This window comes from Lolium rigidum, chromosome 2 (assembly GCF_022539505.1).
Source record: "Lolium rigidum isolate FL_2022 chromosome 2, APGP_CSIRO_Lrig_0.1, whole genome shotgun sequence".
NCBI classification, from domain to species: Eukaryota; Viridiplantae; Streptophyta; class Magnoliopsida; order Poales; family Poaceae; genus Lolium; species Lolium rigidum.
Genome location: NC_061509.1, coordinates 175,590,145 through 175,662,233, shown reverse-complemented (window position 1 = coordinate 175,662,233; position 72,089 = coordinate 175,590,145).

The following is a 72,089-nucleotide window of genomic DNA, read 5'->3' as shown; positions in this document are numbered from 1 at the left end:
ATGCAATTGTCTGTTGTTGCAACTTAATACTGGAGGGGGTTCGGTTGATAACCTGAAGGTGGACTTTTTAGGCATAGATGCATGCTGGATAGCGGTCTATGTACTTTGTCGTAATGCCCTGATTAAATCTCATAGTACTCATCATGATATATGTATGTGCATTGTTATGCCTTCTTTACTTGTCAATTGCCCAACTGTAATTTGTTCACCCAACATGCGTTTATCTTATGGGAGAGACACCAGTAGTGAACTGTGGACCCCGGTCCAATTCTTTACATCTGAAATACAATCTACCGCAATTGTTCTTTACTGTTCTTCGCAAACAATCATCATCTTCCACACAATACGTTTAATCCTTTGTTTACGAGCAAGCCGATGAGATTGACAACCTCACTCGTTACGTTGGGGCAAAGTACTTTGATTGTGTTGTGCAGGTTCCACGTTGGCGCCGGAATCCCTGGTGTTGCGCCGCACTACACTCCACCACCAACAACCTTCACGTGCTTCCTTGACTCCTACTGGTTCGATAACCTTGGTTTCTTACTGAGGGAAAACTTGCTACTGTACGCATCACACCTTCCTCTTGGGGTTCCCAACGGACGTGTGTCAACTGCACGCATCACCCCCTGCTGGCCGCCTCCGACTCTTCTTCGGTGTTTTGGAATCCTCAGTGGAAAATAGGGCCGTGGGCTTTTGTTTCGTCCAATTCCGAGAATATTTCCTGTGTAGGATTTCTGAAACCAAAAACAGCAGAAAAACAGGAACTGGCGCTTCGACATCTTGTTAATAGGTTAGTACCGGAAAATGCATAAAAATTATATAAAGTGTATATAAAACATGTGAGTATTGTCATAAAACTAGCATGGAACATAAGAAATTATAGATACGTTTGAGACGTATCAAGCATCCCCAAGCTTAGTTCCTACTCGCCCTCGAGTAGGTAAACGATAAAAAGGATAATTTCTGAAGTGACATGCTACCATCATAATCTTGATCAATACTATTGTAAAGCATATGAGATGAATGAAGTGATTCAAAGCAATGGTCTATAGTTTACTAACAAATAGATAATGACTAAACAACTGAATCATATAGCAAAGACTTTTCATGAATAGTACTTTCAAGAAAAGCATCAAAAAGCCTTGCATAAGAGTTAACTCATAAAGCAATAGATTCTTAATAGAAGGTTTTGAAGCAACACAAAGGAAGATTTAAGTTTCAGCAGTTGCTTTCAACTTTCAACATGTATATCTCATGGATAATTGTCAACACAAAGTAATATGATGAGTGCAAATAAGCAAGTATGTAAGAATCAATGCACACAGTTGACACAAGTGTTCGCTTCTAAGATAGAAAGAAGTAGGTAAACTGAATCAACATAAAGTAAAAGAAAGGCCCTTCACAGAGGGAAGCAGGGATTAAATCATGTGATAGAGCTTTTCAAGTTTTGAAATCATATAGAGAGCATAAAAGTAAAGTGTTTGTTGTTGTCAACGAATGGTAGTGGGCACTCTAACCCCCTCATCAAACAGACTTTCAAAGAGCGGCTCCCATGAAGTACGTTATCTCTACCAGCAAGGTAGATCATCCCTCTTCTCTTTTGTTTACACATGTACTTTAGTTTTATTTATGGATGACACTCCTCCCAACCTTTTGCTATCACAAGCCATGGCTAACCGAATCCTCAGGTGCCTTCCAACATTTCACATACCATGGAGGAGTGTCAATTTGCAAAATTAAGTTGCTTACTGATGAATCAGGGCAAAACATGTGAAGAGAATTATTAATGAAAGTTAATTAATTGGGGATGGGAACCCCGTTGCCAGCTCTTTTTGCAAAATTATTGGATAAGCGGATGAAGCCACTAGTCCATTGGTGAAAGTCTGCCCAACAAGATTGAAAGATAAAACACCACATACTTCCTCATGAGCTATAAAACATTGACACAAATAAGGAGTAATAACTTTTGAATTGTTTAAAGGTAGCACATGAAGTATTTACTTGGAATGGCAGAAAAATACCACATAATAGGTAGTTATGGTGGACACAAATGGCATAGGTTTTGGCTCAAGGTTTTGGATGCACGAGAAGCATTCCCTCTCAGTACAAGGCTTTGGCTAGCAAGGTTGTTTGAAGCAAACACAAGTATGAACCGGTACAAGAAAACTTACATAAGAACATATTGCAAGCATTATAAGACTCTACACCGTCTTCCTTGTTGCTCAAACACTTTTACTAGAAAATATCTAGACCTTAGAGAGACCAATCATGCAAACCAAATTTCAACAAGCTCTACGGTAGTTCTCCACTAATAGGTTTAAACTACATGATGCAAGAGCTTAAACATGATCTACTTGAGAGCTCAAAACAATTGCCAAGTATCAAATTATTCAAGACAATATATCAATTACCACATGAAGCATTTTCTGTTTCCAACCAAATAGCAATAAATGCAGCAGCTTTTAACTTTTGCCATGAACATTAAAAGTAAAACTAAGAACACCAGTGTTCAATATGAAAAAGCGGAGCGTGTCTCTCTCCCACACAAGGATTGCTAGGATCCGAATTTATTCAGAGAATGAAAATAACAAAACGAAAATAAAAGCATACAGACGCTCCAAATAAAGCACATAAGATGTGACGGAATAAAAATATAGTTTCACTAGAGGTGACCTGATAAGTTGTTGATGAAGAAGGGGATGCCTTGGGCATCCCCAAGCTTAGATGCTTGAGTCTTCTTGAAATATGCAGGGATGAACCATGGGGGCATCCCCAAGCTTAGACTTTTCACTCTTCTTGATCATATTATATCATCCTCCTCTCTTGATCCTTGAAAACTTCCTTCACACCAAACTCAAAACAATCTCATTAGAGGGTTAGTGCATAATCAAAACTTCACATGTTCAGTGAGGACACAATCATTCCCAACACTTCTGGACATTACCCAAGGCTACTGAAATTTAATAGAGCAAAGAAATCCACTCAAACACAGTATAAGAGGCAATGCGAAATAAAAGGCAGAATCTGTCAAAACAGAACAGTCCGTAAAGACGAATTTTTTAGAGGAACTTAACAGGCTCAGATGAAAAATCTCAAATTGAATGAAAGTTGCGTACATATCTGAGGGTTACTCATGAATTTTTGCAAGATTTTACGAATTTCCTACAGAGAGATCAGCTCAAATTCGTGATAGCTAAAAATCTGTTTCTGCGCAGAAACCCAAATCTAGTATCAACCTTCTATCAAAGACTTTACTTGGCACAACAATGCAATAAAGTAAAGATACAAAGGTAATGCTACAGTAGTAACAAGCAACTTGACTCAAATATAAAACAAAAATTGCAGAAATAAAATAATGGGTTGTCTCCCATAAGCGCTTTTCTTTAACGCCTTTCAGCTAGGCGCAGAAAGTGTAAATCAAGTAACATCAAGAGAACAAGCATCAACAAAAATTTTTTTTATGATAATAGAGTCAAAAGGCAACTTCATTCTCTTTCTAGGGAAGTGTTCCATACCTTTCTTAAGAGGGAATTGATATTTAATATTTCCTTCTTTCATATCAATAATAGCACCAACGGTTCGAAGAAAGGGTCTTCCCAAAATAATAGGACAAGATGCATTGCATTCAATATGCAAGACAACAAAATCAACGGGGACAAGGTTATTGTTAACCATAATGTGAACATTGTCAATCCTCCCCAAAGGTTTCTTTATAGAATTATCAGCAAAATTAACATCCAAATAACAATATTTCAAAGGTGGCAAGTCAAGCATATCATAAAGTTTCTTAGGCATAACATAAATACTTGCACCAAGATCACATAAAACATTACAATCAAAATCATTGACCTTCATTTTAATGATGGGCTCCCAACCATCTTCCAACTTCCTAGGAATAGAAGCTTCAAGTTTTAATTCCTCTTCTCTAGCTTTAATGAGAGCATTTGTAATATGTTTTGTAAAGGTCAAGTTTATAGCACTAGCATTAGGACTTCTAGCAAGTTTTTGCAAGAACTTAATAACTTCAGAAATATGACAATTATCAAAATCAAAACCATTATGATCTAAAGCAATGGGATCATTGTCCCCAATATTCTGAAAAATTTCTGCACTTTTATCACAAACAGTTTCAGCAGTATCAGGCAATTTTGCATGCTTTGTATTAGAAGTAGAAACATTGCTAACACCAATTATTTTACCATTGATAGTAGGAGGTTTAGCAACATGTGAAGCATCAACATTACTAGTGGTGGTAATAGTCCAAACTTTAGCTACATTATTCTCTTTAGCAAGTTTTCTTCTCTTTCCCACCTAGCATGCAATTCAGCCATCATTCTAATATTTTCATTAATTCGAACTTGGATAGCGTTTAATGTAGAAAATGACTTAATATCTTTAGTTTAATTACGCATAACTTTCAGTTTTAAAAGATCAACATCAGCAGCAAGACTATCAACCTTAGAAGCAAGAACATCAATTTTACCAAGCTTTTCCTCAACAGATTTGTTAAAAGCAGTTTGTGTACTAATGAATTCTTTAAGCATGACTTCAAGACCAGAGGGTACTGATGTCTACGGGTGCTTCTATTCTTGTAGACAGTGTTGGGCCTCCAAGAGCAGAGGTTTGTAGAACAGCAGCAAGTTTCCCTTAAGTGGATTACCCAAGGTTTATCGAACTCAGGGAGGAAGAGGTCAAAGATATCCCTCTCATGCAACCCCGCAACCACAAAGCAAGAAGTCTCTTGTGTCCCCAACACACCTAATAGGTGCACTAGTTCGGCGAAGAGATAGTGAAATACAGGTGGTATGAATAAGTAGTAGCAACGGCACCGGAAAAGTGCTTTGCCCAGGACAAGAACAAGCAGTAGTAACGCAGCAGTAGTAACGCAGCAGTAGTAACGCAGCAGTAGTAACGCAAGAAACAAGAAACAAGCAGCGATAGCAATATTTAGGAACAAGGCCTAGGGATTAGACTTTCACTAGTGGACACTCTCAACATTGATCACATAACGTAACGGATAAATGCATACTCTACACTTTTGTTGGATGATGAACACATTGCGTAGGATTACACGAACCCTCAATGCCGGAGTTAACAAGCTCCACAATAATGCTCATATTTTAGTAACCTTTAGTGTAAGATAGATCAAAAGACTAAACCAAGTACTAGCATAGCATGCACACCGTAATCTTCATGCATATGTAGGAGGAATAGATCACATCAATATTATCATAGCAATAGTTAACTTCGCAATCTACAAGAGATCATGATCATAGCATAAACCAAGTACTAACACGGTGCACACATCGTTACCTTTGCACACGTGCAGGAGGAATAGAACTACTTTAATAACTTTGCTAGAGTAGCACATAGAATAGTGGTGATACAAAACTCATATGAATCTCAATCATGTAAAGCAGCTCATGAGATTATTGTATTGAGGTACATGGGAGAGAGATGAACCACATAGCTACAACGGAGCCCTCAGCCTCGGGGGTGGATTACTCCCTCCTCATCATGGAGGCAGCGATGGCGGTGAAGATGGCGGTGAAGACGGCGGTGGAGACGGCTCCGGGGGCAATTCCCCGTCCCGGCAGGGTGCCGGAATAGAGAGTTCTGTCCCCCGAATTGGAGTTTCGCGATGTGGCGGTGCCCCTGGAGTCTTTCTGGAGTTCCGTCAAAAGTTATCGAAGTTTTAGGTCACGACGGCTTAAATAGGCGAAGAATCGGAGTCGGAGGGGCCACGGGGTGGTGCCACCATAGGGGGGCGCGCCCCCCCCTTGGGCTGCGCGGCCAGGTGGTGTGGGCCCCCCTGGCACCCCTCCGACTCTTCTCTGGTGCTCTGGAAGGTTCCGGGAATTATAAGGCCCTCGGTCTTGATTTCGTCCGATTCCGAAAATATTTCTTTACTAGGATTTCTGAAACCAAAAACAGCAGAAAACAGACAACCGGCACTTCGGCATCTTGTTAATAGGTTAGTTCCGGAAAATGCACGAATATGACATAAAGTGTGCATAAAACATGTAGGTATCATCAATAATATGGCATAGAACATAAGAAATTATCGATACGTCGGAGACGTATCAAGCATCCCCAAGCTTAGTTCTCGCTCGTCCCGAGCAGGTAAAACGATAACAAAGATAATTTCGAAGTGATATGCCATCATAACCTTGATCATACTATTTGTAAACATATGTAGTGAATGCAGCGATCAAAACAATGGTAATGACATGAGTAAACAAGTGAATCATATAGCAAAGACTTTTCATGAATAGTACTTCAAGACAAGTATTAATAAGTCTTGCATAAGAGTTAACTCATAAAGCAATAAATCAAAGTAAAGGTATTGAAGCAACACAATGGAAGATAAAGTTTCAGCAATTGCTTTCAACTTGTAACATGTATATCTCAATGATAGTTTGTCAACATAGAGTAATATAACAAGTGCAATATGCAAGTATGTAGGAATCAATGCACAGTTCACACAAGTGTTTGCTTCTTGAGGTGGAGAGAGATAGGTGAACTGACTCAACATAAAAAGTAAAAGAAAGGTCCTTCAAAGAGGAAAAGCATCGATTGCTATATTTGTGCTAGAGCTTTGGTTTTTTTGAAAACATAAAGAGAGCATAAAAGTAAAGTTTTGAGAGGTGTTTGTTGTTGTCAACGAATGGTAGTGGGCACTCTAACTACCTCATCAACCGGACTTTCAAGAGCGGCTCCCATGAAGGACGTTATCTCTACCAGACAAGGTAGATCATCCCTCTTCTCTTTTGTTTACACATGTACTTTAGTTTAGTTTTTCTTTATTTATGGATGACACTCCTCCCAACCTTTTGCTTACACAAGCCATGGCTAAACGAATCCTCGGGTGCCTTCCAACAATCACATACCATGAAGGAGTGTCTATTTGCAAAATTAAGTTGCTTACTGATGAATCAGAGCAAAACATGTGAAGAGAATTATTAATGCAAGTTAATTAACCGGGGCTGGAAACCCCATTGCCGACTCTTTTTGCGAATTATTGGATAAGCGGATGAAGCCACTAGTCCATTGTGAAAGTCTGTCGAAGTAAATGACAAGATCGAAAGATAAAACACCACATACTTCCTCATGAGCTATAAAACATTGACACAAATCAGAGGTGATAAATTTTGAATTATTTAAAGGTAGCACTCAAGCAATTTACTTTGGAATGGCGGAGAAATACCATGTAGTAGGTAGGTATGGTGGACACAAATGGCATAGTAGTTGGCTCAAGGATTTTGGATGCTTGAGAAGTAGTCCCTCTCGATACAAGGTTTAGGCTAGCAAGGTTATTTGAAACAAACACAAGGATGAACGGTACAGCAAAACTCACATAAAATACATATTGTAAACATTATAAGACTCCATACCGTCTTCCTTGTTGTTCAAAACTCAATACTAGATGTTATCTAGACTCTAGAGAAACCAAATATGCAAACCAAATTAGCAAGCTCTAAGTATTTCTTCATTAATAGGTGCAAAGTATATGATGCAAGAGCTTAAACATGAGCACAACAATTGCCAAGTATCAAATTATTCAAGACATTTTAGAGTTACTACATGTAGCATTTTCCAATTCCAACCATATAACAATTTAACGAAGATGAAACTTCGCCATGAATACTATGAGTAGAGCCTAAGGACATATTTGTCCATATGCTACAGCGGAGCGTGTCTCTCTCCCACAAAGTGAATGCTAGGATCCATTTTATTCAAACAAAACAAAAAACAAAAACAAACCGACGCTCCAAGCAAAGTGCATAAGATGTGACGGAATAAAAATATAGTTTCAGGGGAGGAACCTGATAATGTTGTCGATGAAGAAGGGGATGCCTTGGGCATCCCCAAGCTTAGACGCTTGAGTCTTCTTAAAATATGCAGGGGTGAACCACCGGGGCATCCCCAAGCTTAGAGCTTTCACTCTCCTTGATCATAGTATATCATCCTCCTCTCTTGACCCTTGAAAACTTCCTCCACACCAAACTCGAAACAAACTCATTAGAGGGTTAGTGCATAATCAAAAACTCACATGTTCAGAGGTGACACAATCATTCTTAACACTTCTGGACATTGCTCAAAGCTACTGGAAGGTAATGGAACAAAGAAATCCACCCAACACAGCGAAAGAAGCAATGCGAAATAAAAGGCAGAATCTGTCAAAACAGAACAGTCCGTAAAGACGAATTTTAAAAGGGCACCAGACTTGCTCAAATGAAAATGCCCAAATTGAATGAAAGTTGCGTACATATCTGAGGATCACTCACGTAAATTGGAATAATTTTCTGAGTTACCTACAGAGAATTAGACCCAGATTCGTGACAGCAAAGAAATCTGTTTCTGCGCAGTAATCCAAATCTAGTATCAACCTTTCTATCAACGACTTAACTTGGCACAACAATGCAATAAAATAAGATAAGGAGAGGTTGCTACAGTAGTAAAAAACTTCCAAGACACAAATATAAAACAAAGTACTGTAGCAAAATAACACATGGGTTATCTCCCAAGAAGTTCTTTCTTTATAGCCATTAAGATGGGCTCAGCAGTTTTAATGTTGCGCTCGCAGGAAATAGTATCTGGAGCAAAAAGAGAGCATCAAGAAGCAAATCCAAAACACATTTAAGTCTAACATGCTTCCTATGAAGAGGAGTCTTGTACACAAATGAATTCATGGAGAACAAAGTGACAAGCATAAGAGGATAAAACACGAGTAACTTCAAGATTCTCAACATAAAGAGGGGAAACTTAATATTATTGAAATGCATATAATCATATTTCCCTCTCTCATAATAACTTTCAGTAGCATCATTGATGAAATCCACAATATACCCATCACTTAAAACATTCTTATCATGGTTCATATGCATAGAAGTATCATTAAATTTGGCATAAGAAGAGTTATTCTCATTAATAGTAATTGGAGTAAGATTATTATCAAGAATTTGAACATGGTAAACAAATTGCATATTAAGGGAATTGTTTTTAGTAATCCAATCATGACTATGACAAGTTTCATAAGGATAGTTAGAACCTATATCATAGCATTCTTTATAATAATTATCAGAGATCGGGGGCACAGTGTCATCATAGGAAATAGAATAGTTATCTTCCACAGTCGGTTTATCTGTGTCCACACCATCATTGTTATTAGAAGGAGATGTATCAAGAACATAATGACCAGTAGCTAAAGGATTTTCAAAAACCACTTCCCCAAGCTTAGAGCTTTCTATATCATTATGGGAGGAAGCATGGATAGCACTGACACTATGGCAATTATTATCATCATTTTCAGAATTAGTTTCCCGGAGATTTGTAATATCAAAAGTAGTGTGCTCATTCAAATCATGATTGCTAATGTATGTAAAGGGCATAGGAAGATCATCGTATTCAGATTCATTATCACAATAATCATTAGGAGCAACTTACTTACGGTTACCTAGCGTTATCTCATTCACGCGGGGATACGCCGTTACCTCTTTCTTTTTATTCTCCTTCTTCTTCTTCTTCTTCGTCCCCGTTCCCTTCTTTAGGAGGAAGAGGCTCGAAGGGTGGCTTGTCCGCATAACCTGATTTGCTTTCAGAAACAATAGAAGAAACTTGGGAGGATCCCTCCTTTTCATTAATTAGTTGAAAACACACAGCGGTCCTATCATATTTTGGCAAGGTGTCATCTTCTAAAATATTTTGTATGTAAGTATTTGTATGGCTATTATCAATGCAATAAGAAAAACACCCATGCAGGACATCATCAACATCAAGATCACTCATATGTAACAAAGAGATTTTTCTCGACAGTTCTTCACACCCCAAAAATAAAGTAAGTTCATCATGCTGATTAGGAGTAATTTCATCATCACAATACAAATTTGCAGCACTCATTGGGTTCAAATTATCATTGGAAGAGCATTGAAAATTAAAATGACCCACTTCATGGCAAACTTCACAAATAAAAGGATAGAGGGCACAAACTTTTTTACCAAGATCATCTAGAGCCCTAAACCACTTTCTAGTTTTTTCATTAGCATGATGGATACAGTATTCATCTTTGATTTGATTAATTCCACAAGGTCTATGTATTCCACAAAAATTAACATGCTTATAGGAAATAAAATTCTTAGGAGTTTGAGCATGCTCATTACAATAATTAACAACAATTTCATTCTTCATACAAGCCTCTTTAAAAGGTTCATGATACTTATCAAAATTCTTTTTAGGCAATTCAAAATGAGAAGCAAAGGCTTTATAAAGATTTGCAGCAACTTGAGAGTCAAGACCATAAGTAGCACTCATATTTCGAAATTTATCGGTATCCATAAAAGTTTCAATGCATTCATAATCATAATTTATACCTGACTCTTTACCTTTGTCGTTCTCCCAATCTTCAGTGTTCTCCTTAATCCGATCAAGAAGGTCCCTTTTAAACTCTTCTTTGTTGCGCGTGAATGATCCAGAACAAGTAGCATCCAGCAAGGTCTTATCTTGAAAAGAAAGTCTTGCATAGAAATTATCAATAATGATATTACCTGGAAGCTCATGATTGGGGCATTTGAGCATTAAAGACTTCAATCTCTCCCATGCTTGGGCAATACTCTCTCCATCATGAGGCCAGAAATTATATATTCGGTTTCGGTCTTTGTGAATTTCACTTGGAGGATAGAATTTAGAATAAAATAGATGCACAATATCCTTCCAATCAAGAGAATGCTCATCCTTCAGCAGTTTATGCCAATGCGCCGCTTACCGTACAACGACATAGAGAATAATTTCTTCTTCACTTCATCCATAGAGATACCCGCACACTTGAATAACCCGCATAATTCATGCAAAAACAAGTAAATGATCTCCAGGATGCACAGCTCCATCCCCTTCATAGCGGTTATCCATAACACGTTCAATAATTTTCATAGGTATTTTATATGGGATACTTTTAGTAGGTGCATTTAAAATATCACAAGCATCATTAGAGTTATCGCATATGGGAGATAAAGTGTTATCAGAGCAAATTTTCTCACCTGAAGATGGGAAGCTAAAAAGATCACAAAAACTAGCTTCCCCAAGCTTAGACTTCTCCATAGCATTAGCAGTAATTGCATTCATACTAATAACATCGCTACTAGCATGCGAATAAGGTTTCATTGGTTTTTTAATGTTCACACCAAACAATTCTAAATCAGGAAAAAGATTAAAAAGCTCACTAAATTTTTTGTTGTTTTCCATTATGCCTAACTAGTGAAAATAAAAACAAGAAACAAAAAGATGCAATTGCAGGATCTAAAGGAAATAGCTTCGAGCACAAATACAATGGCGCCGTAAAAGTACCGTTACCCGGAACCGGAGTATGAGTGCCTTTTTACCTTTCCTCCCCGCAACGGCGCCGTAAAGGTACTTGATGTCTACGGGTGCTTCTATTCTTGTAGACGGTGTTGGGCCTCCAAGAGCGAGAGGTTTGTAGAACAGCAGCAAGTTTCCCTTAAGTGGATTACCCAAGGTTTATCGAACTCAGGGAGGAAGAGGTCAAAGATATCCCTCTCATGCAACCCCGCAACCACAAAGCAAGAAGTCTCTTGTGTCCCCAACACACCTAATAGGTGCACTAGTTCGGCGAAGAGATAGTGAAATACAGGTGGTATGAATAAGTAGTAGCAACGGCACCGGAAAAGTGCTTTGCCCAGGACAAGTAAACAAGCAGTAGTAACGCAGCAGTAGTAACGCAGACAGTAGTAACGCAAGAAAACAAGAAACAAGCAGCGATAGCAGTATTTAGGAACAAGGCCTAGGGATTAGACTTTCACTAGTGGACACTCTCAACATTGATCACATAACAGAACAGTATAAATGCATACTCTACACTTTTGTTGGATGATGAACACATTGCGTAGGATTACACGAACCCTCAATGCCGGAGTTAACAAGCTCCACAATAATGCTCATATTTTAGTAACCTTTAGTGTAAGATAGATCAAAAGACTAAACCAAGTACTAGCATAGCATGCACACTGTAATCTTCATGCATATGTAGGAGGAATAGATCACATCAATATTATCATAGCAATAGTTAACTTCGCAATCTACAAGAGATCATGATCATAGCATAAACCAAGTACTAACACGGTGCACACACTGTTACCTTTGCACACGTGCAGGAGGAATAGAACTACTTTAATAACTTTGCTAGAGTAGCACATAGAATAGTGGTGATACAAAACTCATATGAATCTCAATCATGTAAAGCAGCTCATGAGATTATTGTATTGAGGTACATGGGAGAGAGATGAACCACATAGCTACAGCGGAGCCCTCAGCCTCGGGGGTGGATTACTCCCTCCTCATCATGGAGGCAGCGATGGCGGTGAAGATGGCGGTGAAGACGGCGGTGGAGACGGCTCCGGGGGCAATTCCCCGTCCCGGCAGGGTGCCGGAACAGAGAGTTCTGTCCCCCGAATTGGAGTTTCGCGATGTGGCGGCGCCCCTGGAGTCTTTCTGGAGTTCCGTCAAAAGTTATCGAAGTTTTAGGTCACGACGGCTTAAATAGGCGAAGAATCGGAGTCGGAGGGGCCACGGGGTGGTGCCACCATAGGGGGCGCCCCCTTGGGTCGCGCGGCCAGGTGGTGTGGGCCCCCCCTGGCACCCCTCCGACTCTTCTCTGGTGCTCTGGAAGGTTCCGGGAATTATAAGGCCCTCGGTCTTGATTTTGTCCGATTCCGAAAATATTTCTTTACTAGGATTTCTGAAACCAAAAACAGCAGAAAACAGCAACTGGCACTTCGGCATCTTGTTAATAGGTTAGTTCCAGAAAATGCACGAATATGACATAAAGTGTGCATAAAACATGTAGGTATCATCAATAATATGGCATAGAACATAAGAAATTATCGATACGTCGGAGACGTATCAGGTACACTCCTACTATTGTTGTAAGAATTACCATAACCATTACCATTATTAGAAGGATATGGCCTATAGTTGTTACCAAAATTATTCCTATAAGCATTGTTGTTGAAATTATTATTTTTAATGAAGTTCACATCAACATGCTCTTCTTGAGGAACCAATGAAGCTAAAGGAACATTATTAGGATCAACATGAGATCTACCATTAACAAGCATAGACATAATAACATCAATCTTATCACTCAAGGAGGAGGTTTCTTCAACAGAATTTACCTTCTTACCTTGAGGAGTCCTTTCAGTGTGCCATTCAGAGTAGTTGATCATCATATCATCAAGAAGCTTTGTTGCAGCACCCAAAGTATATGGACATAAAAGTACCTCCAGCAGCTGACTCCAATAGGTTCCTTGAAGAAAAATTTAATCCTGCATAAAAGGTTTGGATGATCATCCAAGTAGTTAGTCCATGGGTAGGGCAATTCTTTACCAAAGATTTCATTCTTTCCCATGCTTGGGCAACATGTTCATTATCCAATTGCTTAAAATTCATAATGCCACTTCTCAAAGATATAATTTTAGCAGGAGGATAATATCTTCCAATGAAAGCATCTTTACATTTAGTCCATGAATCAATAATATTCTTAGGCAAAGATAGCAACCAATCTTTAGCTCTTCCTCTTAAGGAGAAAGGAAAAAATTTCAGTTTTATAATATCCCCATCTTCATCCTTATACTTTTGCATTTCACAAAGTTCAACAAAATTATTAAGATGGGCAGCAGCATCATCAGTACTAACACCAGAAAATTGCTCTCTCATAACAAGATTTAGTAAAGCAGGTTTAATTTCATAAAATTCTGCTGTAGCAGCAGGTGGAGCAATAGGAGTGCATATGAAATCATTATTATTGGTGCTAGTGAAGTCACACAACTTAGTGTTCTCGGGAGTATTCATTTTAACAATAATAAAAATAAGTAAAGCAAACCGAATTAAATAAAGTAAAACAAGTAACTAATTTTTTTGTGTTTTTGATATAAAGAAAGCAAACAAGACAAAAAATAAAATAAAGCAAGGCAATAAACAAAGTAAAGAGATTGGGTGTGAGAGACTCCCCTTGCAGCGTGTCTTGATCTCCCCGGCAACGGCGCCAGAAAAAGTGCTTGATGACGCGTGAAGCACACGTCTGTTGGGAACCCAAGAGGAAGGTGTGATGCGTACAACAGCGAGTTTTCCCTCAGTAAGAAACCAAGGTTATCGAACCAGTAGGAGATGAAGGCCACGTGAAGGTTGTTGGTGAAGGAGTGTAGTGCGGCGCAACACCAGGGATTCCGGCGCCAACGTGGAACCTGCACAACACTATCAAAATACTTTGCCCCAACTTAACAGTGAGGTTGTCAATCTCACCGGCTTGCTGTAAACAAATGATTAAACGTATGGTGTGGAGAATGATGTTTGCTTGCAAAGAACAACAGAGAATAATGATTGCAGTAGGTTGTATTTCAGATGTAAAAGAATGGACCGGGGTCCACAGTTCACTAGTGGTGTCTCTCCAATAAGATAAATAACATGTTGGGTGAACAAATTACAGTTGGGCAATTGACAAATAGAGAGGGCATAACAATGCACATACATATCATGATGACTACTATGAGATTTACTTAGGACATTACGACAAAGAACATAGACCGCTATCCAGACATGCATCTATGCCTAAAAAGTCCACCTTCGGGTTAGCATCCGCACCCCTTCCAAGTATGAAGTTGCAAACAACGGACAATTGCATTAAGTACCGTGCGTAATGTAAACAATACAAATATCCTTAGACAAAGCATTGATGTTTTATCCCTAGTGGCAACAAGCACATCCACAACCTTAGAACTTTCTCGTCACTCGTCCCAGCATTCAATGGAGGCATGAACCCACTATCGAGCATAAATACCCCCTCTTGGAGTTACAAGTATCAACTTGGCCAGAGCCTCTACTAGCAACAGAGAGCATGCAAGATCATAAACAACACATATATGATAGATCGATAATGAACTTGACATAGTATTCCATATTCATCGGATCCCAACAAACACAACATGTAGCATTACAAATAGATGATCTTGATCATGTGTGGTGACCCGGCATACCACTGCATGGTGTAGTATGCAAGTCTGATATAACACCAATGAAACACCGTTCCACTAGTATTATATCGCTCAGAGTGGTACAACAGAAACATATGCGGGTCCAAGGTATGTCTATAGAATTACAACATCGACTCTGTTACATAAGATCATCACAGCCTCCTACTTTACAATGAGGTAAAACTGCAAATAAACTCCAGAAGAACGACTCGTAGTCTAATCTTATCACGAACTCTATTTGTAGAGTATTTGACTAGCTATAGGGCTATGAATAGATTCTAGCTGAATAGGAGCTAGGTTTAAGAAGCTAGTTCCCTTCTACTACTTAATCTAGGTTTTCTCCATGGTAGTTGTGGTGTTTGACTCTTCTGTCAGGTTCCTGTCCCTTGAAGTAATTGTTGATTCCTCGGTCTTCGAGTTGCACTGTAGATTCTCCTTCGATGCCTCCATATCTAAGCAGGGGATTTAAGAGTGGGATGAGTACGATCGTACTCAACAAGTTCATTATAGGAAAGAGGTGTTTAATGCACTAGCTACAGCATTAGACCAGAAAGTCTAATACCACTGCAAGTTTTCATAACCATTTCTTCAAAAGGGTTGCTTATCATGTCATGTGAGGTCCGGTATAAGGTCTAGCCAATCATGTTCCTCCTCTACCTCGAACACCCACCCTTTGTTGCATGCCCCGACCCTGGGTCCTCGCCGGTCCCATTATTCCCACTCACGGGTGGACCCCGACCACGACGACGGCTTGGGATCGAACCAAACTCCTTCGCCGGTAGCTGCAACCCATCATAGACCGCAATACCGTGGGGACTTAAGGCTTCCCCAGCCAACCGCTTGCACTTCGAGCGACAAGTGTCTACGGACTATGCCGTGGGGACTTAAGGCTTCCCCAGCCAACCGCTTGCCCTGACAGATACAAGTGTCTACGGTAAAGCGCATCCGTTGATGAACGAGAGGTGGAAACACTTTTGACTACTCCGTCCCACTCCGGATCTTATGGTTAACACGGGTATTACGGCACAAGAATCACTGGCGACATTTGTTGTTTAATCCTAGATGGATATAAGCCCGTGCAATGGAACCTCCACCATATCAACACAATCCATGGTTCCATTGCCCACCACATAGTCATATTCATTGTTATGAAAGTAGTGGTTTTGATTTTTATGCAATAGTGATAACCATAATACTTTGCAAGTAATTTGATAGAAATACTCAAATGACATGAGCAAGTGATGAACTTGCCTTTCTTGACTGCAAGATTATGCAGGCAAGGTCTTCGATACGCAATAACTCCAAATTCTGAAATAGCATCATCGTCCGGTAAGGACGATGTTTAAAAGATTGGCAAGGATGCAATAATGCATAGTATGAGATGCAATCGTCCCGAGCGTAACCTAATTCCGATGATTTAGTATTGATGAGTTGTAAAGATTTCTTTAGGGTGTGTTGCACTTTTAGAATGGTTCTCAAACAAGGTTATTATTAGGGTTGGTGATATTAATAGCATAAACAAGTAATATAATGTATTATAACAAGCATACACATAAAGGAACAGTGATTGCATAAGAAATCAAGAGTAGTTGTCCATTTTAAGTTCTACAGGACATGGTTGATGATTACTTATATTATACTTCAAAAGAATAACTTTTAATTAAGTATAAGAGCTACTATAGATAGGAGCTATGGCTTCTATGATTTGATTGGTATTTGTACTTCAAAAGAATAACTTTTGAAGAACAGGTTAAATAAGAACATGAACTACTATAAATAGGAGCTAGAGGCTTCTACGGTTTACTATTGGATTCATTTAGTTCTTTAATAGAGACTAGTTGGTTCTTAAGTTGGATAGGTCTATATGCAACAAGTATTGGCAGGTTTATTACTACGATGGATCATGGTTATCATATCCCAGGTGGGTTATCAAAGTGGTTCCATGAGTTAACCATTAGAGTTTACTATACCTTTCCATTTATTTCGTCAAGTAATCAATAATGATTTCCTAAACTAGGTGGTTCATTAATACCAATTAGAGTTTAGTTGAGTATAAGCATGCAAAGTGAATTACTATACAAGGTTGATATTATAGTTGATCTCTATGTTTCTACTAAAACAATGGGTTTAAGGTTGATGATATGGAATTAAAATTTAAGGTTTTTAATTACTAGATCATATAAGGCCAACTCAACATGAGTGCATGAAATGACAACCTTATTGGCAAAAGGAATTTGTATAACTCTAATAAGGCATGGACATGTATTCCATTTATTTTGTGGAGTTTATATGTAGAATATAAACATGACTTTTATTGGTTTCTTAAAAATTCTAAAATTGGTTGTTTAAGATAAGACAATCACTATCAATATCATGTTAGGGTTTAGGGTTTTTAAATAGTTTTCTGAAATAAGGATATACCTTTTAATTCTTTTCTAGGTTTTGGAATTATATGTTGAAGTAATGATCAATTAGGGTTTTCAATTTGTGATTCAATTTTAAGGTAATAAATATAAAGAAATAATGCTTTGAACAATTGATCAAGGTTAAGGAATAAACTTGGAATATAAGTTAACGTTTATTTAGTATTTTCTTCAATTATTATTATTTTCAAATGATTAGGAAGATATATATTTTTTAGAATTTATGTCTTAACAATTTAAGACTTAAGAATTGATTTTCTAATATTAGGTCAACCCTGGCGCCGCTGCTCACGGACTAGGTCTCTCCATCCTCTCCTCTTTCTCCTCCACCAACTCCCTCTCACCGCGACGCCACTGCCACCCACACTCGCCCCCAAAGCGCCGCCGTGCCGCCGCCTGTTCCTGGCTGCTCTCGGCCCTTTCCGGTTCCGGCGGTTAGGGCTTTGGTCCGCCTTGACCAACTCTGTAACTCCTTCTCGTCGATTTGATTTCCGTGGCTTCTTCCGTTCGTCCCCAACCTAGGAACCCTAGCACTGATCGGTTGATTTGGGCACCGTCGGCCCCCTTCGAGCACGGCCGCTCGTCGGCGCGACTCCGCCACGGAGTCTACCACCACTTCCCGCTACCTCAAATCCATCTGCTTCCGCACATGGCTTCACCCACTGCTACCCCAAGCAGTAGTTCCAGTGCGGTCGCCGGTGTGGTGCCGCGCCCTCGGCGTCAAAAACTCTTCATTCACGAGATGGTGCTTGACCCCCTCCTCTCCGACGATCGCTGGACGGCAGCGTTGCTGCAACCCGAACGCCATTGATCTCCTGCCTTGTGAAATTGCTGTCGTGGTAGTGTACTGACGGTGAGGTGGTGCTGGTTCCTTGGTGGTGTATTGGTGATGCTGCCGTATGGTGATGACCTGGTGGTGTGGTGCTGCGGTGTTGTGCTGTGCTGTTGTGACTACTTCCTCCTCGACGCCGGCTGGACGGTGCCGCGGACGCAACCCCGGCATCGAATACCACTTCTCCGCTACGGCACTGTGAGCTAAACCCCTCTCACTATGTCTCTGACCTTGTTTTAATTTAAATTGTACTAGTGGCTTATCTCCATCTAGTTGTTGGCTGTGATACAAGCATATGTGCTTAAAAATGTTTGGGTGACTTGGTACTGGTTATGTGATATGCTAAAAAGGCTTTGCTCCAAGGGATCTCCGCCATGTGCTTGATTGGTTGCTCCGAGTTTAGTTGTTGTGGTCATGAATTTGTGTGTGCTAGGCCTGATTATCGCATATGCTTGGGAATACTGATTCATGTGCTATATGACTTGTAAATTTAGCAGTCAAGTACTTATTCTAGTGGGCTATATCATAGGTTTAAGAGTGGTTAGCTAGTATGTGCTTTGTAAGTATCCTAAATGTTGCTAAAATGCTGCAGTGCATACTTTGGATAAGATCGGATACATATGCTTGGAAGTATTGCGTGCATGCTTCTTGAACATTTGAGTTTGGTTGGGTGGTGTGCAAAATATTGAGATATAATATCTGTGTAGATGTTTTAACTCATCTCTGGCATTGGTAAATGGCTGCTATCTCCCGGCTAAGGAAGCTGAATATCCACTACAATATGCACTACTTACTTGATGCTTGGCTGGGTGGTTTGACTGTGAGCTTATGGCATGCATTTCATACTGGATTGAGATGGTCCATGAATCATTTTATCGGTGTTATGGATTGGAATTGATATATGTATGCTGCCCTCACAGATGGTTTCTCTCGTTCTAGTTACAAACTGATAAGAACAGATCATGTGCTGGATTTCGTGGCCCTGCCTGTGATGCAAAGGCTGAGGCTTTGATTAGTAATAAGAACAGATACTATGGCTAGCTCTTATTTCTCTATGATGATCAGGCATAGCATCTCTATGTAGACTGAGAGAAATAGATTCTTCACTCTGTGATGAGCTTAGCATAGCACCACTATGCAAGATCTGAGAGGAATCACTTCCCATGACTTAACTGATGGTTTATGGTTTGATCTTAGTCTATTTCATTGCTTGCAAATACTGCCCATGTGCTATCTTTTAAGACTTGATTCCCTCTGTGGTGCCTCTTAAGAGTGTGCACAGAGATATTTCTTACTTAGCAAGATTAGTGTTGTTGGCGGTTATGTAGGTTGATTTATTGGACTTGGATCATCATAACCATGATCAGATGATGTTAAAATCATCACAAACAACTCATGTTTGATAAGCTATTTGATGTGGACGGTATGATGCCTTTTTGGGAATAAATCCATATACTAGGATCAGTGAGTTTGGTATACCTATTTCCATCTGCTATGCATAACGTTGCTGGCTGATGGTGATCTTGTTATGCTTCTGGATTGTGGAATCTTCACCCCCTTGACTTGAGCCCACTCCTCCTGATCTTGATACTTGCTCTGGATTGGTTTGGGTGACTATCTACTTCTTTCATTTCTGGTTTGTTTCTGGAGGATTGTTTGATGGCCTGGATGAAGAACATTTGCTGTTCTTGGTGCTTTTCTTGGTTTGGTCGATGGGTTAGATAGAAGTGGGGTGCTCGGCAATGGTGTGCTGCAAGTAGCTTATTTACCCTGCTCTCTCTCTTACTGTCTTTGGTTGACAGCTGATACGTCTCCGACGTATCGATAATTTCTTGTGTTCTATGCCATATTATTGATGATACCTACATGTTTTATGCACACTTTATGTCATATTCGTGCATTTTCTGGAACTAACCTATTAACAAGATGCCGAAGTGCCGGTTCCTGTTTTCTGCTGTTTTTGGTTTCGGAAATCCTAGTAACGAAATATTCTCGGAATTGGACGAAACGAAGACCCGGGGTCCTATTTTTCCACGGAGCTTCCGGAAGACCGAAGAACACACGAAGTGGGGCCACGAGGTGGCCAAGCTATAGGGCGGCGCGGCCCAAGCCCCGGCCGCGCCGACCTATGGTCTGGGCCCCTCGTCTGGCCCCCGACTCTGCCCTTCCGCCTACTTAAAGCCTCCGTCGCGAAAACCACTGATGCGAAAAACCACGATACGGAAAACCTTCCGGAGACGCCGTCGCCGCCGATCCCATCTCGGGGGATTACGGAGATCTCCTCCGGCACCCTGCCGGAGAGGGGATTCATCTCCCGGAGGACTCTACACCGCCATGGTCGCCTCCGGAGTGATGAGTGAGTAGTTCACCCCTGGACTATGGGTCCATAGCAGTAGCTAGATGGTTGTCTTCTCCTCATTGTGCTTCATTGTTGGATCTTGTGAGCTGCCTAACATGATCAAGATCATCTATCTGTAATTCTATATGTTGTGTTTGTCGGGATCCGATGGATAGAGAATACCATGTCATGTTAATTATCAAGTTATTATACATGTGTTGTTTATGATCTTGCATGCTCTCCGTTTCTAGTAGAGGCTCTGGCCAAGTTTTTACTTTTAACTCCAAGAGGGAGTACTTATGCTCGATAGTGGGTTCATGCCCGCATTGACACCGGGACGATGACAGAAAGTTCTAAGGTTGTGTTGTCTTGTTGCCACTAGGGATAAAACATTGGCGCTATGTTCGAGGATGTAGTTGTTGATTACATTACGCACCATACTTAATGCAATTGTCCGTTGTTTAGCAACTTAATACTTGGAGGGGTTCGGATGATAACCTGAAGGTGGACTTTTTAGGCATAGATGCAGTTGGATGGCGGTCTATGTACTTTGTCGTAATGCCCAATTAAATCTCACTATACTTATCATGTCATGTATGTGCATTGTTATGCCCTCTCTATTTGTCAATTTCCCGACTGTAATTTGTTCACCCAACATGCTTTTATCTTATGGGAGAGACACCTCTAGTGAACTGTGGACCCCGGTCCATTCTTTAATACTGAAATACAAATCTGCTGCAATACTTGTTTTTACTATTTTCTCTGCAAACAATCATCTTCCACACAATACGGTTAATCCTTTGTTACAGCAAGCCGGTGAGATTGACAACCTCACCTGTTTCGTTGGGGCAAAGTACTTTGGTTGTGTTGTGCAGGTTCCACGTTGGCGCCGGAATCTCTGGTGTTGCGCCGCACTACATCCCGCCGCCATCAACCTTCAACGTGCTTCTTGGCTCCTCCTGGTTCGATAAACCTTGGTTTCTTTCTGAGCGAAAACTTGCTGCTGTGCGCATCATACCTTCCTCTTGGGGTTGCCCAACGAACGTGTGAAATACACGCCATCAACAGCACACACATGCGCAAAACCTATGTGTGAGCTGCCTGCTTCATTGCTGCCATTACTGGCTTGGTTCAGCTCCCCTTCGGGATAAGCTCGGCAAGGAAAATATCTACCTTTTCAACCTCTCTTTATTTTTGACATAGCCACTTGGCTTTATTTCTATTTTGTGTCTTCTTTGTTTGTCTTGCAGGTGCCCAGGCTAAACAAGAAAGGCTTGAAGAATGTAACTAACTAGTTTAGCCATTTGCAATTGTTTGTAATTTTCATTTTCCTTTTTCATCTATTCACTGTCTGTAACATTTTGTAATAATTATAATTCAAATGAATATTGTAAATGACAATGTATATTGTGTGTTAATCAATAAAGCCCAAGTTTTCCCTAATGAGATTTTGATATATGATTTATTATTTTATATTTCTTCATTTTCCAATTTCTATAATTGTTTATTGGATTATTCATAATTTGATTTATGATATATCAAATTGAAGTTTGAATTTGAAATTCAAACCTAACTTGTTTGAATTCAATTATGCAACTTAAAGTGGATTATGAAATGTTCTCCTCTCTTCTCGAAACCCTAAGTTAATTTAGGATAGGTCCAATTTTATCGCACTCTCGAAACCTTTAATCCTGTCTGGTGTCGAGAGAGAAACTTGTTCCCCTTTGTTGATGTAGTTTAATAAATTAAGCGCGAAATTTTCCCAGATTTTCTATGCATGAATGCAATGCACACATCTGTTTTCTCTCTCTTTTTGTAACCCCAATACCTGGGATATTACAGTCTCTACCCCTTAAACTAAACTTCGTCCTCGAAGTTTGAACTCTCTCACGTTTCCGGAGTGTGGATCTGACTTGTGCAGACTACGATTTCTCTCGGACTCCGTGTTGATCTTACTAGATATAATTGAATATATCCCTTGTCCAGATTCTTCCTGGAATCCAATAGTGTCTGTCTCTGAACCATGGCTTCTTACTTCAATTCCATGATTTATTTCAATATATATCTTGTTTCCTTTCTCATTGAAGATTCAATGATTGGACTTCTTCTGGTGCTGCTAGTGTTAACTGAAGACTAGTTTGATAACATACTCCTAATTGGTAAATAGGTCTTTGTTTTCCCTTACTACCAAAACTGCAATAATGGTACTAAGTAAGGTACTTAACATGGAAATGATCATGATGGTTTATTTCTCTAAGAATGGATTAGACTCATTTAGTCCATCCAATCATGGTTTATAGTTGATACCTATAACTATTTTGGGTTATTTGGGTTCCATGAAAGGAATCTTTCAAATAGACTTTAGTTTTGGTATGGTCAATCTACTTCGGTCTTTGGCCTTCTTTAACTGTGATTGGTCTATGATATTTTCTTCGTCCAACTTCTTTGTGCTTGACTTGCTTGAGCTTTCGTACTTCTGAGTAAATATTGCTCACTTTCTCAAGTTATAGTCGACTTCTTACTTCCTCGAGGTATAAACCTCGGCTTCTGGTCTGACACCCTTCTGGAAGTAGTGTTCAATAATCTTATGAAAATAAGATCGAACTTCCTCTCAGTTCAGACCTTCATCAACTATCTTGCTCAAAGTATTGAGTTATTGTACATCCAACTCAATCTTTACTCTACCCCTTAGAGTTTTCTTATGGTCTTTATTAACTCCTTTTCTTCCAACTATTGGTCTTATGATTAGAATATTGGTCTAGGTCTTGTTAATGATTTATATTCCTCTAAGGTTTTGCGAAGAATCTTCGTGGTGTATCCACTCAATTGTGGACATCCAATGTGAATCCTTTGACTAAATGTTTATAGATCTAGCTATTTGGCTGACAAGATTTTTATTTGTTCACAAACTTTTGTTACAAATAATTAAATCGTGGGCTATTTGTAATACCAACTGATACCAGCTGTGGTTATTATACCAACTGTGGCTATTTGATATCTAAAATGGATTCTATTATAGGTTCTGATCAACTGGACGAGACATCTTTTACTTTATCTCGCAGTATTGATATTATACCAATTGTGGTCTTCTGATACCGACTATGGTCTTCTTATGTCTGCTATGGTTTCATATATCATCTTCCTTCATTCAGGGTTTATTTTGCAAGAAAACCACTAGCTGACACTATGAATATAGTATCCTAAGTGATTTCTCATGCATTCCCTCTTCCATAATGACTATGGTTCTACTTCTACTACTCCACAATCATCATATTTCTCACCTTCATGCTTCTTTCGTACTAAAGTACTCCTCTGTTGAGGTAAAGCATGAGTTTTGATTGGTACTTTCCTTCTGAATATTGTGGTTGCTTCCCACAACTTTACTCCTTTCTTCTAATGAACCTACATCTTGTCTTTAAGATCTTCAGAGTTCGTCACTTCCTCACACGTTTACCATCACCCTCTAGATCTATAGCATCAAGTAAGAACTTGATATTGCAACATGCATTTGCATATCAAAATCAAACTTCATGTATGGATCTAGTCAATCAATGAAAATCCAATAAAATCCAAGAAGATTCAGCTTTGTGCTTATAATACACATCATCATAAGCCTGAATATGATTATTGAGTAAGACATCTCTAAACATCAGGCTCTGATGTGTAGTATAGAACACCACATAATATAGGTTTATATCGTGATACTTAGCACGAATATAGGGAATTCTACTATTTGTCTCAACCTTTACCTTAATTGCACATTTGCAATGAGATAAACTTGAAACGAAGTGGTCTAGGATAGTTAAGGTTAACCTAATTTTCTTTGGAAGTACTAACTTAACTTCCATTTTGTTGAGGACTACTTCAATGATATGTCTGGTTCTAACATCACTATTCTAGACACATAACTATTGGAATATAGCTCCTATACTTCCAAGTTATTGTATCGTAAGGCTATGGACCTAATGTTCTTGACACAGTTCCCATGGTTTTCGGAACATAATTCTTGCACTATTGTTGAGCACTTGGCTTCTTATTGTTCTCCTCCTAATACTTATAATGTTCTATTCCATCACATAATGATTCTCAGGTGAATCATATATGATTAACAACTCTACCATGTAAGTAATCATATTTTATTCATATCCTTATCTCCCATGATTGACTCATCATGGTCTATACTACCTCATATGACTCATAGTTATCACTTACTATCAATTGTTTCACATGTCTAGATAGTTTTACTTACTCATTACTTAACTTGGTCTACATCTTCTATTAGGATATCTTAATTATCTTCATCAATTGATATAATTCCTTATTACAGATTTGGATAACTCTTACTTCATCCTATCATATGTTGGTACACATCTTCCAATAGGATATCTTCCTTATGGTTGTATCCTCTCTTTGGACTACCATATATTGTATACCAACTGGGGTCTACTCATCTATTGTTTGAGGACTTCATGGTGTACTATATGTTTGGGATTAGTTAACTAACTTCACTTAGGAAAGATAGATAGGACAGGTTGACTTAAGTGTGTCAGGATTATTCTCAAGTGAATACCCATCTCAAGTCATAAGAATATTTGGTTTAACTAAGACTACTTCCTATAGACACTACCAATCCTATAGGTCTCTTTTAAAGGGTTTTAATCCTAGGTTCAAAGCATTGGCTCTGATACCAACTGTGGTGACCCGGCATACCACTGCATGGTGTAGTATGCAAGTCTGATATAACACCAATGAAACACCGTTCCACTAGTATTATATCGCTCAGAGTGGTACAACAGAAACATATGCGGGTCCAAGGTATGTCTATAGAATTACAACATCGACTATGTTACATAAGATCATCACAACCTCCTACTTTACAATGAGGTAAAACTGCAAATAAACTCCAGAAGAACGACTCGTAGTCTAATCTTATCACGAACTCTATTTGTAGAGTATTTGACTAGCTATAGGGCTATGAATAGATTCTAGCTGAATAGGAGCTAGGTTTAAGAAGCTAGTTCCTTTCTACTACTTAATCTAGGTTTTCTCCATGGTAGTTGTGGTGTTTGACTCTTCTGTCAGGTTCCTGTCCCTTGAAGTAATTGTTGATTCCTCGGTCTTCGAGTTGCACTGTAGATTCTCCTTCGATGCCTCCATATCTAAGCGAGGGATTTAAGAGTGGGATGAGTACGAGCGTACTCAACAAGTTCATTATAGGAAAGAGGTGTTTAATGCACTAGCTACAGCATTAGACCAGAAAGTCTAATACCAATGCAAGTTTTCATAACCATTTCTTCAAAAGGGTTGCTTTTATTCAGAAGAACTATGTCCGTCAGCCTTCACCGGTTTACTAGAACTTCATGGAGCTCCTTTCCGGCAGCGTTCGCAGTTCCATATCCCGGAACAGGGAGTGACAGGTCACGGTTCTTTACACTCTGCAGAGGTGTGTTGCTTTACCCATAAGAGATCTTAACCTTGGTGCCAACCGGGCAATTTCCCCGTCCACACTTCCTATGGTGTGAGGTCCGGTATAAGGTCTAGCCAATCATGTTCCTCCGCTACCTCGAACACCCACCCTTTGTTGCATGCCCCGACCCTGGGTCCTCGCCGGTCCCATTATTCCCACTCACGGGTGGACCCCGACCACGACGACGGTTTGGGATCGAACCAAACTCCTTCGCCGGTAGGCCGCAACCCATCATAGACCGCAATACCGTGGGGACTTAAGGCTTCCCCAGCCAACCGCTTGCACTTCGAGCGACAAGTGTCTATGGACTATGCCGTGGGGACTTAAGGCTTCCCCAGCCAACCTCTTGCCCTGACAGATACAAGTGTCTACGGTAAAGCGCATCCGTTGATGAACGAGAGGTGAAAACACTTTTGACTACTCCGTCCCACTCCGGATCTTATGGTTAACACGGGTATTACGGCACAAGAATCACTCGGCGACATTTGTTGTTTAATCCTAGATGGATATAAGCCCGTGCAATGGAACCTCCACCATATCAACACAATCCATGGTTCCATTGCCCACCACATAGTCATATTCATAGTTATGAAAGTAGTGGTTTTGATTTTTATGCAATAGTGATAACCATAATACTTTGCAAGTAATTTTATAGAAATACTCAAATGACATGAGCAAGTGATGAACTTGCCTTTCTTGACTGCAAGATTATGCAGGCAAGGTCTTCGATACGCAATAACTCCAAATTCTGAAATAGCATCATCGTCCGGTAAGGACGATGTTTAAAAGATTGGCAAGGATGCAATAATGCATAGTATGAGATGCAATCGTCCCGAGCGTAACCTAATTCCGATGATTTAGGATTGATGAGTTGTAAAGATTTCTTTAGGGTGTGTTGCACTTTTAGAATGGTTCTCAAACAAGGTTATTATTAGGGTTGGTGATATTAATAGCATAAACAAGTAATATAATGTATTATAACAAGCATACACATAAAGGAACAGTGATTGCATAAGAAATCAAGAGTAGTTGTCCATTTTAAGTTCTACAGGACATGGTTGATGATTATTTATATTATACTTCAAAAGAATAACTTTTAATTAAGTATAAGAGCTACTATAGATAGGAGCTATGGCTTCTATGATTTGATTGGTATTTGTACTTCAAAAGAATAACTTTTGAAGAACAGGTTAAATAAGAACATGAACTACTATAAATAGGAGCTAGAGGCTTCTACGGTTTACTATTGGATTCATTTAGTTCTTTAATAGAGACTAGTTGGTTCTTAAGTTGGATAGGTCTATATGCAGCAAGTATTGGCAGGTTTATTACTACGATGGATCATGGTTATCATATCCCAGGTGGGTTATCAAAGTGGTTCCATGAGTTAACCATTAGAGTTTACTATACCTTTCCATTTATTTCGTCAAGTAATCAATAATGATTTCCTAAACTAGGTGGTTCATTAATACCAATTAGAGTTTAGTTGAGTATAAGCATGCAAAGTGAATTACTATACAAGGTTGATATTATAGTTGATCTCTATGTTTCTACTAAAAAAATGGGTTTAAGGTTGATGATATGGAATTAAAATTTAAGGTTTTTAATTACTAGATCATATAAGGCCAACTCAACATGAGTGCATGAAATGACAACCTTATTGGCAAAAGGAATTTGTATAACTCTAATAAGGCATGGACATGTATTCCATTTATTTTGTGGAGTTTATATGTAGAATATAAACATGACTTTTATTGGTTTCTTAAAAATTCTAAAATTGGTTGTTTAAGATAAGACAATCACTATCAATATCATGTTAGGGTTTAGGGTTTTTAAATAGTTTTCTGAAATAAGGATATACCTTTTAATTCTTTTCTAGGTTTTGGAATTATATGTTGAAGTAATGATCAATTAGGGTTTTCAATTTGTGATTCAATTTTAAGGTAATAAATATAAAGAAATAATGCTTTGAACAATTGATCAAGGTTAAGGAATAAACTTGGAATATAAGTTAACGTTTATTTAGTATTTTCTTCAATTATTATTATTTTCAAATGATTAGGAAGATATTTTTTTTTTAGAATTTATGTCTTAACAATTTAAGACTTAAGAATTGATTTTCTAATATTAGTGAAGAGTTCATATTATGTTACTATGGCTTTTGTAATATTTGTTTCTGTTTTCACTTGTATTTACAACTTCTTAATTTTATACAAAATTATTTATATTTGAATTTCTCATGACTTAATTTATTTAGAAGATATATAAATAAGTAAAAATAGCTAAATGGTTAGATGGGCTGACCCAATTGGTTTGGCCCAAACCAAACCTGGTCCAACTCGGTCCGTCTGAGTCGGCCTGGTCGAGCCAGTCAAGGCCCCGACCCGACCTCTCTCTCTCTCTCTCTCTCTCTCTCGCCATTCTCACACGCATACGGACGGGTACCGCATGATCTGCTTCTGGCTCGCCGATGTGCTCCTCCGGCGCCGCTCCGGCCAGTCGACGGCCAACCCTGGCGCCGCTGCTCACGGACTAGGTCTCGCCATCCTCTCCTCTTTCTCCTCCACCAACTCCCTCTCACCGCGACGCCACTGCCACCCACACTCGCCCCCAAAGCGCCGCCGTGCCGTCGCCTGTTCCTGGCTGCTCTCGGCCCTTTCCGGTTCCGGCGGTTAGGGCTTTGGTCCGCCTTGACCAACTCTGTAACTCCTTCTCGTCGATTTGATTTCCGTGGCTTCTTCCGTTCGTCCCCAACCTAGGAACCCTAGCACTGATCGGTTGATTTGGGCACCGTCGGCCCCCTTCAGGCACGGCCGCCTGTCGGCGCGACTCCGCCACGGAGTCTACCACCACTTCCTGCTACCTCAAATCCATCTGCTTCCGCACATGGCTTCACCCACTGCTACCCCAAGCAGTAGTTCCAGTGCGGTCGCCGGTGTGGTGCCGCGCCCGCTGCGTCAAAAACTCTTCATTCACGAGATGGTGCTTGACCCCCTCCTCTCCGACGATCGCTGGACGGCAGCGTTGCTGCAACCCGAACGCAATTGATCTCCTGCCTTGTGACATTGCTGTCGTGGTAGTGTACTGACGGTGAGGTGGTGCTGGTTCCTTGGTGGTGTATTGGTGATGCTGCCGTATGGTGATGACCTGGTGGTGTGGTGCTGCGGTGTTGTGTTGTGCTGTTGTGACTACTTCCTCCTCGACGCCGGCTGGACGGTGCCGCGGACGCAACCCCGGCGTCGAATACCACTTCTCCGCTACGGCACTGTGAGCTAAACCCCTCTCACTATGTCTCTGACCTTGTTTTAATTTAAATTGTACTAGTGGCTTATCTCCATCTAGTTGTTGGCTGTGATACAAGCATATGTGCTTAAAAATGTTTGGGTGACTTGGTACTGGTTATGTGATATGCTAATAAGGCTTTGCTCCAAGGGATCTCCGCCATGTGCTTGATTGGTTGCTCCAGTTTAGTTGTTGTGGTCATGAATTTGTGTGTGCTAGGCCTCATTATCGCATATGCTTGGGAATACTTGATTCATGTGCTATATGACTTGTAAATTTAGCAGTCAAGTACTTATTCTAGTGGGCTATATCATAGGTTTAAGAGTGGTTAGCTAGTATGTGCTTTGTAAGTATCCTAAATGTTGCTAAAATGCTGCAGTGCATACTTTGGATAAGATCGGATACATATGCTTGGAAGTACTGCGTGCATGCTTCTTGAACATTTGAGTTTGGTTGGGTGGTGTGCAAAATATTGAGATATAATATCTGTGTAGATGTTTTAACTCATCTCTGGCATTGGTAAATGGCTGCTATCTCCCGGCTAAGGAAGCTGAATATCCACTACAATATGCACTACTTACTTGATGCTTGGCTGGGTGGTTTGACTTGTGAGCTTATGGCATGCATTTCATACTGGATTGAGATGGTCCATGAATCATTTTATCGGTGTTATGGATTGGAATTGATATATGTATGCTGCCCTCACGGATGGTTTCTCTCGTTCTAGTTACAAACCGATAAGAACAGATCATGTGCTGGATTTCGTGGCCCCGCTCTGTGATGCAAAGGCTGAGGCTTTGATTAGTAATAAGAACGAGATACTATGGCTAGCTCTTATTTCTCTATGATGATCGGGCATAGCATCTCTATGTAGACCGAGAGAAATAGATTCTTCACTCTGTGATGAGCTTAGCATAGCACCACTATGCAAGATCTGAGAGGAATCACTTCCCATGACTTAACTGATGGTTTATGGTTTGATCTTAGTCTATTTCATTGCTTGCAAATACTGCCCATGTGCTATCTTTTAAGACTTGATTCCCTCTGTGGTGCCTCTTAAGAGTGTGCACAGAGATATTTCTTACTTAGCAAGATTAGTGTTGTTGGCAGTTATGTAGGTTGATTTATTGGACTTGGATCATCATAACCATGATCAGATGATGTTAAAATCATCACAAACAACTCATGTTTGATAAGCTATTTGATGTGGACGGTATGATGCCTTTTTGGGAATAAATCCATATACTAGGATCAGTGAGTTTGGTATACCTATTTCCATTTGCTATGCATAACGTTGCTGGCTGATGGTGATCTTGTTATGCTTCTGGATTGTGGAATCTTCACCCCCTTGACTTGAGCCCACTCCTCCTGATCTTGATACTTGCTCTGGATTGGTTTGGGTGACTATCTACTTCTTTCATTTCTGGTTTGTTTCTGGAGGATTGTTTGATGGCCTGGATGAAGAACATTTGTTGTTCTTGGTGCTTTTCTTGGTTTGGTCGATGGGTTAGATAGAATTGGGGTGCTCGGCAATGGTGTGCTGCAAGTAGCTTATATACCTTGCTCTCTCTCTTGCTGTCTTTGGTTGACAGCACACACATGCAGAACCTATGTGTGAGCTGCCTGCTTCATTGCTGCCATTACTGGCTTGGTTCAGCTCCCCTTCGGGATAAGCTCGGCAAGGAAAATATCTACCTTTTCAACCTCTCTTTATTTTTGACATAGCCACTTGGCTTTATTTCTATTTTGTGTCTTCTTTGTTTGTCTTGCAGGTGCCCAGGCTAAACAAGAAAGGCTTGAAGAATGTAACTAACTAGTTTAGCCATTTGCAATTGTTTGTAATTTTCATTTTCCTTTTTCATCTATTCACTTTCTGTAATATTTTGTAATAATTATAATTCAAATGAATATTGTAAATGACAATGTATATTGTGTGTTAATCAATAAAGCCCAAGTTTTCCCTAATGAGATTTTGATATATGATTTATTCTTTTATATTTCTTCATTTTCCAATTTCTATAATTGTTTATTGGATTATTCATAATTTGATTTATGATATATCAAATTGAAGTTTGAATTTGAAATTCAAACCTAACTTGTTTGAATTCAATTATGCAACTTAAAGTGGATTATGAAATGTTCTCCTCTCTTCTCGAAACCCTAAGTTAATTTAGGATAGGTCCAATTTTATCGCACTCTCGAAACCTTTAATCCTGTCTGGAGTCGAGAGAGAAACTTGTTCCCCTTTGTTGATGTAGTTTAATAATTAAGCGTGAAATTTTCCCAGATTTTCTATGCATGAATGCAATGCACACATCTGTTTTCTCTCTCTTTTTGTAACCCCAATACCTGGGATATTACATCATGATAGGCAGCTCACAAGATCTAAACATGATGGCACAATAGGAGAAGACAACCATCTAGCTACTGCTATGGACCCATAGTCCAAGGATGAACTACTCACGCATCAGTCCGGAGGCGGGCATGGTGATGTAGAGCCCTCCGGTGATGATTCACCTCTCCGGCAGGGTGCCGGAGGTGATCTTCAGAACCCCCCGTGATGGGGTTGACGGCAGCGGCGTCTCAGTAACTTTTCTCGTATCGTGGCTCTCGGTACTAGGGTTTTCCGAGACGAAGGAATATATAGGCGAAGAGGCAGCGTCGGGGGAGCCAGGGGGTGGGCTCCCCACACCTGGGCGCGCCAGGGGGCAGGCCGCAGTGCCCTATGGGGTGGCCCCCTGCTGGCCGTCTCCGACTCTTCTTCGGTGTTCTGTAATCCTCCGTGGAAAATAGGGCCGTGGGATTCTGTTTCGTCCAATTCCGAGAATATTTCCTGTGTAGGATTTCTGAAACCAAAAACAGCAGAAAACAGGAACTGGCGTTTCGGCATCTTGTTAATAGATTAGTACCGGAAAATGCATAAAAATGATATAAAGTGTATATAAACATGTGAGTATTGTCATAAAACTAGCATGGAACATAAGAAATTATAGATACGTTTGAGACGTATCAAAGTGTGACATTCCTTACACTATATATTGCACAAAATTTTGCATGATTTTTTTTTTTGGAAAATCTAAGGTTGCCGCCCCCGGACAAATAATGATATTTTGCCCCCCGCGTTATCGTCAAGCTCCGCAAGCACTTCCTTCTTGCCAAATGGTGCATATAAGAATATCTAAAAGTCAAACTACGTAAGTTCGACCAAGTAGCAGGAAAAAAATCAATTTCTAGAATACCAAATCAATACAATTAGATTCTTTATTGTGTATATTTTTCATATAGGTTATATTTTGTATGGTAGGTGTAGATTATTTTCTCAAAAACTTCATCAAAGTTAATATTGTTTGACTTAAAAAAACTTATATACACTATATATATAAATTATGGCAATGAGGAAGTAGTACTTACCCATCCTGTGATACCCACATGGATGGTTAATTAAAGCAAGATATTTGGAAGAGGTGCCTCTTTTACAAATATGCAGTGGTGCTTAGCAAAAACCATGGTTTATTTTTCTAAGCACCCCTCTAAACACAACCCATGGTAAATGCCATAAGCACCGATCTAAGCATCTCTCATAAGCACAAGCCCAAAAGAATTATGCCTAAGCACAAGCCCAAAAGAGTTATACCGATCTAAGGACTGATCTAAGCATCTCTCATAAGCACTGATCTAACCATCTCTCATAAGCACAAGCCCTCTTAACGAAATGCCTGGTTTCTGCGAAACCTCACTAGTGTGGGCTTGCTGGTAGGTGAGTCCATATGGGAGCGAGACCCAGAAATTCAATTCGGCTCCCGGGTGCGTATGCTCCCTCTACCAAAAAAATATATTTCGAAATATCAAAAAATTTGGACCGAAAATTCTACATGTACATCTTCATTATGTATGTGCATTCGTCAAGTTTTACGAAAAAAAAATATTTTTTGTGGTCTATGTAAAAAGGAGAAACTTTATCACGTGAAAAGCATTATTTTTAGCACTGAATTTTATCTTTTTTACACACGTCACATGATAAGTCAATTTTTTATGAAACGACTTTGTGAACGCGTAGCACGTGAAGATGTACGTACCAATTTTTTGTTTCAATTTTTTTGAAATTTAAAATATGTGTAATATGCATTTCAAATTATAGGGAGCATATGCACCCATGTTCCAAAACACCACTCCCAGCGAGACCAGTATTCACAATGGCATTATAGTAATACTACTATATATAGCACCGAAAACATCAGCAAAGCATTTTACACTCTTCCCGTCTGAACGGTCTATGCATCCGCCGTAGATGAGCGCAGTGGCACTCATCCAGTCATCTCTTCCTCTATTGTTCTGCTAGCTCTTGTACGTGGTGGCGGCGATGGTGAGAAGGCGGGAGACGCGGCGGGGGTCGACCCTACGGCGGTGTCGTCGACTATCCGCCGACTCAAAGGTAACATAACCTCTTGCTAATGCCGTGGAGATGAAGGAGATTTGTATGCTCTGTTTGAATCAAAGCACGTGCACTATATTAAGAGCTCCCAGATTGCAAAAATGGGTTAAGCCTGAGAAAAACCATGAACTTTTTCATGACAATCGTTAGCTTTATAATATTAGCTACTTAGTTGTATTATAGGAGTAGTGGTGTTATCTGCGTTTTTCCAATCTATATATTTTGTTGAGAAAATGGAATAGTTGTTTTTTCCGTGTATTAGCTAAGAGAAGGTACTTAATGCCAAGATCTTCTTTTTGTCCAGATTTTGTTGTAGCACTTGAATTATTTTTATATTTTAGCTAGTATAGTGCTCTTTCTATCGAGACAGAGCTCGGGTAGTATAAATCTCTCTATTTGACCTATGGTGTTAAGATGTAGCAGTTGTATGCGTTTGACTTGTTTGCATATACTATGTTGTACGAAATTCTCTAAAATAATTATCCCTTTTATTTTAAACCAGGTCTCTATTTTGTTTACACTGCACGAAACTAAGGGCAAATGGATGAGCCTTCCCCACACTGTCCTCCTGATGTATCCGGGATAGGAATTTCAACATGTTGCTTCAATGTACTTGGCTATGGCTTCATCGTGTGGACGAAACGAGATCTACAACTTCTATCTTTCTAGAAGGTACTGAGCAGATCACACGTACTAAAATACGCCAGTTCATGTAACATCCATGGACACAAGGTCGGGCTAGTTGTGAAAGGATTCAACCAGAGATGTAAAAGGTATTGACTTTGATGAAATATTTTCTCCGGTGGTGAAGATGGAAGATATTAGAACTGGAAGCTGTTGTTCTCTTACTTACATATGTCCTGCCTGATAGTATCTCGACAAATGTAATGATGGCTGGATAAGAGAATGGTTACATTTCAGTGACACCGCACGAAAAATTCAGACCTTATATTAGGGATTCCAGCCGGTGTGTTGAGAATGGAATTCTTTCTCCAGGGAACGATCAGGTATCCAATGCCTCGACGCAGTGATGAAAAAGAAATCACGCCTTACCAGTTCTCTCCATCGTCTTCTTGCGATTCTGCTTATTCTCCATAGTCTTCTTGCGACATAGATTCATCATGTATGGCTATGTCATGGGCATACCTTTCAGGTAACCATTATTACCATACCCCCGGCTCGGCCCTTTATGGAGAAGGCCCAAGAAGGCAACCCGAAGAAGTAGTCGACTAGAACTCTTGTAAAACCCTAGACTGGTTGCATATATAAAGCCAGCCAGGACACCCACATAGGGGGAGGAGGATAGAGGACAACATATAGACAACATAGTTCCGCGTACGGCGGCCTTCTGTAAACATACTTGTGATCATATACTAAATTGCTAGCAGCACGTAGGGATCCTCCACCGAGGGCACCCGAAGCTGGATATATCGTGTGCCCAACCTCACTTCCGAAATCTCCGTCATCGCTCTTTCCCAAAACCCAAGTCTAAAATCTGTAGGCATTGGTGAGGTGATCCCTCGTCAATTGGCGCCGTCTGTGGGAAATGCGACGACTGAATTTCGTCATCCGGGCGGGATCCCTCATCATCGACAACATCTAGATCGCATCTAGATAGGAGATCGTCAAGTTCATCATCGACCAGTTAATATGGCGACCGGCCAGATTTTTTTCCACGCACAACAACCGACGGAGTGATCCATTGTGCGCGTGAGTACTCATCACTTCCGGGCTTTGGATTCGCGCAATCGCAAGTTCGAGTAGGTGATCCTTTGGCTTCTTCCAAAGAACAAACAAAGCTAAGTACTATATTAACTACTCTCGCGGCCACGTTACCATTATTAGATCTCTGATCCAATTTATTATTACTGCTCAGCTAATCATGATGCAGATCCGTAAAATTTAGTATCAACATCATCAGCCATATTTAAGATGAGAAAAAGAACCAGATCGAAGGGTTATCATGAGTTTGCTCGCGGTGTGAAGAGCGCCGGTCAAAATCAACAAAAAATTCTTCGACACAGCTCGCAGCTGTGGTTGTTTTCATTTAACCGCGCGCCTGGTATTCAAGGTCAAGGTGTCGACAACCGATGGAAAGTATGGAGGAGTCCAGATTGATCAGCAAAGGGCGGCATCATTCCGAGCAAACAGGAAACCAACGCCACATGACCTTGTCACGACCGGGAACTTCTATTCAATCCCATCTATTTTTCTCTTTCATTAATATTATTTAAACTTAATCATCAACATGTCTACCTGTTTATTTTATGTTTGAAACAAGGGAGTTACGGAGGAGCCAACTCAGTCTACGCGTGACACCACGTTTGCATCACAGATAGGAATACTCACCCATGGCGCACCCGAATACTCGGGGGCTGCGTCATTACATCGTTCGTTACATTGAGTGCATCCTCCTCATCGGCTACTTCCGACCAGGCGCCGCGCGACTACATTGAGAGTGTCCGCCACATGACCAGTTTTCATGGGCGAGATATTCATATACGTCGGGAGTTAGATTGCATTTGACTTTCGGCTATGCACCGCCTGACTTCACCGTCGCGACTCCATCGGCTTCATCGTCTGCTTAGTGGATTTATCCTCTTCGGCTGAGTGGATTTATATTTGATGGTCATCAAGGGATTTATCTTTTGTGGTTATCAATGGATCTATCCTTCATGGTTATATAAATATTGATCAGATGCACTTCCTATGGATTTATCTTCTTCGGCTCTGGATATATTTTCTTCGGCTTAGAGGATTTATCTTCTTCGACTCGGGATATATTTTCTTCGCCTTAGTGGATTTATCTTCTTCGGTTCTGGATATATTTTCTTCGGCTTAGTGGATTTGCCTTCTTGGGATCTGAATATATTTTCTTCGGCTTAGTGGACTTACCTTCTTCGGCTCAATGGAATTATCTTCTTCGGATTACTGAATTTATTTTCTTCGGGTCAATGGATTCATCCTCTATGATATGAGCGGATTCATCTTCAATATACGCTTCATATTTAATGGCGTAATCTTCAATGTGGATTCATCTCAAATACTTCATCTTGGATTCATCTTCAATGCTTTATCTCTGATGGCGTAATTTTCAATGGATTAATATTCAAATGGCTTCCGCTTCAATGAGGTCGACAATTTCGTCGAATTATCTAGCGCGTGTGTGGGCATGATTCTCCAGGCGAAACAAAGAACGGGGTCACATATCCATGGAGTCAACACTCAGAGGCTCGACAACGACTTCGCTCCTGAGCATATCTACAATATAATATTCTAGGCGACCACTACTTCGATGCAACGTTTTCAGCAACACTCGGGGGCTCGACAATGACTTCGCCCCGGGTCACAACTGCGACATGGCATCTAAGAAACAATCATGAAATCACCCCAGTAGCGCTCGGGGGCTTGGCCATTTCTTCATCAACAATTTGGCAGCATTCACTTTCGCTATTAGCTGGTTTCTACTTCGGCTCGACTTCTTCGCTGCATTCGAAGGCATCATCGACTCAATAAGCTAAGTGTTCGTTTAATTTACACAGTTGATTATCATTTACTTTCATCGCACCCGACACTCGGGGGCTGCGCGGTACAAATTCACTCTACATCTCCGGTCGACAAAAGAAGAACTGCGCCAAGGGAAAATTACATCAACAAAGAACTCGATAAAACAAAATCTGCAATGAACCCAACGAAAACTTCTTCAAGGAGGAACCCGACGAAAATTTCTTCAAGAAGGAACCCGACGAAAAAAAGGTGGAAAAATCTTTGAGTCCGCAGACTTGTCATTTACTCCCATTGACAGCACTGGCGGTGTACCCGATGACATTATAGAAGAAACCAATACATTCGGCTATCCCATCTCGCTTGAGAAAAATATAGAAGAACCCAAAAAAATGGGTCATTCCATCACCCGAACAAAGGCACTCGACAAGATATTCTCAGAGCGCGTCCGCCGCGGTAAAAACTCTGAATATCGTGACTTGTAAAAGGACCGCGAAGGTAAGACCCCAGGATCCGTCCTGTGTGGCGTGGCATCACCTGAATGTGTTCTCCCACTTTATCCACATCAATAGATGTGAAGAAAATTCCAGCGGACGCGTTGGGTACCCGATAACTTAGCTGGAATTCAGTTTTCGATAAGTCCTAAAGCGGCACGTCCTGAATTACGCTATTATCCTAGGTTCGAGTCCCGGGACTTGAACTTGAAGTAGGTTTATACGGATTTTCCACAAGAGCAATATAGCAATATCCATGTACAATATCCACATCAACAGACCTGAAGTACCCGATCTGTCAGATGAACCAGCCTCATTCCTGTACAATATAGATGTCGAATAGATTTAGCAAAGTTGTTACCCAGAATTTTGGGTTAGAGTTCCAGTTTTGTCTTGAAGGTGAATATATCAAGGTTTGTAGACTCAACTCGAGCCTGCGACTCAAGTGGAGCCTATTCCCATCGGGAGCGTATGGATTTCATCAAGTCCTTCAGCAGGAGTCGATAAAAACACGAGTCAACAATTATATCAAGTCCTCCACCAGGAGTCGATAAAAAGAAGGGATGCGCCCAAGAATATAGTCAAGTTCTTCATCGAGTAGTACAACTTGATTCTATGCCCAGGTGCAAACACCTGCCCATAGACTCGGGGGATACTCACATCAGGACCGCTGGTCGCGCACCCGATAGAAAAATAACTTCGAGAAACGTCAATATCATCTACGCTACACATGATCTACAACATTGACCTGATATATTTTGGGATCAATGGCCTCGACTTGTATTATTTTGACTTCGGAGATGATTATGATTGGAGTCTCTAAGCAAGTCTTCGACTTCCGTAGACACTCAGGGGCTACTGTCATGGGCATACCTTTCGGGTATCCATTATTACCATACCCGGCTCGGCCCTATATGGAGAAGGCCCAAGAAGGCAACCCGAAGAAGTAGTCGACTAGAACTCTTGTAAAACCCTAGGCTGGTTGCATATATAAAGCCAGCCAGGACACCCATATAGGGGAAGGAGGATAGAGGACAACATATAGACAACATAGTTCCGCATACGGCGCCCCCCTGTAAACATACTTGTGATCATATATTGGATTGCTAGCGGCACGTAGGGATCCTCCACCGAGGGGACCCCAAGCTAGGTATATCGTGTGCCCAATCTCGCTCCCGGAATCTCCATCGTCGCTCTTTCCCGAAACCCAAGTCTACAATCTGTAGGCATTGGCGAGGTGATCCCTCGTTCGACTGTATTATGTATCTAGACAAATCTAAGATAAATGGTTATATTCTCTATGTGGTTTGCATGTATGTATTATGTATATAAACACTATATTTAGCACATTCAAATTTAGACACATCAAAGATAAATGTGTATATTCTCTGTGTGGTGTGCAGGTCTGTATTATGAATGAAGTCAATATTTCAGCAGTAGTCCTCTTGTGATACTCCTACATTGCACTTATGTAGATTATTTTTCTATTTGGTGAGCAGCTCTATATTTCATTTAGGAAGCCTTCTCTCTCTCTCTCTCTCTCTCTCTCTCTCGTACCCGGCTCGATATTCTCCGTCAGAACCTTGCGTGTTAGACGTACAATTGTTGATATGATAACTCTGTTTATCTTCAAGATCGTGCATCGGCTGTAATGTTTTTGCGCGTCAAGTGCATCTGTGTGTTTGACTATTTGCACACTACATTAGATTGAGTACTCATATGACTTGACTCGTCGTTTTAATACAGGTCACATCATTAAGTGAACAGTGACACCAGACGTCGTATCAACAGTCTGATGCCCAAAAAGTACAGCCCTGAGTCAGTTGTTGCTGGTGCATAATTGCATAGACCGCCACGCGATTGAACATAAAATCTAACGCTGTTCGGGAAATCAATATAAACATCGCTAGCCTGTACTGTGGTCACCGATCGACTTTGAATCAACCCCGATGAAGTCCAGCAAACTCCCAAGCTTAGCCTTGCTCAACTATTGATTTTTTCTAGCTCAGATTATATTGAGGCAATTTGAGTGCAAATATTTTTTAAAAATCGGAAAATACAAATGTATAGGCAATATCGTAATCTACCAATGTGTCTGGCCATGTCCCTTCGCGTGGCGGTGTTGCCGGTGTGTAGGTAGCCCAACTTGAGCCCATGAAGTCCAAGAGTGAGGTGGACCCGCCTGTCTGAAATGTCCCCAAATTTTGCATTCATATTGGCGGGATAGCTGGAATTTGAACTAGCAGTAATGTAAGATCTACCCCCGACTCAGGAAATTGTAACATCTCAACCGCGTCTGAGGTCAAGGATATTGTAGTACTTTTAACCCAAGGGCATCATAACCCGCACCCAGCCGAAATGAACATGGTTTTTCCCATTTCAGCAAATCCTAGATCCGCCTCTGCCTCTGCCTCCGTATCCGGCCACATCCACCACCGTCCTTAGCCTATTTCTCCGTCCCTTTATTTCTTGCCGCTTCGGTCACACTGTGGCCCTCCATTTCCCCGGGACAGATAGTCACTGTTTCAACAAAGTCATCTCCTTCCCTGCCTCCCGCCCGCTGGTGCCGCTCACGCCCATCTCGGTCAGCTGTGTCTTCGGTGCGTGAGCATTGGTGCGGAGCAACGGCTTAGAAATGGGTATAGTCTACTTTTACGCCTAGTTAACTCGATTGTTTCTTGATCTGCCCGATTGTATGGTTGATTTTGCTAGTTGGCGGTTCATTTGTTTGTTGGGTTTAAAATTTCCGTGCCCTCGGTTCCTTACTTGTGCTCAGTTTTCCCCAGCTCGTTAGTTTTTCCTCAATTTTCCCCTCCCTCTAGTTTGAAACCCCTCGCAGACGTTGGAACAGCCGGTTGCCATCTGGTCATAGGCCTTGACCGTTAATCTGACGGGTGGGGCTGCAGAGGGGCAGTTCCTCCCTGACCGTCTTGTGCTGATGGGTAGGATTAGGAGAAGCGTCGGAGAAGCCATCCATCTATCGCTGACGTGTGGGCCGTTTTATTTCCTGATTGTATACGTGGTGTTGCCAATGACAAATGGGGCCGCTCTATAGGGCTGCCGCAGCCAATGACCAGTGGGGTCATGTATTTTTTAGGAAAAGACATATATTGCTGCTCCGTGGGGCTGCCGCAGCCAATGACTAGTGGGGTCGTCTATTTATTTAGAGAAAATCATATATCTCCACCGAATAGTATTTTGAAATTTAAAATTTGTGGATGTTGCTCCCACACCGGCGCCCCCCATATGCTAGGCCCGATAGATTTTGAAATTTAAAATGATATTTAAAAACCCAAATTCATACGAAATTTATACGAAATTAGCTCGAATTTAAACATAACTAAAACTTAAACACCCTAAACTTAATCCTGATCTACTGGCCGTCAGTTGGGGCGCCCTGCCTCGTCGTCGTTCTTCACCATTGCCGCCTGCGTCCGTGCCCGCTTCTCCTCCCTTGCTTCGCGCATCTGGAGGTGGAGCATGGCGGCCGGCATCGCAGGGGCTTGCCGGCGGCGCTGTCCCCGCGCTTCCAGCCTTTCCCGAGAAGCTTCGATCTCGGTGCGGCTCGCAAGCTGGCGGGCGAACACCTCGTAGTGGCGATGAGTGTTGAGCTCTGCGAGCTTCTGTCGCTCCGCGTCCATGAGGCGCCGTCCCGCCTCCTCTGTGGCCGCTCGCTGGCGCGAGATCTCGAGGACGTGCTCGAGATTCGTGTAGTTGACGAACTCGCGTTGCTCCTCCTTCAACCGCTGGTATCGTTGCGCGTTCAGCGATGCGAGGATCGCCGCCTGTTCCGGGTGGGCGGGGGCCTGCGGTGGCTCGCCCGACTGCGCTGCCTCCTCCGCCGTCTCTGCTTCCGCGTCTGCGACGTAGGCCGCGTGCCACGCCGTGAACCATGGGTCCTCGTCCTCGTCGGAGCTGTACTCCACATCGGCCTACGGCTCCAGCTGCGGCTGCGGTGGTGGTGGAGGCAGCGCGCGGTCGTTGAGGACAAGCATCGAGTAGGTGGTCTTCAGACGGCGCGGCATTTTGATGTGGAGAGGAGATAATGGAGCAGCGGTGGTGGAGATGAAAGGAGAGAATGGAGAGGCGGCGGTGGAGATGAGAGGAGAGAATGGATCGGTGGTGGTGGAGATGAGAGGAGAGAATGGATCAGTTCGTAGAGGCCGATGCGAACCGTCGCGTCCTCTCGCTGACAAGGCGCATGTCGTCGTGGGGAACAGACAGATGCCATAGGATGGCTTGAGTTGGGGCCGAATGGACGCTAGAGGATTCGGGGGAGGGTTTGTGATTAGACGGGATGAACTTCCGGATGGTTTCCTCAAGAACTTAGCCAAGGCTAGAGGTTGAAGAAGAAAGACATAAGGAAGAACTCGCTCTAGATCATCTTCTTTATTGATCTCCACAGGTTACAAGTTTGTGCTTACAGGGTCTCTCCCTCTCTTCTCATCGCTCCCGAGTACGGGTGTGCCCCCTCTCCTTATATAGGGGAGAGGGTGGCTTACGAGGGCAAGAAACCCTAATGGCATCTTTGACTAGACAAACTACTTTACAAAGTTACTTTAATCATAGATGACACCGGGGTCTCCTTTAATCAGGGAGGCTGACGACCTCCGGCTTCTTTCATCGTCATCCTCCTCTTTATCGTCAGCCCTTCGTTTAAAGCTACTTTGCTTAGCTCATCTTTGTCTTCTAGCTCTGGAGAGAATCTTTGACCAGTCCTGCCGACGTGCTACAGCGCACTTCTTACCGGTGGCCCGGTGTCTTTTCTATCCGGTCCCGGTATACCTCTTACGGGGATACCGGCTTAGCTTCACTTAGCCAGATCCCTAACTTCGTGCTCCGGTATAAACATTGAACCGGTACCTCGATGGCCTAAACCAGCCGGTTTTGGCATGCCTTTGGCATACCGGGGGTCATCCCCCCAACATTAGTCCCCGAAGCTGGTATAGCCCGGCGGATCCTATCCGACGGACAATGCCAGGTTCTCATAGCTTAAGGTACCGGTTTAATCTTTCTGGCAAAGAACTTAAATCTCCGGCATCTTTGTCGGACTTTCTCCTTCCCTCTCTTCAGGGTGCCTCCGGTATCTCTTTCCCCGGCATCCTAGACATTAACTCTTTCCTCGGCGAAGTCAAGAATTTCTCGGGTACAGTGCCTGTCAGTGACATGCGCACTGTGTCTGACACGCCAGTGTCAGAGGTCACTTCCCTTCGGCTTCTGCGCCAGCATTTATGGCGCCACACCGGATACTCGCGGCCGTTCCGGATCCGTGTGGCCTCCCTGTGACATGTTGTTTTCTGCGCGTGTATCTGCGCGCCACGTGGCGGCCCACGAGGCGAACCACCGCGGCCCGACGGTTTTCGGCCCACTTTCCCCTCTCTCTATATAAGGGCAGAGCGGTTCCTCTTCATCTTCTTCTTCGCACTTGCCCCCATTTCCAGAGCAGCTTGAGCCCTTCGCCCCTTGCTTTCTCTTCGCCGTCGGTCGCCGCCAGAGCGCTGCTTCTGTCGATGCTAGGACGTTTCTCTCACCGCACCGAAGCTCTTCACCGCATGGAGTTCTTGCTGCGTTCCTTCCTCGCCGCAGATTCAAGCTTTCTCCGATGGACCTCGCCCCTCTCTGTCGCTGGCCTTTGTCGACGGCCAAGAGCTCGCCGTTCCTCCGGCGAACTTCTCCCTGAACGCCTCCGCCGCCTCAGGTTAGGCTCGATACATCTTTACCTCTTCTTTCTTAGCTTTCCAGATCTTGGGCCGGTAGAGTATTTATCCCCTTTTTATTTTGCTTTTTCTCTTACTCGTAGATCTTCGCGCGAGGGTCTTTTTGGGGAAAATTGTTTTACGGTAGATTCCGGTGTCCTCCAGATCTACATGTCTAGCGAAGAATCTCTTCTTGCCTCCTCTTCTAGTAGTCAAGGAAGTAGCACTTCTGATGGGCTAAGTGAAGATCTCGCCCGGATGGAAATAGAATCCAGCAAAGATCAAGAGGTCGGCACCTCCAGCCGGGCCCCCGGAAAGGATCTTTCCGGTATCACGCGCGGAGCCTGGAGAGGTTCCGACGTGACTCAACACGAGATCGACTGGCTTTACCGGTCTAGGAGAATACCGGATGGAGTCTCCTGCCGGCTTCCAGGTGACGAGATCGAACCGGTGCTTGAACCCGGTGAGGTCGTTGTTTTCCTTGCTCACTTTGAGCGTGGCTTCGGCCTTCCTGCCTCCGACTTCTTCCGCCAATTCCTCGATTTTTATTGACTCCAGCCTCACCACCTTCCCGGCAACGCCGTTTTTTATCTTTCTTGTTTTGTGGCCTTCATGGAAGGCTATATCGGCATCCGTCCCGCTCGCGAGACGTTTGCCCGCTTCTTTTCTCTCCGGATCAATTCGGTCCAGGGCAAGGACATTCCCAAGCCCAAACCCCCCATACAATGCGGGTCTTGTATTATCGGCTCCCGCCAAGGGAGCCCCTTTTTAAAGTTCAACGGCCTCGAGTCTTGCCGGTTGTGGCAGACGACGTTCTTCTACGTGAAGAACAAGAGCGCCACTGACCTCATCAATCTGCCGCCCTTCAACCCGGCGCCGCCCGCCAAGGTCAACTGGAACTACAACCCCGGTACGGATCACATAGAGACGAACCGGGTGGTACGCTTCATGTTGAAGCTGATGAAGGAGACCAACATTTGCTCCGATGATATTATCCGCACCTTCATCAGCCGCCGGGTGCTACCCCTTAAGCGCCGCGCTCACAAGATAAGCGAGATGTACGGCCCTGGCGATCCCACCAAGATCACCGGCCTACCCTTGAGCAAGGCGGATGTGGTCTCGAAGGCTAATCAAATATGCCAAACGGACATGCCGGATGACTGGGAGTGGGGCTTTCTTCCTCTCAGCTCCCTCAACCCCCCAACCAAGGAAGTAAGAGATTACGCCACTCGGGCTGTTCTCCCGGTAACTTTTATGATGTGGCTAACTGTTTTTCTTTTTGTTTTCAGGCTAGGGACCGCTTCCCTCGCATCGAGTCAGATCGGCGAGGCCCTTGCCGGAAGTGGCCTTTGGACAAGGTTGATCCAGATCCCTTCGTCCCTTGGTACGAACTCAAGATGGGTCACCTCCCTACTCAGCGCCCTGGTAACCCCTCTGCGGTTTCCGTCGATGAGCTCACCATGCATGAGGTAGTTTCCTCTTCCGGTCTCTCATATTCTGTTGCCTATTTCCTTCTGTAGACGTTCCCTCAGCTGGCCCCGAACCACAGGTCCACGAGCACGTGCCTCCCCTGCAGGCCGAGGTCGGGGATGAGTTCCTGAATAAGCTCATGCCCCAGAGCAAAAAGAACAAGGCGCCTGCTGCTGACGCCGGCTCTAGCCAAGCTCCTCCCGCAAAACGCCCCCGGACGGAAGTCCTTGGTGGGAAGCAAGTGGGCACGAAGCGCTACAAGCATAAGCAGATGCCGACTTCTTCCGGGTAAGTTCTTTATTTCTCTTTTTGTTTTCCAAACTTTCCCTTTCTCTTCGCTGTTTCTGATCTCTCCTTTTCTTTTTGTGCAGCCCTGCTCTCACGCTGTCCAAGGGCGCCGGCGGCCCGAAGCCGGTGACCTCTGAGGGAACCGCAAGGGCTCCAACTCCTCCTCGAACAAGTCCGGTACCATCCGGTACCGGCGACCTCTCTGCCTCCCCTCTGGGAGGCACTACAAGTGCGGGGCGCGCGGCCCCTACACCTCCTGATCACCACGCGGAGGAGGATCTAACCTCCCCTCCTGAGACCCAAGACACCGGCGCCAGCAACACCGGCGCCAACGATGAAACTGCCGGGCGGGCGGAACCTCTGGTTCCTCCTGCCCCGAAGAAGAAGAAGAAGAAGCAGCCAAGCTCTTCCCCCACCAAGGCCGCGCCGGATACTTCCGTGCCGGCCTCCTCTGCACCGCCCCCGGAAGCTCCTACTCTTGAGCTTACCGGGACCACTCCAACACCGCCACCAAGCCAAGGACCTCCCGCGGCTAAGCCAAAGCCGCCGCCCGAGACCCCCAAGATCACCAAGTTCCTCAAGCCGGGGGCTTCTCGAGGAAAGGCCGTGGAGGGCAGCGCCTCAGCCGGCTCGCAGCCTCTAGTGCTACACGTCAGCCCTGCCACTGCTGCGGTCCAAGAAAAACCTTCCGGCCTCCTGGGCCGGATCGTTGAGCTGAAGCGCGAGGGCCGGGACCTGGGGCACCTTCTCCCCTACGCCCAAAAGTGGAATGATGCGGATATCTCTGCATCCACCCGCGGCCTGGGGAAGGACCGTCTTCCAGCGCCAGACCCTGCTGGGCCCCGGTCCACTGAAGAACACTTCATGCGGCTCAAGCGCGCCGTGAAGGAGTTCGACAGTGCGTGGTACGACGCCACCAGCAACGTGGTGGTAAGTTTCGCCAACGTTTTTGCAACTTTTTGTTGATGCCGGTTTCTTTCTTTCCGGATCTTTCTATCTTCCCAGTCCCCGAGTTTCGTGTTGAGAGCATAGCTCTTAGCGCGAAACTTAAGCAAAAACTTGAAAGAACCGGTTGAGGCCCTCAAGGTCCAGATTGCCACTCTCCAAGGTGTCACTTTTTCTTTTCCGGTTGACTCGTTCTTTCCTCATTTTATCAGCTGCCACTTTGCTAACACTTTTCTTTCCGGTGCCTAGGCGAAAAGGAGCAGCTCATCAAGGAGCACCACGAGGCGATGGATGCCTAGAAGACCGCCTCCTGGGAGCTTAAGGAACAGTCTATGCGGGCCGCGCTCCAGCACGAGCAAGATCTGAAGGACGCCAAGGCGTCAGCCGAGGCCAGGCTGGCGGAGGTCGTGGATGATTCCGCGAACTCCACTGCGGTGCTGAGGGCAGAGCTGGAAGAGATGGGCAAGTTCCGGAAGGCTGCTGAAGACCAGGTCGCTCGCTTGACCGCGGAGCAGAAGGAATATGATGATTTGGTCACGCGAACCGACGCGCTTGCTCTCAGTAAGTATTTTTTCTTTCATTTCCGGCTTTTGCTTAGAAGCTTATTTGCTCCGGTAGCATTCTCCTTATGCCCTTCCTTTATTTTGTAGAACTCTTTCCGGACTCCCAGGTGCATGCAGAGAAGAAGGTTTCCAAGCGCCGGGCTGCGCAGCAGTTCCAGAATCTGGCCGTGCCTTGGGATCCTTATGATCACTTGGTTGCCCTCTCTGCCCGCGTCCAGCACATGCACTCAGTGGACCGGCACCTTGCCGATCTGCCGGATGTCGCCATCCTTCTTTTCAAGGTGTTGTGGCCTGAAGAAGCGATGCCAGCCAACATCACCCTCACCGCCGACCGGCTAAGAGCCGACACCGCGCTGCGCCGGATTCATGAGTGGCAGTGCTCCGCAGCCCGTGCTGGAGCCGACACCGCGCTGCGCTCCGCGTGCTCCTGGTACCCGGACTTGGATCTGGATGCTCTTCAAGGCGTGCGCCAAGACGCTCCAACCGACGTGGACCCGGTTCTTACCGCGAAGCGGCAGGATCGGGCCTACCGGCTTGCTGAGTACGCGCCGGCTCGCACCTTCATCCCCCCTCCTCCAGGCGTCCAGGACTATCTCAGCGATGAGGAGGAAGAAGAGGAAGATGAAGATGAGGGTGCCGAGGACGTGCTGCCGGAAGCTCCCGAGGCCAACGCTGCTCCCCCTGAAACCCCCGAGGCCTCCTCTGCTCCCCCTGAAGCCCCTGTTGCCTGTATATTGCCTGTTATATGCGTGCCCGTGATATGCTTGCCCTGTTCAACTTGGAAACATTGCCCGTTAAATTCTACCCCGGTATGCCGGGGTCTATGATGTAAGATAAAACTTAATCTCTATTTTGGTTGTGGTACAACAGTTTATGCCGGTACGCGATACCGGTAGTTAATTAACTTATGTTTGCCTTAGCATATTTGCTTGTTGATTTGCTTTTTCTTGCACTGCAATAATTCCGAAATTGTTTCCGCATCCAATTCGATGCACACTTGGCTCTTTTGCTTTGGCTCTGCCTACCTTCTCTGGGCGTTTTTGGCGTATGAGCACAAAGTTCTTTTACCAAGCAAGCACTTTCTTGAACTTAGAAATAACTCGAAATTTTTGCAAAAAACCGGTATAACCGGGGTTAGTTAACTTTTTCCGAATCGTTCTTTCCCGCTCTCCCTTTTCGCAGTTCATGTGCTTATCCCCTACCGGTTTATCTTGCTTGCCATGAAGCCGGGTTGCAGACAGCAGCAGAGTCGAAGACTCCGGTAGGGTTTAGCACACTACTAAACCGGAAAGAAAAAACGTTCAATAAGCAACCGGTAAACTGAAAAAAATAAACATGTTACATGCAACTTTAGTAGGGGTAGTCCCCGAGACTCATTCGAGGTTCCGACATCTTTTATTCATAGCAAATAAGGTACAAAAAGGAACTTCTTACACCACAACTTCAAGAGTAGAAAGGACGCAACAGAGCTACATTCCACGGACGCTTGGTCTCCTCTCCGGACCTGTCCGCCTTTCCTTTCTTCCATTCCTGTGCATCAATCAGGTAATAGGCATCATTGTGGAGAGCCTTGCTCACAATGAAAGGTCCTTCCCATGGAGGGGAAAGCTTGTGCCGGCCTTCAGTGCGCTGCACTAGGCGTAGCACGAGGTCTCCTTCCCGGAACACCCTCGGGTTAACCTTCCGGCTATGATAGCGTCTGAGGTTTTGCTGGTAAATGGCTGTTCTTGCCAAAGCTAATTCTCTTGCTTCTTCTAGCAAGTCCACATCGTTTTCTCGGGCCTCCTTTACCTCGTCTTCGGTATAGAGTTGCACCCTTGGTGAATCATGGAGAATGTCGGTTGGTATGACCGCTTCTGCTCCATAAACCATAAAGAATGGAGTGTATCCGGTAAACCGGTTTGGAGTTGTTCTTATACTCCACAGCACTGATGGTAGCTCATCGAGCCAACACCCCGGCGATTTTTCCACCGCATCAATGAGTCTTGGTTTGATACCGGAAAGTACCAAAGCATTTGTTCTTTCAACTTGGCCATTGCCTTGTGGGTGTGCTACTGAGCACAAATCTAACCGGATGTTGTTGTCTTCACAAAATCTTTTGAACTCACCTTGAGCAAAATTTGTGCCATTGTCAGTGATAATGCTATGTGGGTAGCCATACCGCAAAATAACATCTTTTAAGAATTTCACCGCTGTGCGCCCATCACACTTTGCAATGGGTTTCACCTCTAGCCACTTGGTGAATTTATCCACCATAACCAAGATGTGGGTCATGTTTCCCCTTGCGGTTTTGAATGGGCCAACCATGTCTAGGCACCAAACGGCAAACGGCCAAGTTAGCGGTATTGTCTTTAAACCGGACGCTGGGGTATGATTTTGCTTGGCGTACCTCTGGCACCCATTGCATTTTCTTACCAGATCCTCCGCGTTTTCCAAAGCCGTGGGCCAATAGAACCCATCCCGGAATACTTTTGCCACCAGCGCCCTTGACGAAGCGTGATGCCCACATTCCCCTCGGTGGATCTCCTCGAGCATTTCTTTTCCTTCTTCCGGTTTCACACACCTTTGGAGGACACCGGTAACACTTCTCTTGTACACCTCGCCATTGTTGATGGTGTAAGCTTTGGACCTCCTTTGGATCCTTCTGGACTCATTTTCGTCAACCGGCAGAGTGTCGTTGATCAGGAATCCCTTAATAGGTTCAACCCATGATGGTTGATGACCCACAAGTATAGGGGGTGTATCGTAGTATCTTCGATAAGTAAGAATGTCGATCCCAACGAGGAGCAGAAGGTGTTGACAAGCAGTTTCGATGAAGGATTCACTGTAAATGCTCACAGACAAGTATTCGGGGGGTTTTGATGTAACAGATGAATAAAGTACGAGTAAGTAAAGTGCGAGAGTAACAATTGCAGCGAGTGGCCCAATCCTTTTTAGCACAAAGGACAAGCCGGTTTGTTTCCTTATAATAACCAAACGTTCTCGAGGACACACGGGATTTTAGTCTAGTGCTTTCGCTACATACGGCTAATTAATCTTCATTGTTTTGATAAGTGTTGTGTGGGTGAACCTATGCTAATGTACCGCCCTTCCTAGGACTAATACATACTTGTGATTATACCCCTTGCAAGCATCCGCAACTACAAGAAAGTAATTAAGATAAATCTAACCACAGCCTTAAACTCTGAGATCCTGCGATCCCCCCTGCATCGATATACCAACGAGGGCTCAGGTTTCTGTCACTCCGGCAACCCCGCAATTGGCAAACGAGTACAATATGCATTCCCCTAGGCCCATAAAGGTGAAGTGTCGTGTAGTCGACGTTCACACGACACCACTAGAAGAATAACACCACAACTTAAATATCATAACATTGAATATTACTCAACCATACTTCACTACTAACATTTAGACTTCACCCATGTCCTCAAGAACTAAACGAACTACTCACGAGACATCATATGGAACATGATCAGAGGTGATATGATAATGAATAACAATCTGAACATAAACCTTGGTTCAACGGTTTCACTCAATAGCATCAATAACAAGTAGAAATCAACACCGGGAGAGTTTCCCCTATCAAACAATCAAGATCAAACCCAAATTGCTACAACGGTGACGAGGTGCAGCGGTGGAGACGGCGGTGATGATGATGAAGATGATGGTGATGGTGATGGAGATGATGTCTAGCTCGATGACGGTGGCGATGGCGTCGATTTCCCCCTCCGGGAGGGAATTTCCCCGGCGGATCTCAGCCTGCCGGAGAGCTCTTTTCTCTCTGGTGTTCTCCGCCCCGCAGAGGCGGCTGTGACTCTTCGCGACGTACCCCTGGAGCTTAGGTTTTCGGGACGAAGGCATACGCGAAGAAAAGGAGGCGAGAGGGGCTGTGGGCCCCCCTCCTCATAGGGCGGCGCGGCCAGGCCTTGGGCCGCGCCGGCCTATGGGGTGGGCCCACCTCGGGTCCCCTCTTCTCCCCCTTCTGGCTCCCTTCGTCATCTGGAAAAATAGGAGTTTTCGTGTAATTCCCGTCAATTGTTGATCTTCCGAAATATTGTGTTCTGACGATGCTTTTTCCAGCAGAATCCTGGCTCCGGTGCGCGATCCTCCAATAATCATGAAACCTGCAAAATAGATGAAATAACATAAGTATTATCTCCAAATATGAAATATATCAATGAATAACAGCAAATTATGATATAAAATAGTGATGCAAATTGGACGTATCAACTCCCCCAAGCTTAGACCTCGCTTGTCCCCAAGCGAAACTGAACTCGGTAAACGAGGACCACATGTTTATGGAGTGAAGAGTCGATAAATCAAATACGGACAAGAAGCATCATGTTCATTCACACAAGACATTCTAGTAAACAACTTCCTCATATAACTCAACTTGAAACAAGTATAAGGTAATCACAAATAAAGGTGCATAAGAAATCATAGTTGGTGATGGCAAACTTTGTTCTTGGTCAGAGAACAGTTAACAGATTATACTTATCTATTGAGCAGCGCTCTCATGTTAAACTTTATATGGCTTATCTTGCATACTCAATCATAATGATCATTGATAACTTTCAAAGCTATATTCATTCGGGTAAAACTTGTACTAAACAAGGAAGAATAAAAGACATGATGAAGCAAATCACAATATAATAGTTTGATCACAACAACTAAAATGCTTGCTTGAGATGGAGGGAAATAGGTTTACCGACTCAACATAAAGTAAAAGACAGGCCCTTCGCGAGAGGAAGCAGGGATTAAATCATGTGCTAGAGCTTTTTCAGTTTTGAAATCATATAAAGAGAATAAAAGTAAAGTTTTGAGAGGTGTTTGTTGTTGTCAACGACTGGTAGCGGGTACTCTAACCCCCTTGCCAAACAGACCTCCAAAGAGCGGCTCCCATGAAGGACGCTATCTCTACCAGCAAGGTAGATCATCCTTCTTCTCTTTTGTTTACACATGTACTTTAGTTTATTTAAGGATGACACCCCCCCCCCCCAACCTTTGCTTACACAAGCCATGGCTAACGGAATCCTCGGGTGCCTTCCAACAATCTCATACCATGGAGGAGTGTCTATTGCAAAATTAAGTTGCTTATCGATGAATCGAGAGCAAAACATGTGAAGAGAATTATTAATGAAAGTTGATTAATTGGGGCTGGGAACCCCGTTGCCAGCTCTTTTTGCAAAATTATAGGATAAGTGGATGAAGCCACTAGTCCATTAGTGGAGGCTGCCTAACAAGACTGAAAGATAAAACACCACATACCTCCTCATGAGCTATAAAACATTGACACAAGTAAGAAGTAATAAGTTTTGAATTGTTTAAAGGTAGCACATGAAGTATTTACTTGGAATGGCCGGAAATACCATGCAGTAGGTAGATATGGTGGACACAAATGGCATAGGTTTGGGTTCAGGTTTGGATGCACGAGATGCATTCCCTCTCGCATGCTGGTCTTTGGCTAGCAAGGTTAATTAGCAAGCATAAGAGTTGAGGGAAACAAACGAATATAAATGTGATAGAAACAGTCATGCATCTTTCTTGTAAGCACAAACAATCTTAACTTCAGAATAATAAGCTATGAGCTAACAAGAAAGGAAGACAATGAAACAACTATATGTATTTCTCTTTTCTACTTAAACCTCAAGGTGTTGTTGCTATTGACCAATGCTAAATTTGCCAAAACCAAATAGATTTACTCAATGCTCCCAAAGTGGTACCAATACTAAAATCAAGATCAATCATATAATAGAGATTGCAAACTAAAATAAGGTGTGCAATATGTAAATGATAAGACTTCTCATTAATATTTCATATCGATAACTCACACCAAGGGATACATAGACAACCAACTAAAGGAGAGATACTTCCTAACTGCAACCCATCTTATATGATAACTTCCCTACTCATGATATGACACTACTTGATAGTAAAAAGTAAAAGGTAGTGATGATGTGATACCGCGGCACTCCCCCAAGCTTGGAACAAACCAAGGGGATGCCAATACCGACGATGAATCAATCCTTTGGCGATGGTGGTGATGAGTTCCCGACAAGCTTCTCCACAAGCTCCTGAAGCTCATCGATCTTGTACATGAGGTTGCGGATCATCTCTGAATTGTGCTCGACACGATTAAGAAGTATATCAAACGGCGAGTCCCAATTCTTGGAGTTATTTCCCCATCCTTCGACTTCAGGCTTCGTCCTTCCTGCAGTGTTAGAACGATCTATATCCCAATTGCTAGGCAATGCTGCCTTGGGAGTCCTTTCAATTTGATTATTGTAGATTAGATTGCGGAAAGGATGGTAAGTGCCTGAAGAAGATGTCTTTGGAGCTAGGTAATGACGTGGAACTCCTCCTCCGGTGCTAATCCGTGCACTCTTCTTGGCGTTGAACGGGTTTGACACCACTCCGATGCTGGCAATGGTGGTGCGCGGGCGTACTCGCGGGACTTCTTCGACTTCCTCTTCATCCTCCTTGACTTCTTCCTTCCACTAGGGGTCTTGGATACCTTCCTCCGAAGGCTCCTTGTCCTTGTTGTTGGAGACCATGGTGCTCTAGACCAAAGACAGATCCTGGCAGAAACAGCTCAAAACAAAACACGTCGAGAAAACGATATACGGACCTCCAGGGGTCCGGGGGATTATATAGCAAAAATTTTCACAACAAACGGAAAGTACCAGGTCGAACCAGAGTCGGAAAGGGGCGACGAGGCGGTGTCCTCATAGGGCGGCGCGGCCAGGCTGGGGCCCGCGCCGGCCCGTGGGTGCACGCCCTCGTGCGTCTCCTCCACTCCGTTTCGATCTCGTAATTTTTCATATTTTCCAAAAACAGCAAAAACATTGTTCGGAAAGTAAATCGCGAACTTTTTATTACCTGTACTGTTACCTATTCAAAGTCGAGTTCTGGCGGACTGTCAAATTGACCTTTGATGAAAGCCTCCGGTGTTTCCACTCGAATAATATCAACATCAACATTATAAGAATCACCTGAGATATAATGCTTGAGTCTTTGTCCATTCACCACTTGCGTGGCGTTGCCTTGGAGAGAACTAATTTTAATTGCTCCCGATCGATACACCTCCTCAACAACATATGGTCCTTCCCATTTCGAGAGTAATTTCCCTGCAAAGAATCCGAGACGAGACCGATACAATAGGACTTTATCCCCAATATTAAACTCTCTTTTGATAATCCTTCTATCATGCCATTTCTTAACTTTCTCTTTAAAGAGTTTAGCATTTTCATAAGCTTCACTTCTCCATTCATCTAGAGAACTTAATTGCAGCAACCTCTTATCACCGGCTAGTTTAGGATCTTTATTTAGTTATCTAATAGCCCAATAAGCTTTGTGCTCTAGTTCTAAAGGTAAATGACAAGCTTTCCCATAAACCATTTTATAAGGTGACATTCCCATGGGGTTTTTATAAGCAGTTCTATAAGCCCATAGTGCTTCCTTCAATTTACTAGCCCATTTTTTTCTAGTTTTATTAACAGTCTTTTGCAAGATAGATTTAATTTCTCTATTTGATAGTTCTACTTGCCCACTAGTTTGAGGATGATAAGAAGAAGCAATTCTATGATTAATACCATATTTGGCAAGAGTTTTTCTAAAACCACCATGAATAAAATGAGAACCTCCATCTGTCATAATATATCTCGGAACTCCAAATCTAGGAAAAATAATGTCTAAAAGCATTCTTAAAGAGGTCTCACCATCAACACTTTTTGTAGGTATGGCTTCCACCCATTTAGTAACATAATCAACAGCAACAAGTATATGAGTGTTACCTTCTGAAGAGGGAAAAGGTCCCATGAAGTCAAATCCCCAACAATCAAACGGTTCAATAACAAGAGTATAATTCATAGGCATTTCATTGCGTCTGGAGATATTACCAACCCTTTGACACTCATCACAAGATAAAATAAACTTCCTTGCATCTTTGAAAAGAGTTGGCCAATAAAAACCTGATTGTAGAACCTTTTGCGCGGTTCTATCTCCGGCATGATGTCCTCCATAAGCACTACCATGACATTTACTCAATATCTCTTGTTGTTCATATTCGGGAACAAATCTTCGCAGAATACCATCCACTCCTTCTTTATATAAGTGTGGGTCATCCCAAAAATAATGCCTCAAGTCATAAAAGAATTTCCTCCTTTGCTGAGCTGAAAAGGTTGGAGGCAAGTACTTGGAAACAATAAAGTTAGCATAATCAGCATACCAAGGACTGTCTCGCGAGCTCACCTTTATTACGGCCAATTGTTCATTTGGAAAACTATCATTAACAGGAACAGGATCATTAGCAATATTTTCCAATCTAGACAAATTATCAGCAACAGGATTATCAGCACCTTTCCTATCTACAATATGTAAATCAAATTCTTGCAAAAGAAGTACCCATCTAATAAGCCTTGGCTTAGCATCTTTCTTTGTCATAAGGTATCTAATTGCAACATGATCAGTATCAATCGTAACTTTTGAATCAACAATATAAGATCTAAATTTATCACAAGCAAAGACTACAGCTAACAATTCTTTTTCAGTAGTAGCATAATTTCTTTGAGCAGCATCAAGAGTTTTACTAGCATAATGAATAACATTCAGCTTTTTATCTACTCGCTGTCCAAGAACAGCGCCTACAGACAAAATCACTAGCATCGCACATAATTTCAAATGGTAAGTTCCAATCAGGAGGTTCAACTATAGGGGCAGCTTGTTAAGGCTTTCTTTAGAGTTTCAAAAGCTTCCTTACAATCATCATCAAAAACAAAAGGTACATCTTTTTGAAGAAGATTAGTAAGAGGCTTTGAAATCTTAGAGAAGTCTTTAATAAATCTCCTATAAAACCCAGCATGACCAAGAACACTACGAATACCTTTAACATCCCTAGGATAGGGCATCTTCTCAATGGCTTCAACTTTAGCTCTGTCAACTTCAATACCTCTCTCGGAAATTTTATGTCCCAAGACAATTCCTTCATTAACCATAAAGTGGCATTTCTCCCAATTAAGAACAAGGTTAGTTTCTTCACATCTCTGCAAAACTTTATCAAGGTTTCGCAAGCAACTATCAAAAGAATTCCCATAGACAGAAAAATCATCCATGAATACCTCTACAATACTCTCACAAAAGCCATGAAAAATAGCAGACATGCATCTTTGAAAGGTAGCAGGAGCATTACATAAACCAAAAGGCATACGCCTATAAGCATAAGTTCCATAGGGACAAGTGAAAGTGGTTTTCTCTTGATCTTTAGTTTTAACAAAGCAATTTGTGAAAACCCAGAATAACCATCAAGAAAGCAAAAATGAGTATTTTTAGATAACCTTTCTAATATTTGATCAATAAAAGGCAAAGGGTAATGATCTTTCTTAGTAACCTTATTAACTTTTCGATAATCAATGCACATTCTATAACCTACAACTACTCTTTGAGGTATGAGCTCATCATTATCATTAGGCACAACAATCATTCCTCCTTTCTTAGGAACACAATGCACATGACTAACCCATCTACTATCAGCAATAGGATATATAATACCAGCTTCAAGGAGTCTTAATACCTCATTTCTTACCACATCCTTCATCTTAGGAATTAGACGACGCCGAGGTTCAACAACAGGCTTCGCATCATCTTCCATATTAATGGCGTGTTGGCAAATAGAGGGAGAAATCCCCTTCAAGTCATCAAGAGTGTAGCCGATAGCACCTCGCTGTTTCTTCAGTATTTCCAATAACCTTTCTTCTTCAAACTCTGAAAGCTTAGAACTAATAATAACATGATATATTTTCTTATCATCAATATGAGCATATTTAAGATTATCGAGCAATGGTTTTAAATCAAAGACAGGATCTTCCTTTGGTGGTGGTGTTGTACCCAAATCTTCCACCGGTAAATCATGCTTAAGAATAGGTTGACGAAGGAAAATTTCATCAAGCTTGTCTCTTTCTTCCCTAAAAACTTCACTCTCACTATTCTCCAAATGTTGCTGCAAAGGATTACTAGGAGCAAGAGCAATAGATGCACACTGTTCAACTTTAAAATCACTATTAGGCGAATAAATTTTATTAGGAGTTTTGGTAAATTTAGAGAAGTTAAACTCATAAGATTCACCAGCAAATTTAGTCAAAATTTTCTCTTTCTTGCAATCTATAATAGCTCCACAAGTATTTAGAAAAGGTCTACCAAAAATGATAGGACAATATTTACTAGCAAGTAGAACCAAGTACCAAAAAGTCAAGTAGGATATTTAATCTTACCACATAGAACTTCCACATCTCGAATAATACCAATTGGAGAGATAGTTTCTCTATTAGCCAGCCGAATAACCACATCAATATCTTCAAGTTCACAAGAACCAATTTCGTGCATAATCTCCGTGTAAAGCTCATAAGGAATATCACTAATACTTGCACCAATATCACATAATCCATAATAACAATGATCACCAATTATAACAGATAGCATAGGAACACTAGCTTTCCTAGACTTATTAGGATGCGAGACAATATTAGAAGCATCTTCACAAAAAATAATATGACCATCTTCTACATTTTCAGTCACAAGATCTTTAACAATTGCAACAGCAGGTTCAACTTTTATTTGTTCTTCAGGTTCTATAGGTTTCTTTTCACTTTTATGAACCGCACTATTTATAACAGAGTACTCCTTCATTTTAGCAGGGAAAGGAGTTTTTTCAATATAAGCTTCAGGAATAACATGATCAACAGTTTCAACTACGACACATTTATTTATAGATGAATCAATTTTATATTTATACGGTTCATGATACTTATCAAAGTTCTTCTTAGGCAATTCATAATGAGAAGCAAAAGCTTTATAAAGATTTGCAGCAACTTGAGAATCAAGACCATAAGTAGCACTCATATTACGAAATTTATCAGTATCCATAAAAGCTTCAATGCATTTATAATCATAAATTATACCCGATTCTCTATCTTTGTCGTTCTCCCATCCTTCGGTATTTTCTTGGATCCGATTAAGAAGGTCCCTTTTAAACTCTTCCTTGTTGCGTGTAAATGATCCAGAACAAGAAGTATCCAGCAAGGTCTTGTCTTGAAAAGAAAGTCTTGCATAGAAATTATCAATAATAATATTACCAGGAAGCTCATGAATGGGGCATTTGAGCATTAAAGACTTCAATCTCCCCCACGCTTGGGCAATACTCTCTCCTTCATGAGGCCAAAAATTATATATGCGATTCCGATCTTTGTGAATCTCACTTGGAGGATAGAACTTAGAATAAAACCGGGGCACAATATCATTCCATTCAAGAGAATCCCCATTATCCAAGAATTTATACCAATGCGCCGCTTTACCGGACAGCGATACGGAGAATAGTTTCTTCCTCACTTCATCCATAGCAATACCTCGCACACTTGAATAAACCGCATAATTCATGTAAGAACGAGTAAATGATCTCCGGGGTGGACAGCTCCATCCCCCGTATAACGGTTACCCACTACGCGTTCAATAATTTTCATAGGTATTTTGTATGGTAATTCTTCCTTACTCCGGCGCCTCATCCACTACCTTTGCAGTAGTAGTAGATTTCCCAAATAAACACTCAAGAGAAGATCTCTCCATAATGAGTTATAGCAGCAGGCGGAAATAAAATCAGCACAAACAGTAGAAATTTCCCTTACCAATTCCACTTACCAATATCGCTTCACTCCCCGGCAACGGCGCCAGAAAATAGTCTTGATGACCCACAAGTATAGGAGGTGTATCGTAGTATCTTCGATAAGTAAGAATGTCGATCCCAACGAGGAGCAGAAGGTGTTGACAAGCAGTTTCGATGAAGGATTCACTGTAAATGCTCACGTGACAAGTATTCGGGGGGTTTTGATGTAACAGATGAATAAAGTACGAGTAAGTAAAGTGCGAGAGTAACAATTGCAGCGAGTGGCCCAATCCTTTTTAGCACAAAGGACAAGCCGGTTTGTTTACTTATAATAACCAAACGTTCTCGAGGACACACGGGATTTTAGTCTAGTGCTTTCGCTACATACGGCTAATTAATCTTCATTGTTTTGATAAGTGTTGTGTGGGTGAACCTATGCTAATGTACCGCCCTTCCTAGGACTAATACATACTTGTGATTATACCCCTTGCAAGCATCCGCAACTACAAGAAAGTAATTAAGATAAATCTAACCACAGACCTTAAACTCGAGATCCTCGCGATCCCTCCCGCATCGATATACCAACGGGGGCTCAGGTTTCGTCACTCGGCAACCCCGCAATTGGCAAACGAGTACAAGATGCATTCCCTAGGCCCATAAAGGTGAAGTGTCGTGTAGTCGACGTTCACACGACACCACTAGAAGAATAACACCACAACTTAAATATCATAACATTGAATATTACTCAACCATACTTCACTACTAACATTTAGACTTCACCCATGTCCTCAAGAACTAAACGAACTACTCACGAGACATCATATGGAACATGATCAGAGGTGATATGATAATGAATAACAATCTGAACATAAACCTTGGTTCAACGGTTTCACTCAATAGCATCAATAACAAGTAGAAATCAACACCGGGAGAGTTTCCCCTATCAAACAATCAAGATCAAACCCAAATTGCTACAGCGGTGACGAGGTGCAGCGGTGGAGACGGCGGTGATGATGATGAAGATGATGGTGATGGTGATGGAGATGATGTCTAGCTCGATGACGGTGGCGATGGCGTCGATTTCCCCCTCCGGGAGGGAATTTCCCCGGCGGATCTCAGCCTGCCGGAGAGCTCTTTTCTCTCTGGTGTTCTCCGCCCCGCGCAGGCGGCCGTGACTCTTCGCGACGTACCCCCGGAGCTTAGGTTTTCGGGACGAAGGCATACGCGAAGAAAAGGAGGCGAGAGGGGCTGTGGGCCCCCTCCTCATAGGGCGGCGCGGCCGGGCCTTGGGCCGCGCCGGCCTATGGGGTGGGCCCACCTCGGGTCCCCTCTTCTCCCCCTTCTGGCTCCCTTCGTCATCTGGAAAAATAGGAGTTTTCGTGTAATTCCCGTCAATTGTTGATCTTCCGAAATATTGTGTTCTGACGATGCTTTTTCCAGACAGTAATCCCGGCTCCGGTGCGCGATCCTCCAATAATCATGAAACATGCAAAATAGATGAAATAACATAAGTATTATCTCCAAATATGAAATATATCAATGAATAACAGCAAATTATGATATAAAATAGTGATGCAAATTGGACGTATCAATGGTGCCTCCCGAACCAGGAACACCGGTACGTCTATATCCATGCTGTCCATCAGCATTATTTCTTCCGGTACAGGCGCAGCAGTCCCCGAGCTTACCGGAACAGTCCCCGAGTTTGCCGGAACAGTCCCCGGGTTTCCTTCGTCGATATCCATTGGTACAACATGTGATTCCGGTACAAAAATTGATTCCGACTCTGGACTCGGCTTGATTGATGGTACTCTTAAGTGTGCCAAGGCTATTCCGGGAGGAATTTCTTGCCTGGATGAGCCCAGCTTGGATAAAGCATCCGCGGCTTCATTTTCTGCATGCGGCACATGGTGAAACTCACACCCTTCGAAGAATCCGGCGATCTTTTGCACATGAAACCGGTATGAGGCCATGTTGGCATCTTTTGCGTCCCAATCTCCGGAACATTGTTGTACCACAAGATCTGAATCTCCATAGCAAATGATCCGGTGTGCACCGATTTCTTTTGCAACCTTAAGCCCATGGATCAAAGCCTCGTATTCAGCGACATTGTTTGATGCCCTGAAATGTACTTGTAAAACATACCGGAGATGATCTCCCTTGGGTGAGGTGAGCACCACACCGGCACCTAGACCCTCTTTTAGTTTGGATCCGTCAAAGTGCATCTTCCAGTATTCTATTCTTTGATTTGGGGGCTTGTCCTGCATTTCCGCCCAATCGACCAAGAAATCCGCTAAAGCTTGTGATTTGATGGCATCTCTTCTTTCATACACCGGTACATACGGTGATATCTGGATTGCCCATTTTGCAATCCTGCCGCTAGCATCTTTGTTGCACATAATATCGGAGATGGGTGTCTGTTATCACCAGAATTTGACCGGATCAGAGGTGGGCCGCGATTGGAGATGGGCTTGAAGAATATACATGGAAGAAATACATGAATCGGCCTTATATACCAAGTTTGGGATAGTTTGCCCGTGTATCTGTAATATAGTAGGATACGTGTCGGTTAGTTAGAAGTTTGGGCTCATGCCCGGTTGGGATTATTCCCACGTTAGAAAGTCTACGGACTATAAATATGTATCTAGGGTTTATGAAATAAACAACAATCACGTTCACCACAAACCAATCTCGGCGCATCGCCAACTCCCCTGTCTCGAGGGTTTCTTCCGGGTAAGCATCATGCTGCCTAGATCGCATCTTGCGATCTAGGCAGCACACGTTTATTCGTCGTTCATGCGTTGCTCGTGCTGAAGCCTTTTTGATGGCGAGCAACGTAGTTATCATAGGTGTTTTAGGGTTAGCATTGTTCTTCGTATCATATGCTATCGTCGTGCGACCTTTAGACATCTAGCCGCCCTTACACCTATCTTGGGTGTAAGGGCGGCACCCCGCTTGATCATTATTTAGTAGATCCGATCCGTCATGATTGCTCCTTGTTCTTCAAGGATTAGTTTAATATCGGCATAGTTAGGCCTTACAAACGGGTTGAAGGATCCAGTGGCGCGTAGGGTGTAGTTTGCTAGCCCTAGACAGGATGTTCCGAGGATCAACCTTGTGTTGGTTTTTAGGCCTTGTCTAGGGTCGGTTTACGATCACCGTGCGTGGCCGCCAGGCTCAATCACGAGTAGGATGTTCCGATTATGCGGTGAAAACCCTAAATCGTAGTAGGTCGCTTTAGATTTATCTTGATCAAGCAGGACCACCATCCGATCGTACACCTCGTACGTATCATGGGTGGATCGGCTCCTTGAGCCGATTCACGGGACAACCTGAGAGCCGATCGAGGCTCGTATTTAATGTTTACGTGTATGCCATGCAGGAAACTAAGCGAGGCATCATCCAACACCTTCCTGACCAGGTATAGGTCAGGTGCCACGCCCTTGCATCAGCATCGGACGTGCGTGCCGAGGCTTTGCGGGCCGTCGCTCGGAGAGACCAGGGCCAGCCGCAGTCCTGGGAGATTCCCGGCTCTACTGTGTTGCCCGTCGCTGCCCGCCGGTGGGTTTCGACCGCAACACATTCCGGCACGCCCGGTGGGACAATCTTCGACATCAACCGCATCGCCATCTACATCTGAGATGGCGGAAGGCACTCCGGTCAAGTACGAGGATCTGACTGAGGAGCTCAAGAAGAAGCATGACGAGATCAAAGCAGTCCTCAAAGCCGACCCCATCGGCTCTTTTCACAGAACCCGCTCACATGGCATCAGGTGGAAAGGGTTCTCACCTGAAGGCGCACTCGATGGAGTGGACCTGTCCGCCCCGTCAGAAGAACGCACCAGGTCGCTGCGACAGGAGATTAACTTCATGGTGGCTCATTCGCTGCACCGCCATTCTGAGAGCCTGGTGAACACTTTGGAGCGTGTCGCTCTGCGTGTGATCCAGGAAATCATGAGCCATCAGTATTCTCCGTCGGGACCAGCTCTCGGGGACTTACCAAGGAGAGATGCCACTCCGGTCCCGTCCACCGCTGCCATTCGCGTTGGCAGCACCCGGAAGTGCCGAATTCATCGGCATACGTCGTCTACAAGATCGGTGGTGACCCTAGTGACTACCAATTCTTGCATGAGGCGCCTAAGGAGATCCCTCACGGATACACGTGCGCATACGTGCCGGACCGCAATGCATCGGGCACTCTCGAACCAGGCTGCAACAGCAGGGACTTCCGGAAGAGCAGGAGGAACTTCGGGAACAGATCTTGAGAAGCAGACGTGGCTAGCTAAGTATGCCACTCCGACAAACCTCCAGAGCTCAGCTCCTGCAGTTGGCTCAGAGCTGGAAAAGCAAGCATGGCTGGCTAAGTATGCCACCCCGGCGAATCTTCAGAGTTCGACGCCTGCAGCCATCACCGCGGATCAAATCTGTACAATCCTGAAGGATCAGTTCGGCATGATGCCGAAAAGGAGGACAATCGGCTATTCCAAGCCGTACCCCAACGAGTACGAGTTGATCCCGCTACCACCCAAATATCGGCTCCCTGATTTCACCAAGTTTAATGGATCAGATGGTTCCAGCTCCATCGAGCATGTGAGCCGATATTTGGCACAGCTGGGCACAATCTCAGCATCAGACGAGCTGCGCGTGAGGTTCTTCGCACAGTCCCTCACAGGATCGGCTTTCGGGTGGTACACATCGCTGCCACCAAACTCAATCCGAACTTGGAAGCAGTTGGAAGAGCAGTTCCACGAGCAGTATCACTCAGAAGCTTCCGAGGCTGGCATTGCCGATCTAGCACAAATACGACAGAAGCGCGGGGAAACAGTGTCAGAATACATCCAGCGCTTTAGAACCGTTAGGAACCGATGCTATTCGGTTCATGTGAGTGAAAAAGAAGCAGTCGAGTTGGCAGTGGTGGGTCTCTCATCATCGATCAAGGACGTGGCCTCCCAAGCAGACTACCCTTCACTGGCGCACATGGTGCAGAGGCTGTCAGCATATGAACAGCGCCACCCAGATGTTTACCAGGATAAATTCAAGCGTGCGGTGGTCCTGGTTGAGGCAGATGAAGATGAAGGCTCTGCGGGAGATCACGAGATAGCAGTGGCGGAATGGACTCGGGGGGCAAGCCCCGTGTCCTGTAAGTGGGTCAAGCCACAAGGTCCTCCAAAAGGGTTTGACTTCGACGTGACCAAAGCTGAGCAGATTTTCGACCTCTTACTCAAGGAGAAGCAGCTAAAGTTACCCGAAGGCCACAAGATCCCCACGGTGCAGGAGCTGAATGGAAAGCCATACTGCAAATGGCATAACACGTTCACCCACGCCACCAACGACTGCAGGGTGTGGCGTCAGCAGGTCCAAATGGCGATAGAATAAGGGCGGCTAATTTTCAGCCAGTACACCATGAAGGTCGACACACACCCCTTCCACGCCGTTAACATGGTGGAGTGCACTTACCATGAAGGGTGCCAGCGAGATTTCTCGTGCAATATCAACATGGTAGGACCTGGGCACCACTCTGGTAAGGACGGAGATGAGGGCAGCTGCTCTCATAGCAAGGACACAGAGGAAGCCGCTCCACGCGATCGGCTCCGTCACGATGGCAAGCGCTACATCACGAGAGGGAGAAGTGAGGAACGTAAGATATCAGCGACCTCTCTCTGATCACCTCCTCAACAAGTATGTGGGTCAACATGACCAACGCCGGCGATACAACGACGATGATGAAAGAGATCGTCTGGTTAGGGACGCCAGGAGACACCGTCGGCATGATCACAACGAGGAGAGATATGAGCGCCACGCCAAGGAAGAGTCGAGAGAGCAAGACGACGTGGATAGGCACTGGGACTGCCCCTTCTTCAGACACTGCTGGGATTCAGGAATGAGCCGATTGCCTACAATCGGCAACTGCCCAGAATGTAGACAAAAGAAGAAGGATGCAGCTAACGTGTCCGTGTTCAAACGTCTAGGACCTCTCCCGCCTCGGAACAAGCATGCTGAGTCCGCTCGGGTAGAAGATCTCGAGGAACTAGAGGACGATGATGAAGAAGACAAGTATCATCGGCCAAGGTGGTGCCCTGACGGGCTCAGCCGTTCCCAAAAGCGTAGGGTTCAGCGACTGCGTGGGTTGGAGGAAGCCGAAAGGTTATACCTGCACACGTTGAGGAAGGCGCGGCCTGATCTGGCCGCTAAAATTCAGCGAACCCTGGACGAAGAAGGTCAGCCACAAAGGAAAGAGTGGCGCCCCAGACAGAAGAAAGCCGATGATGAAACATTGGCTGGCACAAACATGGTGTTCATCCTTCCAACGGATCTGATCTGATCAATGCCATACTCCATGCTACGTCGGTTGGGACGCTCTAGCTCGGATCTGATCAAGACCAATGTGACACTGAGCGATTTCAACGGCCAAGCATCTGACGCACAAGGTGTTCTGAACGTGGATCTGACCGTAGGAAGGAAAACCGTCCCTACGACATTCTTTATTGTCGACAGCAAGAGCACTTATGCTGTCCTACTGGGGAGAGATTGGATCCACGCCAACTGTTGCATTCCATCCACGATGCACCAATGCCTGATACAGTGGGATGGAGATGAAGTAGAAGTCGTCCACGCAGATGATTCAGCCGAGATTTCAACGGCTGGCATGAACGTTTGGGAGACATCAGGCCAAGAGCCACTCCCAGGCATCAATTTGGACGACTGCGAGCGCATCGAAGTGACAAAGGACGGTGTTAGGCTGGTTTTATCCACCGGCCTGACCGTGTAGCAAGAGCAATATCTATAGACAAACGTGGCGACGCCGATCCATGTGATCGGCCCCAAGGATCTGTGGAGGAACATTGCAAAACCTTCATTGAGCAATTCAATATGGAGGCCGATTCCAGCAATCGGCCAAAATTATCCTCACCATACCTTCTGCCTGGGTGCAACGTTGATCTTATGGGCAATGGGTTTACGTCGGCTGATGAGCTGGAAGAAGTCAACACTGGTCCTAACAGAGCCGACGTTCACATATAGTGCCTTGGCTAACCACGAGCCGATATCGGCAGCTACTCGGCAGAATCGGCTCGGGGGGCACCTAATCAGGTGAACATGTGCGACACATGTGCAGTGAAACATTGGGGGCCGATAGAAAAATCGGCCCGTAAAAAAAAATTCATGATGCAAAGCCGATGCACGGCCATCGACTCTAGTACAATTACGCTTCAAGACACGGGTGGCCTTCTGCTTCCTGGAGGGGATGGACAATAAGAGCTTCCGATTTTGGTGCCAGAACCTTCTCTTCAAGGACTTCCAACCCTTTGTCGGTTAAGCCGATTGATGCGTCGCCTTTGATATCGGCTTTCAACGAAAGAAAAGGTGATCGATGGTGGCACGTTTGCTCAGATTCGCTCAAATTCGGGTTCCTTTCTCTGAATTGTATGTCTTCACCGCCGTTCTCGCCTTGACTGAGGCTCGGGGGGCAGCTGATTTGGTAGGCACTCTATTTTTGAAAGCCGATTGGAGTGTCATCGGCTGCTCCTGCACCATGAACCTCTTCGGAAGTGGTGGGTTGTTGCAGAAGAAGATCACCAGAGTTGCTGGCATGGGCATTGGGCAATGTTACCCTTGGGACCGCTGCAGTTGCAAACCTGCACGATCGACACCTGAGGTTCATATGGCCGTGGGCTGGATCTGTTCAAACGGTAATTTGGGGATCTGAGTTCTGCTCCTTCAAATAGGTCGCAGGTCACTATGTGAAAGACGATAGAGTTGGCCTTGCTCACGTTTTATGGCAAGGGCCGATGCTCTGCCATCGGCTCTTAAGGTGTTGACTTGCTTTAATCGGCGAAATGTGAAAAGGGACAGAATCGGCTGAGGAATGTCTTCTTCATTAATAAGAGAGGATTTTTACAATGGAGAGTCGATTGCTCAAGAAAGGAAAAACAAAAGAAGAGCCGACTGCTCAGGGACTACTAATCCTACATTGCTAATCCTCGCTAGCATCATCGTCGGCATCGGAGCTGCCGTCGGCGCTACTTCCGGAGAATTCCTCGTCGCTGCTGCCCCAGCCCTCGGCCGGAGCCTCTTCTTCCTCGTCATCATCATCATCCTCGCTGTCCGCCCAAGCGCGGAAGCGCTTCGCCGGCGGATACCCAGCGGAAGAGGAGGAATCATCCTCCTCATCTTCTTCTCCTTCCTCGTCGTCGTCATCGTCCTCGCTGTCCGCCCACATGCGGGAGCGCTTCTTCGGTGGGTACCTGACGGAGGAGGAGGAATCATCCTCCCCCTCTTTCTCCTCTACTTCTTCTGTTTTCTCCTCCTTGTCGGAGGAGGTGGGGTTCGCCCCGGAGTGGAGGTCGTCTTCACTCTTGCTCTTCGGCGATTGGATGGAGAGACCTGAGGAGATAGAAGAAGAGGAAGACATTGCTACAAGGGAGGAGGGTGTTTTGGGTGTTGGTGGACAGAACAGAGCAGGGGGATGAAGTGGCGAACCGTTTGGCACAGATAAATAAAGGGGGTGTAGTGGAGATTTAATGCCATGACGGTTCTCGAGGACGTGATGCCGAAACTATCAATTCGTGCAGAGAAGCCAAGGAGGCGGCGAAATGATGAAAGATTCTGCGGCAGTTCTGCTCTGCCACGACATGACCCGACGAAGGAAAAGCATAATGATTTTGGAAATGTCATTTCCAAAACCAGGGGGGCATGTGTTATCACCAGAATTTGACCGGATCAGAGGTGGGCCGCGATTGGAGATGGGCTTGAAGAATATACATGGAAGAAATACATGAATCGGCCTTATATACCAAGTTTGGGCTAGTTTGCCCGTGTATCTGTAATATAGTAGGATACGTGTCGGTTAGTTAGAAGTTTGGGCTCGTGACCGGTTGGGATTATTCCCACGTTAGAAAGTCTACGGACTATAAATATGTATCTAGGGTTTATGAAATAAACAACAATCACGTTCACCACAAACCAATCTCGGCGCATCGCCAACTCCCCTGTCCCGAGGGTTTCTTCCGGGTAAGCATCATGCTGCCTAGATCGCATCTTGCGATCTAGGCAGCACACGTTTATTCGTCGTTCATGCGTTGCTCGTGCTGAAGCCTTTTTGATGGCGAGCAACGTAGTTATCATAGGTGTTTTAGGGTTAGCATTGTTCTTCGTATCATATGCTATCGTCGTGCGACCCTTAGACATCTAGCCGCCCTTACACCTATCTTGGGTGTAAGGGCGGCACCCCGCTTGATCATTATTTAGTAGATCCGATCCGTCATGATTGCTCCTTGTTCTTCAAGGATTAGTTTAATATCTGCATAGTTAGGCCTTACAAACGGGTTGAAGGATCCCGTGGCGCGTAGGGTGTAGTTTGCTAGCCCTAGACAGGGATGTTCCGAGGATCAACCTTGTGTTGGTTTTTAGGCCTTGTCTAGGGTCGGTTTACGATCACCGTGCGTGGCCGCCGAGCTCAATCACGAGTAGGATGTTCCGATTATGCGGTGAAAACCCTAAATCGTAGTAGGTCGCTTTAGCTTTATCTTGATCAAGCAGGACCACCATCCGATCGTACACCTCGTACGTATCATGGGTGGATCGGCTCCTTGAGCCGATTCACAGGACAACCTGAGAGCCGATCGAGGCTCGTATTTAATGTTTACGTGTATGCCATGCAGGAAACTAAGCGAGGCATCATCCAACACCTTCCTGACCAGGTATAGGTCAGGTGGCACGCCCTTGCATCAGCATCGGACGTGCGTGCCGAGGCTTTGCGGGCCGTCGCTCGGAGGGACCAGGGCCAGCCGCAGTCCTGGGAGATTCCCGGCTCTACTGTGTTGCCCGTCGCTGCCCGCCGGTGGGTTTCTGACCGCAACAGTGCCTCACCCACCACCTTCATGGGGTGCTCTTCAAAATAGTGCTTGAGCTTCGTGGCGGCCATGAACACGCCATAAGTCATTTTCTGGAAGTGTGGGTAGTTTTGCTTTGAGAGAGAGAGCACCTCGCTCAGGTAGTATACCGGCCTCTGGACGGTTTTTCCTTCCTCTTCTCTTTCTACTACCACAACAACACTCACAACCCGGTTAGTTGCTGCTATGTATAGCAACATGGGCTCTCTTTCCAACGGCGAAGCCAGTATCGGCGCAGTGGCTAGCATTGTTTTTAGCTCTTTAAACGCCGCGTCTGCCTGAGGGGTCCAGACGAACGTATCAGATTTTTTCATCAAAGCATAGAGTGGCAAGGCCTTTTCTCCTAACCTGCTTATGAACCGGCTCAGCGATGCTAAGCTTCCGGTAAACTTTTGTACATCTTTAAGATCTCGCGGTATCGTCATTCTCTCGATTGCTCGGATCTTTACCGGATTGACCTCAATGCCCCGGCCTGATACGAGAAAGCCAAGCAGTTTGCCGGCAGGAACACCGAAAGTGCACTTTGCCGGATTAAGTTTCATCCGGAATCTTCTTAAGTTATCGAATGTTTGTCGGAGATCGTCGATTAAGGTTTCTTTTGCCTTAGTTTTCACCACGACGTCGTCCACATAAACTTGCACGTTTTTTCCGATTTGATCAAAAAAACACTTTTGCATACAGCGCTGGTACGTTGAACCAGCGTTACGCAAACCAAAAGACATAGTGACATAGCAATAAGCCCCGTGCGGGGTAATGAACGCAGTTTTTATTTGATCTTCCTTTTTCAAAGGGATTTGGTGGAAACCGGAATAAGCATCCAGGAAAGACAACAACTCGCACCCAGCAGTGGAATCAATCACTTGATCGATCCGCGGTAAAGGAAAAGGGTCTTTTGGGCAAGCCTTGTCCAGATTGGTGTAGTCGATGCACATGCGCCACACCTTTGGAGCTTTTGCTTCGAGGTTCTCATCTTTTTTCTTCTCAACCAGCACCGGATTGGCTAGCCATTCAGTGTGCAGCACTTCCACGATAAAACGAGCAACCAACAACTTTGTCACTTCTTCTCCAATGATTTTCCTCCTGTCCTCAGCAAACCGGCGTAAGGGTTGTCGCACCGGCTTCGCATCCTTCCGGACATTCAAAGAGTGCTCAGCCAGCTCCCTCGGAACACCTACCAAGTCCTCTGTTGACCTGGCAAAGATATTCCGATTCTCACGGAGGAAGCTGACGAGCGCGCTTTCCTATGCCTCACTGAGGCCGGCACCGATACGAACGGTGCACTCAGGGAAAGCCGGGTCCAGCACGATGTCCTTTGTTTCCTTGGTCGGCTTGAACGCTGGAGCGCTCAAGCTTGCACTCATTGCCGCTAAGCTCAACTGTGAAGACTGAGCCAGCGCAACCGCAGTTTGCATCCTCCTTTTTTCCTCTGCGATCACCAGCGATTCTGCCAGGTTTGATCCGGCGGAAGCAGTAATTCCCCACCACAGTTAAGGGTCCACGAGGTGCCGGCATCTTCATCTTGAGATACGCCGTGTGGGTCGAGGCCATGAAGGCCGCCAGTGCCGGTCTCCCCAGCAGTGCATGGTATGGACTATCTAGGTCCACCACCTCGAACTCAATGTTTTCAACCCGGCAATTGTCACGTACTCCAAACGACACATCCACCCGGACTTTTTCAACCGGTGTGCAGGACAAGCCCGGAACGATTCCGTGGAACGTCGTGCGAGTTGGCTGAAGCATGTTTTCTGTTATGCCCAGCGTATGCATGGTGTGCCGGTACATTATGTTTATGCTGCTCCCATTGTCTATCAGCACCTTGCTGAACTTGACACGAGTCGTTGGCCCTTTCATGATTGGGTCCACCACGAGAGCGTAACCACCCGGGTTAGGCATAACCTTGGGGTGATCCTTGAGCGACCATGAGATTTCCTGATCTGACCACTGCATGTATTTTGGTACTGCCGGCATCACCGCGTTCACTTCCATGGAACGGCGATGTAGGCTCTGCCTGTCTGTCGGCTCAGTGACGAACACGACACTTCACATGTCTGGGTCCTCATAAACATTCCGGCCCAAAGGTGCCGGTGGAGGTGGTTGGCCGTGGCCCTCTCCCACCTGGTTGACTTGCTGGTACTGCTGCCTGTTTGGCTGAGGCTGTACCGGTAAAGCATTTGCTCCGGTAAGCGGTGGTGGTGGTGGTAGTTGTTGTTGGCGCAGCATATCTTGCGGTGGTGGCAACATTGTGTTGCACCCTTGTGCCTGCGCATCTTTTACTGCTCCCTTTTGCATCAAGTACTTGGTCCAGGAACAATCTTTTGTCAGGTGGTTTGACGGATGAGCCGGATTCGGCGTGTGCCACCGGCAAGGTTGATCCATGGAGGCTTCCATGGTGTATTTCACGGGTTCTTGCCAATTCTTTTTCTGGCCCCAGAGTTTCTTTTCGACCCATTGTTTCTTAGGACCCGCCCACGGCTGCGATCCGGTTCTCTGCCTCTGGCTGCCGCTGGCATCAGAGTTTTCTTGCACAGCAGCAACTTGCTGCGGACCGTTCCTTCGATCCGGGAAATCCTCCCTCCTTTTGTTGTTCCGGTTGTCCCGGTATTGTTCCTGGCGCTGCTGTGGCGGGTTTGATTGTTCCGGCTCAGCTTGCACCGCCGGGTTGCATTGGGTCTCCCAACGCATAGTTATCCGCCACGCGTATCATCTCCGCCAAAGTTGTTGGCATGTTTCGCTGCAGCTTTTGCCACAAAGGCGAACCTCGCCGGCATCCCTGGCTAAACCAAGCAATGGCTTGTGCTTCTATCACTCCTTCACAAGAGTTTCTAGTGGAGTTCCACCGGGTCAGGTAATCCCGGTCTGTTTCCTGTGGACGCTGCACGCACAAAGCGAGCTGCTGAGGCCTGTTAGGCCTTCGGTAGGTGCTGCTGAAGTTGCTCACAAAAGCTTCCTCAAAGTCCAACCAACCGTTTATGCTTCCTGCCGGCAAGTTGTTCAACCGGATTCTTGCCGGTCCTACCAGAAACGTTGGCACGATTCTCACGGCCCAACGCCGGTTTCTTCCTCCGGCTACACAACCTCCGCCGCCCGCGACGTATACCGCGGTCACATAATCCGCGAGCCAATCTTCCGGCTTAGTGGTGCCATCGTATGTTTTGTTGTCTCGGGGAAACTGGAAGTTGCGAACTAGTGGTTGCTCTTTCATGATCCTTGGGCCAAAGCACTTGGGACCCGGAGGACCCTCTGCCTCTATCATTTCAGACAGGTACACTCTGTCCAGACGGTGCCTTGCATCCCGTTCTGGCAGGTGTCTTTCTCCCACGCGCTCTCCCAAAGGGTTCCGGTAAGCGGTGAGTCTTGTCGAGTCAGCTGCATCGTAACGTTCCGGTACCGCGGCCCTTGCCTGCCGGTACCTTGGTGGAGGCATCTCCTCATCATCATACGCTGCCCTTGCAGACTGGATAGTTTTGCCCGGTTTCATATCTACCGGCATGATTGTTTCCGGCATAGCCTCCTTTGGCGTAGCCTCGATCTGCCCCTTGGCTTTTTCTACCGGCATCGTGTTGCCCGGCTTGTTGTTTTCCGGCAAGAACCGGATCGTACACAGTCATCTGCTGTGCGTTCATTTCTTTTTCTCTCCTTCTGTCCGGATGGGGGGACGAGGCCTGCCCTTGGGACTTGCTTCCGGCATTCTTTGTTGAACGCGCGGATTTTGAGGCCGCAGCCTTGTTCAGCTTAGCCAGCTGCTCAGCATTCTGCTGCTCGATAGTTTCCAACAGCT